This window comes from Alosa pseudoharengus, unplaced genomic scaffold, assembly GCF_046254945.1.
Source record: "Alosa pseudoharengus isolate Yale_2024_CS ecotype anadromous, Long Island Sound unplaced genomic scaffold, YU_APseudo_1.1 YU_APseudo_1.1_scf_16, whole genome shotgun sequence".
Taxonomy (NCBI): Eukaryota; Metazoa; Chordata; class Actinopteri; order Clupeiformes; family Clupeidae; genus Alosa; species Alosa pseudoharengus.
Genome location: NW_027468630.1, coordinates 24,856,245 through 24,928,133, shown reverse-complemented (window position 1 = coordinate 24,928,133; position 71,889 = coordinate 24,856,245). Strand labels below are relative to the sequence as shown.

Here is a 71,889-nt window from a genome sequence, read left to right as displayed (position 1 = left end):
AATGTTTCTTTGACACAAAAAAGTTGCTGGAGAATGATAAATTCCACAAGTGCTACGGACCGAGGCATGTGACAGATCTAGTAGAACTAGTCCAGGGCAGCTGAGGATGTTTGTGTTACTGCGTTTTGTGACCTAAGAGGGATCAGAAACTAAACCCGTTAGGTCACTTCTCCACCTCTCGGACTGAATGAATACACTGATCTAGGACTGCTAAGATAGCAGCTAACTGCTCAGTTCTGGCCCCACTCTTAGGACCAGATTGCATGGACACACCAAAATGGTGTGGTGGTAGCGTAGTGGCTAGGAGCTGGGCTAACATGCAGTAGTCTGAAAAGTTGTAGGGTCTATTTCCGGCTTCCACTGTTGTGCCCTTGAGCAAGGCACTTATCCCCGAGTTGCTCTGGGGAGAATGGTGCTTGTAATATAGTAGACATGTAAGTCGCTTTGGATAAAAATGTCTGCTAAATGATTAAATGTAAAGTGCCATGAGGTATGTGTGTGCTATCTGGATGCTGTGGACAAACCTTAAATGTCTTCTTGTTGTTGATGTTATACAGGGCATAATGAACAGAGATGATAAAGACAATGGTGAACTTCCACCTGATACATGCAGAAATATGTCAGATCTCAAACTATTTGGTTCTAATGTGTGATTGCTTGAGAAGGCAGTTTGTTAATTTGAAAGAAAATACAGAGCTACACTCTTAAAACGAATGTGTTGTCCCTATCTGGACACAGAGATGTGTTAACAAACAATGCGAGTTGTGTTATTTACAACACATATTGTGTAACAAATAAAAAAAGGAAACAACACAAACTGTGTTGTCCCTATCTGACACAGAGATGTGTTAAAAAAACACAAGTTGTGTTGTTTTCAACACATTCGTTTTGAAGAGTGTACATCTTATGGTCATACTGAGAGGTTGTTTGGGGTGGAATTGTTTGGTTTAATGTCAGCTTGCTGTTCCCTTCCTTCTCCTCCACAGGATGGCATGAATTGGATCTGTAATAACCTTGTCAATCGGAAAAAATGAGCCTGCTGAGTTGTTTAACGAGTTCTGGAGAAGAGAAGTCCAAACCCTCTAATGCCCAGTCCTTAACGTGTGGTTATCCTCCCTTGATTTGCATATAACATGAGCTATTTACATTTTGCACCATGTATTTGTGTATACGGGGTTTTTTTTTTGTATGCGTCATCTTAGAACAACTTTCAACACCCAATGAGATGATGGTTGTGAATCTTAAAGGGAGCTTTGTAACTGATTGAAGGGAAAAGGAAAATGTATGTAAATGTAAATGTATTTGATACAAACATACAATCCTCTTTCCCTTGACTGAGAATGGTTCCTGCCAGTGTCTAACGTTAACCCAGGGCAGAGGAGGACGAAAAGCAGAAAGGATCACCGTTAGACCTTTCATATGTCTTTGTCATTACTGTCTTCACATAGAGGTAGATGCAGTAGGCTACTGTAATAATGTACAGCAAGTGACTGGTCTTCTGTGGTGTATTAAACTTTTGACATTATAAAAACTTGTAGTCATTGATTTCCTGTCTGTAGAAATTGCTTGCTGCAAGGGAGAAATGAGTCCAATTACAGACGGGAGCTAATAAAGGAAGAGGTCTACCCAGGATCCAGATGAATCTAGAGTTGATCCTGATCGCCTGTGAAACGATTCTGGATAGTTTAAATAAAACCATAACGTAGACTGTTTAAGTAACACTAAACTAGTCAATGAACACACAAGTAATGTTGTAGGATTTCATAGAGTTTTTGCTTCTCTAACTTTAACTCCATTTGTCTCAAGCTTGTCATACCCCATGCTCCTTTAGATAAGAGGCAATAGCACAGGCCCTCTTGTGTATAAATCCAGCATGCACTCCTCTCTTCCCCATCAAAAACACCAGAATCTTGTGCGTCTTCACCACTGTGATGGCCTTCCCATCAACGCCTTTCGTTCGGAGGTCCACGAAGCGAAGTTCCGTATCGCCGCTGATCATGCCGTCTCGGATGACCAGGACCTTCCGTCCTCCGATGGTAGTTCCCATCTCCAGCAGATTCCCTCGATCTCTTCCCATCAGGGCCTCCAGCTCTGGGGGGGAGATAGCTGCCATGAAGCCTCCAGGCTTGGAGGCCAACACTGCTTTGTTGTAAAAACCAACCAAAGCTGCATCCTCTGTCAGCTTGTCCTTAAGGATGGCTTTGATATAATCTGCCCAGTCTGACATCCCACTGAATTAAAAAGCAAAACACAATTATTTCATTAGTTAAATTAGGTAATAAAACAGAATAGCATGATTTATGAACCAGAGTCTTCTTGGCAGTTAGATTAGGTTGATGGTTCTGAACTGACACTTTTGTCTAAAGTGATGTACAATAATCACTAAACATCATTACAATTTACAATAATCATATAATCATAATACCAGTAACCATAAACAAATGCAAACCATGACTCTGTAAGGAGACTTAAAAAAATCCCCAAACTATCGCTAGAACAAAGAGAATTAGGTACAATTTAAAGATTGACATGAAAACTATGACAACATACAGCAATATTGCAGCTGACATGAGACAGATCTATTCTTTTGCTTTTGGATCAGGCAGTTTCCACCAAAGATTCTAGAACAGAGGTTTCCACATGATCTATGATGAAACAACACTCACATTCTTATCTTTATTTCAATTGTTCAGATCTAATTCCACAACTGTAAACATTCCCTATTACCAAGGCAACAAACACTTCAGTTGTTGATGTAACAAAAGGTTGCTTGCATACCTCCAGTATTCCAAATTACATCATCTTCTTTGTTTCCCCACTCAGATCCAGCAGATGGCAGGAGAGTCTCTAAAGCTACCTCATCGTGCCCTCATAGATTACAATCATGTAATCGCTCATAGAACCCACCTGTATTATATTCCCTGCCAATAGGCTCTTTAGAAAAAGAAGAAAAGTGTTGTTGCGTTGTGTTTTAGTTCTAATGTCTGTATTGAAGATGGTCAATAAAGCTTGACGGCTGGATCAGGATCGGCGATTAGATGATGATTTATTGTAGATGGTACAATAATGAATAACAGAACACAGGCTAAGTCTCGAACAGTAAAACTGTGCAGAGTCTAACAGTTGTGGTTGTTATTAGAAAGATTAGAAGATGCTCCTCGAGTTGCTTCCTCGATCCGTCTCAGAGTCAAAACCTAAGACAAAGCCTGTTATACTAAAACATACAAATGTTAATCATGCCAACGTGGTAGCAGGTGCCAACCAGTGTACAGTACAAAAACGCTATCTCCCTCGGCCCATATTATCACTGATGTTCCTGAGCTCAGGGCCGTATGACCTTTCTGATGGTACACAGGCCTAAAACAACATCATGTACAATGGTATGGGCCTGTCTCCATTGTACTGTATACTACACACAGAAGTAACATATGAACACATCAGAATACAGTGAGAATACCCCAGAATTCTACAAAAGAAAGAAAATAAAATATTTTTTAATATTATTTACAGTCTATGGTTCAAGTAGTGCTGGTTATATTAGTGTTTATTGGGTGTATTCTCTGCTCCTAAACCATGACCAAATAGAACCTCACTAGCCTAGAAATATAGACACGCCCCTAGCCCTGCCAGGGCTAGTCTAGCAACTCTCCGTCTTGCTCCAGAAATAGAAACTTAATCAGGCCAATGAAATCGTGTATAGAGTCGTTAGGTGGGCTTAACATAATGATTGATGGCAGAGTTGCAAAGGTTTGGCTTGAATTCCCTGCTACTTGAAAACAAATAAGATGGATGTTGCTGCTGGTGAACAGTGTGACACGAGTTAAGCTTTTATTAAGTTGGCAAACGTTTGAACTAGCCAACTAGCTCCGCTGGTGGGAAACGCATGGGACTCATAGCGCTGCCGCTGTCCTATTGCGTGCAGAGGGAATTTGAAAGACAACTGATTATCCCGCCCCTCGGACTGAGCACTGCGAACGGTGAGTGCCCAGACCCTACATTTTAATGTGGGTCTGGCTCGTCAGGCTAACCTGACACTGCTTTCCTCCTTAAAGATAAAGATGGTTTTATTCACAAGCAGTGGATCACCTGCAATAAAACTGTGAAAATTAGTTTCACATTGATATTCCAGCATTGATATTCCTTTCTAAGGGAACACTGGATTGAGCATCTTAGTCCATAGCTGACTCCACAGTCGCAGCCATGGTCATGAGACGATAGAGGGATAGTTTTGTTAACAATCCTCCTGCTCGTGCTCAGTGATGTGGAGTTTTTACAGTACTGGCAACATACTGGGTTGTGAAGAGCCTAAACAATAATATGCTATACAATAACATGCACATTTTCAAACAAACATAATATAAAACATAATGACACAGACAAAAGACGAAATGTATACCATACTGCAGTCGATTCATCATATGGAAACCCACGATCTAAGACCCACTCAAGACTGAAAATCCATTGATAATTATAGCATACATAGTAGGCCTACACTCTGTGATTAGTCTACACCTATTGTTTTGTACTCTTTTTATTCTCCTCCTCCTATCACCACTAACCACCCAAGTGATGCTGCTCTTGTGCATGCTTCTAGAGAAGGTTGTCATGGAAACCTGCCCCTGTTTAAGACAGTACTCCATCCCTCTCTCCCCTCCCTTCCCCTCTCCCCTCCCCTCCTCTCCCGTCTTCTCCTCTCATACCTAGTCCGTTATTCCACTGCATTCTCTCTGTCACAAAGAAGACGCTGAAGATTCTTTTCAAAAGGCTCAGGGACAGACTCCACTGTGAGACAAGCGTGAGACGATCGAAGGTCAGCTGGGTTTTTTTCTTGCTTCATATGTTGTTGTTGTTGTTGTTGTTGGCATGGCAACTCTAGCTTTTCTGCTTGGCCACCTCATTGCTGCTTGCAACTATATTTGTTGTTGTTGTTGTTGTTTTTAAACGGTCCTGATGAAACTTTAGCTGTCAGCGCTTCAATTTATAAGACAACAAAGTTGTTAACATTTGTGTTTTCACATGCTTTTAAATCAAGTGCTGGGTTTCTTCTTCTGTCAGCATTTCTGGGGTTGGCTGCACCTTTAAGCAAACATGACATACTGTATAAGCACCTGTCGCAGATAGTGGCTGAAGTGTCACTTTGACAAGCTTCATATAATTAATATAAAACAGATTATTTCATAAATAATATGACAAAGATAAAAAAAATTCATAATAAGAACAATTCATATTTTAATCTTTATAGCAAAGGCCTTAATGGGCAAACTTCCCTGTTATATTTGCAGTCTTCTGTTTTTTCGCCCTACTACATATAGCACCCGTTCTTCAAACAAGCTCCTCCTACAGTCTTCAATATCACAAATAAAACTGGGGAAATCTGCCTTTTCATCCTTATCCACATGCCTGGAATGAGCTTCAACACACGCTCAACTTGGACTCCTTTCTTGTTTTTAAAAGTTCTTTAATGTTAGCTTACAGTGACCAGTGTCACTGCTCATAGAGTTCTATTTTATTTTATTTTAGTCTTTTAGTTCTCCTTAGCCTTTCTCTCTATGTCTTCTGTGTTAGTGTTAATGTTAGTTATTGGTGTCTTTGGACTGTGTCCATGTCCCATGTTGTCCATTTACTGTCTTTCTAAATTAAATCATTGCTGCCGTCTCGACCAGGACTCCCTGGCAGAAGAGACATTGTGTCTCAATGGGACCTTCCTGGCAAAATAAAGGTTGTTTAGCTGTGTCACAAAACAATAAGCTTTGTCAGACTACTTTTAAAATGATATTCAGGGCTATAAAATAATTTAAAAAATGATGAGTAGGACAGTATTTGGTAGTATATGAGTAGCAATTTGGTCTGAAAGTACACTATGATGTTTGTGTTTTTGTCCTACTTCAGGTAAACATTAATAACCTCTGAAGAGTCTGAAGAAGTAACAGGCAAGAGAGAAGATCCACAGAAGGTCCCCACCCATGGCGGTTGTCCCATATCTCCACTCCAGCGGGGCACCTGTCACCGTGCCCCCTCCGGCTCCGAGCGTCTCCGCTGACTTCTCCTTAGGTGATGTCTACCTGCACATACACACCATCCTCATCGTCATCATCTTCTGCACCGTCTGCTTCCTGCTTCTGGTGGCCTTCTTCTACGCCTTCTGTTTCCACTGCACGCTTAAGGATTCTCCCAAAGATGGCCGCCAGGGAGCGGCCTTCACCCTGGAGCGCGAGGACGCCACCTTCAGGCGCACTTCCTCCTGCCCCTCGCTAGGCAACGCCATATGAGCACATGAGGGAGAGACATGTTACTGTGGACCACAGGCACTGACATACTCATCTAGCAACGCTTATGAACACTCACAAATCAAACTCAAGAACCCACATGGGGGGCAATTCAGACTGAACCTTTTAAAGGACAGGTTCTGTATTTTACACTTAAAGCCCTGTTTTCAGATAGTTTATGATTAAATAGAACGTTTAAGATTGAAATTTGGACACATGCTGCTGTCCTGAGAATTTTCGGTTTCTGTGGTAGCGCCCCCCCCCTCCTCCAGAACGCTGCATAGGTGCACTGGAACAATCCTTCCTAAAACGCATTAAACTTTCGTTTACAAAGACGTGAAACTCACCGAGTGGTCAGGGGTGTTCGCTGATATGCTCACACAAAAATCGCTGCAAAAGATGCTTTCCAACAGGTGTTTACCATGCGTTGTAAAACTGTGGAGCGATTTTTCCAAACGCCTCACACCCGTACATTCTTCCGTTGAGAGCTTGAATAATAGACACTCCAGCCCAGTTGGTGGCGATAATGCACCTTACACCGTCTTGCCAATTACAAGCAAACCACTGGCATTTCATTGAATACACAGAAGAAGCAGAAGATCGCTGTCTTGAAGTATTTTGCAACAGACAGCTAAAAATGAGGCGATTTTGTGCAGTTCCGAATTGCGGGAAAATTCGTAGCAAAAAAAGTTGTCACAGACTTCCTTTCAACGATCCAGAAAGGCTAAAGTTGTGGCTGGAATTTCTGGGGTTGGATGTGAGCACACCTGTTGAGAATCTGCAGAAAGCTGATCACCGTGTCTCTGCGGTCTGCATTTTACTGAACTTCGCTGGAGGTCGAAAGAAATTGCCCAAAAAGCTCTTTCGCCTGAGAAATACAGCGGTTCCCACATTACCTCCTGGGACGACAGAGTTGGAAGAACTTGGGGTAAGAACTTATTTGTTATGTCCATAACCTGTCATGTTCACATCATAAGCCTAACACTAACCCTAGCCTACATGAATAATTTGGCTACATGATTTTGTACGTTTACTATTTTTTTGGCTGTGGAACTTTCATGATAAAAACGTAATGATTCACGTAGGCTATCATTCACATCGTGCAAGTTCCAAGACATTTTAGCATTAGCCATGGTTGGACGTGACAATAATTTGGATAGCGTAGTAGCCTACGATACCGCGACTGCATAAGACTACAGAAAGAATACAAACAACCCCATATCCGTTTCCGGCAGCGGAGTAATACCGTACCTCACAGCACATCCAATACAAGTCAATGGAGTTGGACAAAAACTACGATAAAACCTGTTGGAAAGAATCTTTTGCAGCGATTTTTGTGAGCATATCAGTGAACACCCCTGACCACTCGGTGAGTTTCACGTCTTTGTAAACGAAAGTTTAATGCGTTTTAGGAAGGATTGTTCCAGTGCACCTATGCAGCGTTCTGGAGGAGGAGGGGGCGCTACCACAGAAACCGAAAATTCTCAGGACAGCAGCATGTGTCCAAATTTCAATCTTAAACGTTCTATTTAATCATAAACTATCTGAAAACAGGGCTTTAAGTGTAAAATACCGAACCTGTCCTTTAAGTTAACATAAGTACATGAACCCACTGGGGGTCTCTTCAGACTGAACCTTTTAGAGAGTTGTCTTTATAACTGGTTTGGTCATTTAAGCGATTACTTGTGCAGGTATGCAGGCTCTATTTAACCAGCTAACCATGTTAATCTGAGTTTTCTTTCAAATGAGGATTTCCATATCTTTCAGTCAGTAAGGGTCATATGTCAGTAAAGGTTATGAGAATTATGCAGTAACTTGCAATGACCAATGTACAGTATGTACTACATACATTATTGTATACAATAGTATTGTGAGTAGAATAGTGAGTTTTGTAAACCATTCCACTGCCCTCACGGGGCTGCTACAGCATAATATTGTCAGTATTGTGTCTTTATAACTAATACATGAACAACATAAACAACTGTGCATTTTAATAAGCCTAATCATAAATAATCATCAAGTTGTTGGATGTGCATTATGTTGTCAGTAGCTGGACATTGATCTTTCCTTCACAGATGTTCGACTAGTTCTGGTGTGGTGAGCAAAAGCATGTTTCCAGTGGTCTTGTTTCGTGTGATTACATGGTGTTGTTTTCTGCTATGGTGTAATTGCTCACCCGTGTGTTTCTGAAAAACAATCAAATGATCTGCTCCAGCTGTTCCGTCATCTTAATTTATTATCACGGCACGCTGACCATATAATCATACACCCACATGCACACACTCACACAAGCACATGACCATGAGCACACACACACGCATGCACGCACGCGCGCACACACACACACACACACACACACACACACACACACACACACATTGTCCAACTAGTGAGAACATAGCACACACAAGCAGCTTCATAGAATCATGCAGGTCCAAAAGTGTGTAAACACTCCAAAACAAAACAACAGCACTAAGTGCTTCATATGGGTGACAGCAACCAACAACAACACAAGTGTGGGTGCAAGTCGTGCTGATTCCATTCAATAGGGTCAGATTGGTGAGCACAGGACAAACATTCATTCTGAAAGCAGCAGTGCAATCAATACGTATTGACTGAAGGCTAACAAGTGGCTTTAAGTGGAGATTTCTACCACAAAGGACCCTTCACTTGTAATGCCACGGATATTCTACTACTCTGTGCTACCTAACATGATTATATAACGCACTCTGGACATTTACAAAACAATAACTTACTCGCTATAGCAGCTGGGATGGTATTCATGCTTTCGAGTAAGAAAACTACTATATGTCTTAGAAATAACTGTTAGTGTATACATTTAATATTAATTCAATTAAAACTAAATATATGTCTTAGAAATAACTGTTATTGTATACATTTAATATGCACAATTAAGCCTTGAGAACAGCAGTCAGCCAGAGGTGATGACATACAAAAAGCTTGTATCCACACACAGGTTAGAAAGTTCAGTTAAAGCTGTGCACAAAAGCTGCGTGGCATTAGCTTCAAATTGACTGCAGGTCTGCGCTGCGCGGCGATAGCTTCAAATTGACGTCAGGTCTGCGGTTCATGACACAGTGCACATGGCACTCTTCTCCGAGCTGCAGGAGTCACACGAACCGTCGGGAGACTCCAAGATGGAATCCCTCCCGTCGAAGTCAGGGGAGTCGAGCTCTATGTGAGGGTCTTGCTGACTGCCGTCCTGAAGCGCATCTTTATAATGAGACTGAGGCGGAGGAGAGGAGAAAGAGGGGGAGGGAAAGAGAATGAGAAAGAGAGCAGAAGTGTGCTTATGGTTTAGAGAGCAAAAAGTAAAAGTAAAACCTCTCAAAGGTTCTCTTATCACGGTTAGAGTTGAATGTCATGGAAAGGCCAAGCTGTCACACTCATAAAGCCTTTCCCACATGACACGAAAGCCAGACCAGACATGTTCCATATTTCATCTCTTGCCTCACATCAACACTGAAAGGAGGAAGGAAAAATATATCTAAAAAGTAGTCACACACACACACACACACACACACACACACACAAAACCACACACAGCCAAACGATAACACTGCACCATCATCTTACCTTACTTGCACACATCTTATCTTACTCATTGACATTTCCTCACAACTTTCCAAAAGAAATCTCCTATAAAAGTACACTCACAGCAATCTTTCTTTTATCATCCAGATCACTGTTTATTTTACTCACATTAGACACATTCATCACTTTACCCTAAGACAAAGTTTTTCATGTTAATGTCACGTTTCCTTTAACCCTACTCACGGACAACACTATATATTTTACCCAATGACATCTTCCTTCACCTTACTCAAGGACGATGACTTTCACCTTACTCACTCACACAATACATTTAACCTTACTAACAAACACTCTGTCCAAATAGACCTCTACGGTGGCTGACAGGTGCAAACGACGTGCAACTTACTGTATGACAACAGATGCAAATCAACAAAACATGTGCAAATAGATAAAACACAACCAACTTAAGAAAACATCTTCATCTTCATTTGACCACACGTGCACATTGTAACCCAATGAATTGCCACTTCCCATTATGATGCGCAATAATTCCCTGGTAGCCCCTAGATGCGTGCACGAGACAAATGTTAAAAAACAACAACACGAGACAAATGTTAAAAAACAACAACAGAAAACCATCAATCGGTAAATGAAGAAGAGGTAGCACTACGTCTGATGAGAGACGGAGAGAAAGATTGAGAAGATTTAAAATACGGACGACTTCGAAATCATAATAGATACTTGGAACTACGGACACTTGGATACTTAAAAACGAACATTGGAAAACAATATAAAGATCCTCTTTCCCCCGCACGAAGCTTTGATGATCACCCTTTGAAAAGACTTTCCCTTGTATTTTGTATGGTGGGGCTCCCCCTCTAGAGATGACTTTAGTGAGGAGGGTCTGAAGTCTGAACAAATAATCAGATGGCTTCTCTCCAGAATTCTGGTTTGCACTCAAGAATGCAGCAAAAAGCTATTCTCCATCTTCCACGACTTCAAAAGCTGATTCAAGATGGTTTACATACGCAACAGGGTTTGCATTAATACCAAGTGGTTTCACCATGTCAGCAGCTGGACCAACCAAGCTCTCTAGTATCTTTCTATTTTTTTGAGGCGTGGGTGTCACTTAGAAGCAGTTCAACTTGAGTTCTCCAAGCTTCATAATCTACTTCCCCATTTGGTTTTGGAAGCCTACCTGAGAAGGTTCGAATTTTAATTGGGCTACTGTATGGCTGTGCTGACTCATTCTTAATAACATGTTCTACTACAACTCTCTGAATGCTTGGGGGATTAATGATGTTTTCTTCAAGGCTTATAGAATTACGCACAGATGAGTGTGTGGTTGGAGCACCGTGAACGTCGGACATAGATGGGTGTCTGTTACATTCTTGAGTCATGCTAGACGTGTGCTCAACATCAATGCTAGTGTTCTGCATAGGGCTGTATCCTGTGTGAGTTCCTGTGTGAGTTTTCTGTGATGCTGTAGATCGAATGCGTCTCAGTTCATTCTCTAGGATGGTCGCATAGCCTGATGTGGCACTACCACCAATAGCGCTGAGTTCTTCAAGATATTGCTGGGCTAATTCTTTGCCTATTTCCTCTTGACATATTTCTCTAATTGTTCTGATGTTCCATAGAGTAGTTGGATCGCTGGGACTAGGTATATTGCCAAGGGTATCTGGGTTGATCCTGGTGATTGACTTTTCACACTCGAATTCTATTAGTACTCTACCATTAGGTTTATTAGGCTCATCAGGGACTCTAATGCATTTTGGAATCTCACCATTTTGTTCAAAAAAACTTTTTAGCATTTCGTTAGAGATCATTTCATTGATGCCTTCAACTAATAAGCAGTTTTGTCCGTGGACTTCATACTGATTGCAAAGATCCATATTGACCGTGTTATTTGGTCAGTGGGATAGTATATAGTCTGAAACGCTAATTAACCAATCTCCTGGCTGGCTCGCCAACTTTCTGTAACCTGCACGACAGGGTAATGGCCTATACTTGTGCAGGGACAGTTTATAGTCTAATATCTAGTAGTACTCACCCCAAAGACAACACACACACTCGTGGATAAAGTTTATAATAAAAATATATAGTTTATTTCACAGGTCAAAGTCATTCAATTCAGTTTAAGTTATTTCAATATCAATATTAAAAGAGATGTATTATGTTATATCTGTTTACTATTCTATTATGCTATTTTATATGTTTTATTCTAATATTCTATTTATTGTATTTATATATCCATGTACTACTTTATATTTTTGTTCTATTTAATATCTAAGTCTAATTGTATTTTCCTTTTTAAAATACTATTAATATATTATCCTAACCTTATACTATATTACCTAATATCTTGTCTTATATTTATTATCCAATATTATTATATACTATAAATAAACAAAATAAAACCCAACCCAAAATAAAATGTGAGTGCCCTCAAGAAAATAATAAAGAAAAGAAAATAAATGAAAAGGGGAAATGGTTCAGTCCAACTTGTGCAAAGTGCAATGTCCAGATCCTACCACAATCACAAGGGTAAGGGGATGTGTAGCCTAACAGGCAGTCCAAAAAGGAAGGGGCAAGTTGATGTAGATGGTGACGATGATTAATCCAAATCCAGGACGATGAGGGAAATCCAGAAGGTATCCAAGAGTTCCAGGGCAAGGCAACGGGGTTTGTTCGGGGTACAACAAAAACCAGTCAGGATTCCAGTAAATCTTCTCAATCTTTCTCTCCGTCTCTCATCAGACGTAGTGCTACTTCTTCTTCATTTAGCGATTGACGGTTTTCTGTTGTTGTTTTTTAACATTTGTCTCGTGTTGTTGTTTTTTAACATTTGTGCACGCATCTAGGGGCTACCAGGAAATTATTGCGCATCATAATGGGAAGTGGCAATTCATTGGGTTACAACATCATTTCAAAAACGCGCTATGAAATTCACAATACAACGGATGTGTTTCCAGGGGACACTTAAAAGTGATGAACACCTCTGAACAGGTGACGAACGGGTGTGACAACGACAGCTCCTGTTTAAAGAAATCTGGCTTGAAATGTACGTATTTGGGTTTATCTAACATTTTAATGGCACTTAAAAGTGACCTCTCCTTTACTGTCTGTACGTATGTAATTCGCCACCTATTCAGAGGTGTTAATCACTTTTAAGTGCCCTCCGGAAACACTTCCGTTGTGTTATGATTTCTTTGTCACAAGGTCGGTTCGTTCGCCGCTCACGGGCCTCGAACCCGCCACCTTGACACACACACACTTGACACACAACTCAGCGGTTAGAAGGTTAGGGCTGTGAGGATTTACACGGGCAACTAGCACGCTAGCTCAGTCTGCCTCCGTTACACTCACCTCCCTAAATCCTCACTCCCATCTGGGTCACAGCAACAATGTCACCAGGTCGGTTCGTTCGCCACTCACGGGCCTCGAACCCGCCACCTTGACACACACACACACCGGCATGGGAGACGAACGCTCTAACCACTGAGCTAAAAGCCCAGGCTTCCAACTCAGCGGTTAGAAGCGTTCTTAAGGTTAGGGCTGTGAGGATTTACACGGGCAACTAGCACGCTAGCTCAGTCTGCCTCCGTTACACTCACCTCCCTAAATCCTCACTCCCATCTGGGTCACAGCAACAATGTCACAAGGTCGGTTCGTTCGCCACTCACGGGCCTCGAATCCGCCACCTTGACACACACACACACTGGCATGGGAGACGAACGCTCTAACCACTGAGCTAAAACCCCAGGCTTCCAACTTAGCGGTTAGAAGCGTTCTTAAGGTTAGGGCTGTGAGGATTTACACGGGCAACTAGCATGCTAGCTCAGTCTGCCTCCGTTACACTTGTTGTGAATTGGCAGCTCGTTTCTGAAATGTAAAATGTTTTCTTAATTTGCAGCACGTTTTCTAAATGATGTGCATGTGTTGTCAAATGAAGATGAAAATGTTTTCTTAAGTTGTTTGTGTTTTGTCTATTTGCATGTGTTTTGTCTATTTGCACGTGTTTTGTTGATTTGCATCTGTTGTCATAAATTGCACGTCGTTTGCACCTGTCGGCCACCGTTAGACCTCTGAGGTTCGCATACAAAAAAGCTGCACTTTTTTGAGATCCGGTATCTGGCGATTTTTCCTATGGGAAAATAACATGGGGATTTTGAATTGTCACACCTGTTTAACTCTCGCGGCAACGAAAAAGTCTGAAATGTACGTTTTACTAAACACACTCTTGTCCTCTGCCTTCAAGTGGCTCCTGTGATCATTGGTGCGTTAAGATGGCAAACTTAGATTTTTGCTACCCCAGAGCTAACTTGCTAACTAACTTAAAGAAGCCCTATGCAGGTCTGATTATTCCTTCGCTGTTTCTGGGTTTTCGCCAGATTTGGGCTCGCATTTTTCACGACATAGCTCCCCCTGCAGCTTCGGTAGCAAGTGACTGCTATGCTAAACCCCCACTAGCTAGCGAGCTAGCCATCAAGAAACCAAGCTAAACACATACAGGGCTCACAATAAAACGGTCGAGCAAACACATTGTTCAAGAGACTATCAAACCACATTGGGTCATTCCACGCCAACTCAGCCACCCATGTACATGACACCTCTCAGATTTTGCTGAAAAGCGGTGAAAATATGCCTTATGTTACCAAACTGAGGAATCTGAAGTTTCAGGTCAATATCTCAAACGGTTTGCCTGTGGCGTCCATTTGAAATTCGGGTGCCACGGCCCTAATTGACACATTGGAATTTCACATTTCATCCTTTGCCATTTTTGGAAGCCCATAATGTCTGTTCTAATAGTGGTAGAGGGCTGGAAACTGGTGTGGTAGGTCATTGTAGCCTGTACTACACAATTCTGGAGGCAGAATCAACATTCCTTACTGTTTGGATTAGAGGTGGGTCACCAAAGTCCTAAAAAATTTTGACAGCATGTGTGATTTTTCACTTTTTGGGTGGCCGTAGCACCATGATTAATGATCATATTTATTCTAAACAGGATTATTTGTTATATTTGGGAACTTTGCTCTTGCCAAAATTAATTTGAGGGTTATGGTACCACTGATGGGGGTTTTATGGGGGTCCAAAAACCCTCTCCGGCAAAGGTGACTTTTTTGGAACACCATATTTGGACCCCCAAATGACCATGTGGGCACTTGATGATCCTAATGGGATTTATACCAGATAAAGATACATATTTGTTCTTTCCTTTAATAAAATAACATTTTTGACTATGAAGCTCCATAATATGAATTTTATTCTTCATAATGCACCATTTTGGACATTGTTTCCAGAAGTCTGGAATGTAAATCAGGGAGAATTTAGTGATGATAAAGCATGAAAATAGTGGAAATAACTTAGTATTATGCTCAGTGATGGCAAACAATTAAATACTGAGATACTGTCACAGATTAACCCCTTATCCCCCATGAAAGAGACCCTCCATCAAACTTTCAAACTAAATAACAAGAATGTTACATAGTGTAAGAACACTACAAATAAAAGAGTTTTTCCTTGCCCCTGTCACTCTCCAAATAAAATTAAATTGAAAATTAAATAGTGTCTATAGTATTATCCAAGAAATTGTGGAAGCAGTGGCATCATTTTGTCATGGTCATTTTGGTCAAGTTTGTATTGGCGAGCACTGCGTCCATAGATGTCTGGCACACTGACACAACAAATGATATGTTGGAATGACACCCAACAGGGGATCTGTCTTTGGTCCGATGGCCATTTGAGGATGTTGTTGACACACTTCAGATGCCTCCAGAATTATGTAGTACAGGCTACAATAAACCACCACACCAGTTTCCAGCCTTCTACCACTATTAGAACAGACGTTATGGGCTTCCAAAAATGGCAATGGATGAAATGTGAAATTCCAATGTGTCAATTAGGGCCATGGCACCCGAATTTCAAATGGACGGCACGGAAAACCGTTTGAGATATTGACCTGAAACTTCAGATTCCTTTGTTTGGTAACATAAGCAGTGCCGGTTCAGACCTCCATGGGGCCCTAAGCAAAATTCTGCTAGGGGCCCTCCTACCTGAACTCTGAGCACGAAAATGTAACCATTTTTTTACAGTATCGTCTGACACCTCAGTGCTCCCAATACAATCATCCCACCCCATTTTGGATGTCTATGGAAGTTACCAAATATAGGCCTAGTGTTTTTCCCTATAAAGGACTAGGAGAAAGAAACATAATTGTGTGTGAATCACCTTCACACAGCAATAAATGCCCATTTTCAGTGTCTGGGCTGTTTGCTTTTGATGCTTGCTGTAAATATTGCAAAAACTAACTGCAGTTTTTTAAGTACAGTTCAGTTATACCACAGTAGGCTACAGTGCAGTATAGTATTTTCATGTCCAAAATACAGCATTTCTGTAATAAAGTACAGTACTATGCAGTTTGTTGTGTCTAAAATACTGCATTCCCTGCATAAGAACTGCAAATATTTTCTCCAAAACTGCGGTTTTCATACTCAGAAATCTGCAGTTTGACACTTGAAGTAATGCAGTTTTTTTGTAAGGGTCTGGTTGTGCTAGTAGCCTACTGGCTGACTGTTCTTCACCTGTGTGTCTGTAGAAGGCTTGCCAAAGACATAGGCTATGAACTGGCTCCCCTGATTCTCTTATTATTTCAATATTTTTTTCAAAGGTAGACTATTTTAAACAATCATTTTAATACTTCATATAGGCCTAATTTACGATGTGTATCTATTGTCCATGCAGCACAGCGAATCAAAGTTAATACATTAGGCTAGGCCTACTTTCCATTTTGCATACGTTCAGTTGTAGGCTATAGCCTAAAGCTTGACTGAAACATTGTAAAACAATTAGTTAATGTATGAGAAGAGTGAAATCAACTAGTTTCGACGGGTCCTCGCATGTTTCTGCTGAAAAACTGCTAGTTTCATCCCGAGCTGCACGTTATGAACGCATTTAAAGATGCGGTCATTAAAAAAAAAAATTTAGCCAGTCGCCCGCATTCAAACAAACGGAATGAATATGCGATTATATTTCACAACTTTGGAAGTACTGTGACTGGAAAAGGCTGGCAAGCAAGCCGCAGACAGATCAGGGGATTCACTTCCCTGTTAGGTAGGCCTATGCTAGACCAGCAACACGCGCTGGAGAGACGCATGTTGACATCAAACCATGGAACTAACGCAAGTTTACCCGACTGCTGTTCCCGCTGTCATTCTCGTGGCGTTTCTTCCGTTTTTCATGCCCTAAATGGTATCGGTTTCATGTTCATCTTCTTAATGTATGAGGCTATAACTGTATAGCGCCTACTGACTTGTCTGTCACTAGCTTGACTGAAGAGGAGACGGGGGAGGGGGCCTTCATTAGCTTGCGGGGCCCTACGCAACTTGCGTAGTGTGCGTATAGGGAGAACCGGCCCTGAACATAAGGCATATTTTCACCGCTTTTCAGCAAAATCTGAGAGGTACCATGTACATGATACCCCGATTTTGGCTGTTTTCACTTGGAATGACCCCATTACAAAAACGAAGTTCACCCAAGGGTAGGCTACTTACAATTTCAACAGCAACAAAGCCAAGTCGGCGTCTGTTTTGCAGTCTTCTTAGAAACTACAATCTGACTACATTTTCGAGGCGCGATTGGATACTTCCGCTGAGTCACATCCGGATTTACCCGGACCGGGTTCAGAAAGTTGCATATTTGTTTTTTCCGCGGATAAGCGATAGGGAGAGGGCATCTTCTCTCACCTGGCTAAAGGGCATCTACTCTCACCTGGCTAAAGGGCATCTAAAGGGCATCTACTCTCACCTTACTCATGGACATCTCCTCCACCCTGCACTCTTCCATGGACTCCTCCAGAGAGTTTCCAGAGGCTTCCATTTTGATGCGGTGCGAGCGGATGGACTTGACCTCCTCCTCATCCTCGCCGGCCACAGAGGGGAAAACCTGTAGGAGACGAGGAGAGGGATCGATGAGCCCTTTCCGTGCGGTCACCTTAGAAATGACTGAAGCAGCTGGACTGACCTCTTATACAAACAGGTTAGCCACTGACCTATTGCAAAGACCAGCTCAGTAAAAGACAGCTGTGAGGAGAATACAAAAAACAAACTCTAATGTGGTAAGATCTCTAACTCACAATCTCTAGTGCAGTAGCATAGGTGACGCTTACAGATGCATATCTAGTGGAAACCAATAATATCAAGGTGTTTGTTTGTCACCGTTCCTTTATATCATTTTGATGAGCACTTGAATTTCTTCAGTTCAGTTCAGTTAATACAACAGTTTCAAAGTCCAATTTTTTTTTTATATATATTTTTTGGGCATTTTATGCCTTTAATCAGATAGGATAGTAGAGATTGACAGGAAGTGAGAGTCGAGGTGGGATCCGGAAAGGACCACGGGACGGGAATCGAACCCGGGTCGCCGGCGTACGGTGCAGGTGCCCCAGCCAGTCGCGCCACTGCTGGGGCCAGGGCCAGTTTCAAAGTCAATTTAATGGTAAACTAACTAACTGACTGCCTGTAAACTATTAGGGAGAATGGTGCGCCTTCCCAGTCTACCCGTCTACGGAAAAACAGCCTTGCAACTTGCTCTCCCCCGAATCACAAATTGCTTTACGGAAATTGTGCAATAGCCTACTATTAGTATGAAATTGTGTAATATTACCTTGCCAGTCGAAATGGCTTTTTGGAGATTGTCTTTGCCAGTTTGTTAACAAAATCCACATGTACTGTGTCCAGGGGGGAAGGTTGTAAGCCATGGGTAGTATTTACGACATTTGTGTAAAATACAAATACTCCATTAACGTAGGGGGAGCCCAGTAGCAAAAAAAACAAACCCCCAAAACTGTATTGGATACTTTTAAGAAACATTGCTGTCTTGCAAAGGATCTGCTTTGCCGTGACTTTTATGCAGTATGTTTTATGTATTGAACTTCAACTGCTGGAGTGTGGGTTGACAGAAATGGGGTAGCAACATGTGTAGCACTTGATCAGAAATACCATACTGGCTTACTGTTATGTCATCTACAAACACAAACATAAAAGCTTATCCTAGTACGTACCAGCACCTCCTCGCTAATAGGAGGATCTGAGGCAGAAATGGTGGCCTTGCTGATGGTCTGTGTCTCAAACTGGGGGCAGGCTGCCTGAGCATTCCCGTCTTTGTCTCTCTTCCCCTTCAGCCAGTATGTCTCAATCTCCACATTGCCCTGTAGGAACACACCCACACAGACAGACAGACACACACACACACACACACACATATATACACACACATATACACACACACACAAACACAGTCCTGTTGATTCAAGTGATTTTGTATACAGTCCAAGCATACTGTTATGCAGTGCTTTTGTAGTTGTATTAACTTTACTAATTAATACAATACTTATTAACACACAAACAAGACAGAAAACAAAAATGTACTCATCCAGGTATCGACACACACTAATCCCGATCAGGTGCCACAATATTCTCTATAGTCTGTATATCAAGGAGTACTATTAGCCACGGAAATATCTCCGGGATCATTAGTGGATCAAAGTCTATCCCTGATGCATGACTCCCTGCAGGTCTGCAAAGGTTAATGTTGTGGAAATTAATAGGGAGTGTGGACCTTTGCCACACAAGATGCGGCAAAGAATGTCCCGTAATGACCATGTGAGTGGCAGACCTACTCATCTCACAAGACACCCACTGGCAGAATGCCACAGACGGAGCATGAGTTCAGAAGGACTGCCATGGACCACATGGATGTCATGCTACTCCAACAAACAACCCTATGGTGTCATTTTGGCTGTCAAAGCTGGCACATGCTGCAGTAAGCTTGACTGAGGGTTTTGTCACACAGATGAAGTTTTTTTCTTTTTTTAATTCAGCAAAGCAGAGACTGTGGGGCATTCAGAACAGGAAATGACCCGGGAACGTCAGCACTGGGTTGAAACAGCCAGTGCTGAGGATTTGCTAAAGATGTGGGTTGTGACACTCAAAAAGGGAGAAAATGGCCACTGAGATATTCTCTGTTATTTGTCTAGAGGCTACAGTGACCTCTTCTTAAAGGAACACACCAATTCCTTTGGAAATAATCTTATTTCCAGTCTACCCAGCAAATAAGAATAACCCAGTGTGACATCATTAATGTAACCCAGTTTGCCTCACCATTTGCCCACTTCACTGGAAGTGGGTTACACTAGCTAGCTATAGGCTAACTGCTCTCTAACCCACTTCCAGTTAATTATGCCACGCTAGGCTAACAGTGCCAGACTGGGTTATTGAACACAAAGAAAAGATAAGTATATCCTGTTTTGGCCTGTTCCTTTAAAAGACATGTGTGGCCCTTGACTGTGGTTGGTGGCTGAGGGTGATTTTTGTAACCGTGACAGACTGACCTTGATGGTGATGGTGCCGCGCCTCTCGAAGATGAAGTGGCTGCCCTTGAGGTGCTCGTAGGTGGCGCTACTCAGCTGGATGTGCATCTCCTGAGGGCCAAGGACACAACGGCAGTCAATCAAAGACACCACACCACATCACCCTGCCATGATTGAGGGCTGAAGGGCTCAGCAGGGGCAGAAGGGGGGGGGGGGGGGCTGCCCATTGCACTGGGTCTGTGTATGGTCACTGCTCCCTGTGTGTGTGTGTGTGTGTGTGTGTGTGATCACCACAGATGGGTAAAATGCAGAGATGGAATTTCCCTGGTGACCAATTATAGTATCTATCTATCTACCTATCTATCTATCTATCATTTCATTGTTGTGCATGGAGCTCGCACCATACCTTTCCATTACTCTCCATAGCAGACGCCGTGTGAACCGTATCACCATGGAGACCATACCGCGGCATCTTATGACCAACAACACCAGCCACCACCATCCCAGAGTGGATGCCTGAAATGACAACAAAGTCACATTTTTTCCCCCAGCCTCACAGAGTAGAGGCTTTCCCCTCAGTGTGGTTTTCGGGCAGTCTTCTCATGACAATCCATCATGTATTGCTGCATTTCTCCTCTCCTGTCCACATCAAGATATGATATAGGAAATTATATATAATTTATTAGGACTATAGTGTAAAAACTGTAGGTAACATTTCTGCTATACAAACAGATCTGCTCACTCACCACATACACTGGTACACTGTGTTAGCTGTTGTTGGTTAGATGTGTTACTGGGTATGCTGTGACTACAGTTTTAAAGCAGCACTATGGAAGTTTTTTACGTCAATATAACAGGTTTGAAGTCATTCTGATGGTAAACAAACTTGTAAAAGGGAGAATCGTGCACCTAGCATAGCTGGCAGCGCCCTGCAGGCGGAAAACCAGCCATGCAGTTTGGCTGATGGCAAGTCGGGAGACATCTCGCGAGAATCGTGAAACATTAACTGGTCAGTAGATATAGCTCTTTGGAGATTGTCTTCACCTGTTGCTAGTCCTTCGGCTCCAAAATAAATGCACATGTATTGTGCAGATGTTCAGGAGGAAGTGCTCAAGCCATGAGAAGTATTTTCAACGGCAAAGTAAATTATAAATATTCTCTCTAGGAGGAGCTCATGAGTCACCAGATTACCCAAAACTGCTTTGGATACCATTAAGGGTGAGACCTTCCTATTGCTCAATGAGCTTCTCTTCAGTGAGACTAGCCTACTCACCCACTCTGATCTGAATGTTGTTTCCATTGGATGGGTCTTTCAGGTGGTCGATGGAGCGCACCATGTCCAGAGCCATGTCACAGATGTTGTGGGCATGGTACTTGGTCTTCTCAGGGGCCCCAGCTACAACCATGTAAGCATCACCAATAGTCTCCACCTGCAATGAATACACAGAGCAGGGGGCTCTTTTATATCTTCATCACTTATGTCTTGAATTGGATTGTGTGTGTGTGTGTGTTTGTGTGCATGGGTGTGTGTGTGTGTGTGTGTGCGTGGTGTCAGACCTTGAAGACACGGTGCTTCTCGCTGAGCGTGTCGAAGAGCGTGTACATGGTGTTGAGCATGGACACCACCTGCATGGGTGTGATGTGACTGCAGATTCGTGTGAAGCCCACCACATCGCTGAACAAGATGGTCACGTCAGGAAACACCTGGCACACGGGCAAAGTCAACTGGTCACTTCAACTCAAGCCTCTCATGATATTCCTTACTGAAATGGGTGAGCCCTAGGCATGTGGCTGGTATGATATGTTTAGTATGTATGGTACCCTTGGAGTTGATAACAGAATGCACCTTCACAAACACTGCCCTTTAGGACTACCTATTTCGCCTTCTTAAGATAATGCTGAGCTACAAGTTGTTGGCAGTTGCACACAGACAATTGTTTGCATTCTTTTGGAGTTTTGTGGACACACAGTTATGGAGTTTCTCTTAAGTGTATACAAATATTCAGTCATTACTAAAATATGTCGCAAGAGAGCCAATCAGAGTTTTGATTACTGTGAGCATTCCGACATGGTTGTAGCGTGCTGACCTCACAGGTATTGACGGCTGGCTCTCCTTTGCGCAGTCTCTTGGCCACAGGCTTAGGTATCATCCTGTAGAGAAGGTCATCTGTCTTCTTCATCTCGTAGTCCAGCATCTTCATGCTCTCCTCCAGCTTACTGGACTTCTTTTGCTCCTGAAAGACATAGGGGAGAGGAGGAGCAAATTAGAAGAGGAGGATTGCTAGAAATACTCATAAAAGAGCAGCTGTTCACAAAACAAAAAAGGTCTACAGAAGTAGAATGGTGTCTCTGCCTTCCACGGTGACAGAATGAACTGAAAAGATTCATAAGGCCACTAACACCAAAAACACGGCAAAAAAGTTGTTTAAAAAAGATCGTTCTAGCTAATTATAAATGTCGACATCCACTCATAAACAACAACGATATAAAGAACAATATAGTTGGGGATCACTTTCTGAGCGATTTAGAGGACGGTTAAAAGCTAACAGCCAATCAATCCAATTTTAGCCATCACATTCATCAACACGAGAAGAGACTTTCCTTATCATTGGTCAGTGTGAATGCTTCTATCCTTATAGTTATAGTCATTTTTATAGTTATCGTTCCTGGTGAGAACACATTGTGCTAATAAGAACATATTTGATTAGAGCTAAATCCTTCAGTTGAACTATTACTTTTCTTCTGCTCTTAATGGACAAAGTCAAGCAGAATTGTATCTGCACACACACACACACACACACACACACACACACACAGGTCACAGCACCTGAATGAGAGCTCTCTTCAGCTCCTCTGACTGCTGAGTGCCTGCCAGCACCAGGTCTCTGCTGGAGTCGTGCATGCTCAGGTCATTGATGTACAGACCTGTCTTAAACATGGCGCTCAGGCTCTCCATCCTGAACACACAGCACAGGACACACAGGCCCCACTCACACACAGACCACAATGCAGGACATTACATGTGTTTTAGATGGCCCACTCACACATAGACCACAATGCAGGACATTACATGTGTTATGGATGGCCCCACTCACACATAGACCACAATGCAGGACATTACATGTGTTATGGATGGCCCCACTCACACATAGACCACATTGCAGGACATTACATATGTTATGGATGGCCCCACTCACACATAGACCACAATGCAGGACATTACATGTGTTTTGGATGGCCCCACTCACACATAGACCACAATGCAGGACATTACATGTGTTATGGATGGCCCCACTCACACATAGACCACAATGCAGGACATTACATGTGTTATGGATGGCATGACGCAAATCCAGCTTAAATAGAATGAGATTCTACCAAGAGGACAGATGCCTGTAATAGTGATAAAAGGTCAATATTTCATGTATATGTTTGTATATGATTTCTTATTTTATGTTCATGTACATGTGTATGTATTGAAGATATGTAAAGGGCAGTCTGTCTGTGAGCACATGGCATGTTATCTGTGTAAAATATGAAAGGTGACTGTTACTCAGAAGGGATTGCTGAAGTGGGCCAGAGAGATGGAGATGGAAATGAAAGGAAATGAGAAATAGATTTGTTTTGGCAGACGGATAATGAGGCTCTGTTCCTGCAGCGTGACTCTTACACAGGCGTGCCGAGGAAGATGATGGACTCCCACTCGGGCATGTATCTCATCTGGCCCTTCAGTTTGAGGCAGCGACTGCCGTCGCCCCAGCTCTCCATGGCGTTCGCACTGTTCCCATCTGGCAGAGGACAAATCAACCCCACACACACACACACACACACACATGCACACGCACACACACACACACACACACACACACACACAGCGGGCATTAATAACAGGCCCATTAATAACAGGCCAGTGTGCCCCAACCCAGCACAGTATGGAGGGGGAACAAAGGCAGATCAACACAGCCAGAGGACAGCAAACACTGTCACAGCTCTTCTACTCTGAGTGTGGGCCTGAACGTAATGGGACAATGTGCTTCTCTGGTAGCTGTCCACTGGTAAGGCTACTGTGAGAGGGAAACTGGACCTAGCAACAACTAAAAATAGGGCACAGCAGGTTATATCACAGAGTTTCCTAATAAGAGGGCTTCCCCTGTGCTCTGCTAAGTTAAACACATTGGAAAGTATCAAGGAGAGGGGAGAGGGTCAAAGGTGAGGGGTCAGAGGTCAAAGCAGGGGTTAGTGACCTTTGTAGTCGTCACCAATGATGGACTGGAAGGCCATGAGCTCCACATCCACATCGGCTGTGCGGTTGGCATTCTCATAGTCCGAATCTACACACACACACACACAACACACACACACACACAGTTCTTTAAATAACAGTAAAGGTCTTCTTTTAAAAGGGCGAATGGTATGTGAGTGAGTCAGAGACAGCACTCACTCTGAACGCGGTTGTGCAGGTTTCTCTCTCTCTTCACCGGCTCTTTGGACATGATCTCAAACAGATTGTTTGGATGAGAGATGATCTGTGTAAAGAGAAGAGTATGGGGTCAAAACGCCTTTCCTGACCGGCCCACTACTGTGTTAACAACAGAAAATAACATCCAGACATGGCCTGTTCAGATTTATTCACCCTCTATACTGTAAAAGCATAATGAGTGTCAGACCCATTTGAAAGACAGTTACCTATCTGGCATGGCATTTCACAACAGCACCATTGCCCCGCATAAATTGAGTTACATTTTTGTCACTGAAAAATCATTATACTATATTGATACTTTATGTCAGACTATTTCACATTTAAAAAAAATTGTTGAGGTCTGTTAATACAGCTGTTTATGATTTAACGTTACTTAATGCAGTAACTACTGTAGCCTTAATTGTCCATCTCAAACGTAACCCTTTGTTATGTGCCTCCACTACCTTTGGTGGTGCTGTTTCCCCCTTTCGATGTGTGGCTGCTGGGCAGTATGTTTTGTTCTTTAGTTGTGTACAGGTGAGACCTGTTGTGGGTGGGCAGAGCCGGCCCTTCAAAAGCACGCCAGCCCTTGGCTTCAGGGGACACTTTGGTTCTGGCTACCGTGCCTGTTGTTGGCCTTCCTGCGTTTTCCTTACTTTGCTGTTTATCTCCCATTTTGTTATTTATCAAATTGTTTAATAAACCCCTAGACAAATGAGCCCAATTTACTTTACTTTTCTGTCATTTCATGTTGTGGCCAGTGCGCCTGGTCATAACACCCTTCTCTCTGCACTCTATGCTCTGGTCACTCGTGTCCCTGCATGACTTGCCATGTTCCAGGTAAACTCCACCAGGGGGCGAGCCAGCAGGAAGGCATCATTGATCTTCTTCCCATCCAGGTCAGGGAAGACTGTGGCCAGGCCAGAACCCACATTGTGCACCACCATGTCCTGTGGGGGGTAGAATGTGTGAGTGACATGCAGGGCTGCTAAACAACAATGCGACAAGAGAGGAAAACGAGAGAAGAGAAGAAGAGAGGAGAGTCTATACCTGTCTGAAAACAATGTTGAAGGGGAACACTTCAAAAAAGAAATCGCTGGTTATCGGTAAGATCTCCTGCTCTTCCTCATCTTCTTTCTGGATGTAGCGGTAGGCAGAGTTGTCAAAGTTCAACCTGTGACAAACATACAAACAAACAACCACAAACCACAAATTTCAGCTCACGGCTTTTCTAACATGGAACAACAACAACAACAAATAAAACAAACAAGCAGTGAATTCGTTATAGCATTGCGTATAAACAGTGGGCCGGACCTCATGGTGACGTGGGAGTAGTCTCCCACCAGCTGCTCGGACAGCACCTCCACATGAATGTCTGTGTCATAGAATTGCTTGCCCATCTGCCTCAGCTGACCCATGGCGTAGTGAAGGTAGCCCTTTCTTTTGCTCCTGCAGAGAGAGGAGCCAAAAGGAAACATCAGTAACACAGTGTCAGTAACTCAATAATTGTACCTTCTATGGATCAGCAGCACCTACACTTTAGATGGATCGATGGATGGATGGATAGAGAGATAGATAAATGGATGGATAGATGGATACAGTTGAAACCAGAAGTTTACATACCCTTAGCATACACATGCTAAAGTTGACCAAAAAGAGGAATAAAAAATCATCTTTTGGAAATTGCATCCTGAATTGCATCCTGATGAAGTTCCCTTGGCCTTTGGAATTAAAATAGCCACACATCATCGCATACCCTTCACCATACCTAGAGATTAGCATATTTTTATTTCAGTTAGCCTATTAGCTGGTTTGATTTGCATTGATCCATAAAATAACTGGCCTTAAAATAAAAAATAAGAAATAAAGAAATAAAAAAAATAAGAAATAAAAAGAAAAAAAAGGTAGAAATCTGCCTGCCTCTATGGGAATTTAACATAGAGGTATGTATACTTATGAGCACCTGTATTTTAAGGAAGAACATGTATTTATTTACGATACATTATTCATTCACAAAAGAAATTATGAATAATGAAAAGAAAATGGTTGGATTTTTCATTTTTTTTTATTAAACTCTCAAGAAGAATTTCAAGTTTTTGCCTGAAATTGCACTGTGCCTATTTACAAGGGCATTGTTCCCACCTCTTCTGGGGCCTACTATCAAATGTTGGACTTCTATAGAAAGCTGAGAACCTCTAGTTTTCGTAGGAAACAGTCACAATAAATGTGTGATGTACTCACAAAGAGTTACAGAGGCTAGAATATATTTTTTTCTTTCTGCCGGATTACAAGCATCTCTGAACTGACCACATTTCAGCCCTCTAGGTCTCTTGATATCCCTTAGAAACACAACTGAGCCCTAGCACCAGGTCTTGTGAAGTTGTGTGCAAAAGTAGATCAATATAGAATGAAAATATGAGTGCTTTAGACTATTATTTGCCAAGGTATGCCCATGCGTTTTGTAAAATGCCTATGGATACTCCCCATAGGACTTTTTGTTATCCAAAATGCATACTGACAATCAAATGCTTACTGCACATGAACCCCTTTGTGTAGAAGCATAATCCTGGTCTCAAATGAAAGGTAACACTTTGAGGTTTCATGCTTGTATTTGGATTATACTTCAGGGGTTCTGATATGGAATGACTACACTAAATATGGAATGATTACAAAAATGTCTCTATTTTTGCATTTACTTTGTTGGTTCAATGAGTGTGTATAAGATAGACTATACATCTGTACAACTAATATTGGATAACACAACATGAAGATTCAATTTCTATGGATTTTTGTGAATATGTCAGTACCCAATATGTTGCATCTACTTATTGTGCTGCAGCTACACTGCAGCCAGATATCAGGGTAGCACCAAAAGCGGAAGGGGGGGAGGGGGGCATTTTGGATCAAATTTAATTGAGACATAATAAGATTAATCTGAGAATGTAAACCACTATACAGATTGTACATGAAAAAAGTTGTCATTTTTGGATTCCCAAGAGTCAAAGCTTTGAAATGGTGTTTAACATTACTATGCTACATAGCAATATGGTGCATACAATTGATTTAGAATGTTGGGGGGAGGTGGGGGAGGGGGGTAACCGTCCCGCCGGCGGGACACTGAAAGTTATGTGGGGCATTAAGATAAATTTTCAAAAGATGATTTTTTATTCCTCGTTTTAGTCAACTTTAGCATATGTATGCTAAGGGTATGTAAACTTATGAGCACAACTGTAGATGGATGGACGGATTGATTGATTGATTGATTGATTGATTGATTGATGATCCCCAATGGGAAATTTCAGTGCTGCATGAACAATTCACATAAATCACAAAACACACATAGTATCTAAAAAAACAAACTGAAAATGAGGTAGGTAAAACATATATTTATAAACACTAGATGATTCTGGAATGCCACCCTGACTGGACTCTGATCAGGGCCAGGTCAGTTCCAGAGTTGACCGCTCTCTGGTCCGTTCCAGAGTTAACCGCTCTCTGAATCCCCTGTGTGCTATTTTCCCCTCTAGGGCGCCGGGCTTCTCTGACCTGTAGTGCAGGGTGACCCCTGTGGCCGACTCCTCCTGACAGAAGAAGGTGGGAGGCTGCACTTTGGGGTAGCTGAAGCGCAGATACTCATGGAGATTATCCAAACCATTCACAAAGTCACGCACATGCCGACCCAGCACCTGCACACACTCACACAGACACACGCACACACACACACACACACACACACACACACACACACACACACACACACCAAGCTGCCATTACAAGTCCTGACAATTTGTAAGACATCACAAGTAGGATTCATACAGATAAGCAGAAACTATGTTAATATAGTGTACAAATAGTGTAGCAATTTAAAATGCCCTCAGACATCCTTGGTAGAGTTAGAAGAAAACAGCTGTTTATATTTACTGTCTGTCACACCTTTAAGATTCTGTCATAGCCGTACTTCCCGACGAAGCCCAGGAAGTAGACGCCCCAGGAGTTCATGAGCTCATTGTAGGGTGTCCCTGTCACTCCACTGGCAGCTTTGGCAATCCGGGGGATCACACTCTCACTGTAGACCTGCAACACACACAGCCAAACACACACACACACACACACACACACACACACACACACAGCCGCCAAACACACACATGCACACACACTAACTTACTCTGGCCCCAATCCGGCAGATATCTGTTTACTTTTCATTATTACATTTCATTACAATATTTGTCCCTGACTGCATTGGCTATAAATACGTCAAGAAGGGATTATAGAGACCTGAGCTGAAACTGAAGAGCCCTGGAACACCCTCAGTTCACATTAATGGTGGTGTTAACTGAGCGCGCTCCACGCCTCAGGCTGTTGACAGGAGCTGCTAATCTGTCCATGGGGGTCTGTTAGCGAAGTGCAGATCAGATGTGGGAGGGCAGGGGGCATTAATGCCGACCTAATCTCTCTCACCTGGTGCGTGACGAAAGAGTGGAGGCGCACGTCGGCGCGCTCGCGCACCAGCTTCCACACGTCGTCCCCATACGACTCCTTGATGAAGTCGTGCAGGCTCTCGCACAGCAGCCCGTACATCTCGCTTCCTCTCCCTCTTCCTCAGAAGCAGGACCAGCAGACGTCCAGGTCAATGCGTGGCTGGGTCGCACACAATGGTCCTCTGAGGTGCACTCAGGGTCAGGTCAAGCTGTTTGATAAAGGCAGAGCTAAGATGAAGATTGTGAACAAGAGCAGTGAATTCACTCAAGAGCAGCGATTTCAAGTCAAGTCAAGAAGGTGTTATTGTCATTTCGACCATATACACTGTACACGGTAAAAATGAAACAGCATGTCACTGGGACCATGACATGGTGCTATATAGAAAACAAAGTGCTGACAGGACAACATTAAAGTGCACACACATTTTAAACAAATATACATAAAGTGCAGGCACTACATGGAGTGCAGTACATTTAGACACATATAAGACAAAACAGACAGACATAAACAGAACAGACATTTAGACACACATTAGACAGAACAGACATAAACAGAACAGACATTCAGATACACATAGGACAAAACAGACAGACATAAACAGCGGACAGACAGACCATTTGATGCTAGAAGTGAAAAGACAGCTATGTAAAGAGCAAAGGAAAAACACATTTTGCCTGACCGGTTCCAGCCTCTACCTTCCTTGCCCCGTGTGTGACAGAGTGGTGACTTCTCTAGAGTGACCCTACACTGTTTTTTTAAAAGGCCCTCTACTTACAAAAACCCTTGAGCATCAGAGGGGAGCTATTGTCCTGCTGACACCTGTCAAGGCCAGGTGACTGAGAGACTGGCCCCGCGCTGAAGAAGCCCAGAGGTGACAGGAACAGACCAGCGCTGGTCAGCTCTCAGACGCACATGCTCACCAGGTGAGAGCTTCCTTCCTGCGAGACCCGGGCAGAGACCGATCGCTGAGGTGAGACCTGGCGGTTTCAGGAATTAACCTGTTTTGGGACTCGTCTGCATTTCGTTGTCTTTGTACTTGTACTCTGCATGACAACAATAAAGTTCCAGTTCCATAATGTTCCAGACTCATCACACACAGCTGCCATTTAGGTTTGTGTGCAGGGATGTGCTTTTGTCTTGCAGATCATTTGGTACTTTTGGTAGGCTTACCCAATAATTAGAACATGCAAGAGGCATAATTAAGCTGTGCCACAATCACAGTTGGATTCATTCAGACAGCCCTCACAGATAGTCCTGTACTTTCTCTCTCTCTCTCTCTCTCTCTCCCTGTGTGTCTGTGTGTGTACTGTTTGTATCTAAAGTATGTATACTGTGCGGCAGTAAAATTCTATGGCACAAAGGAAGATGCAGGGCTGCAGCTATAATACACCAAAAATACAATGTGTGTTATGCCCTGTTTCATGCTGATAGGCATCTAAATAAAGATAACCTTTATGGGTATCATACAGGGAAATTAAATATTGACAACTGGAGTAAAGCATCTTGAAGACTGAACTCCCACTTTTGGGTTCAATGTTCTCTGGCCAAGTATAATACTTTTCCCCTTTTCATGATCTTTCAGCACAATGGTGTTTTAAGCCCCCAATGTCGTCTTCCAGGCAGCGCTGCATGGAAGGGTTAAGGTTAGGGTTAGGTGCCCTGAAGTCGATGGTCGCAGCGCTGCCTTGCATAGACATATTACCCAAATGGTGACTAGGCAGTAATTTTGATCATCGGCAAAAATAAACTATATAAGGAATCTACACTATAAATCTATCATCTACTCTGCTGGATCTATAGAGTAGGGTTTCTCAAAGTGGGTGCTGTGACGCCAGTCTAGGGGTGCTGTGGAAGTCCTTTCATCATATTTTGAATTCATCAGTGTCACTTAGAAAAACAATTGTATATCAGTTTAAATGTCAAGTCCAAAATTATTTTCAATATGGCAGATATACAGTATATTAAGAAGCTGAGAGTGAAAAAGGAAGAATTTAACTTCAGTGGATAAAATAATTATGTATAGGGGTGCCCTGAGCTTGAAAGGTTTGAGTACCACTGCTATAGAGTGTTTTGCTGTTGCTAGAGCACTGATTCTGTCTCAAGATGCCACTGAGACAGACATACATCTGTCTGTCTGCAAAACATCCTGGTTGGAAATAGATTTTGAAATGATGTTTGTTTTGCCTCTATAAAAACAAAACAGGCTTTAACAGATTCTTGGCAAGCATCAAGACTGCTGTAAAGACTGCATGCATGCATGCACGAGTTTATAGCTCTCAGGCTAGAGGTAATTTATAGCTGTGGGGCTCAGATAGAGCTTATTGACAGGAATGGGTGACCCCTGACCCCAGTTTAGACCTTTGACCTTGTCATGACATCACTCCACACATTCTTCTGTGCCAAGGTGCATGGCTGTTGCCATTTGTCTGCTTGGATTTCTTGGGCACGTACTGTCTCAGACACTCCTCCACGCTCAACACACACACACACACAAGATGCCCAAAGTCTTGCTCTCCTGCTTGGGCATGCAGCTGTTCTCAGCAATTCACACACGCCAGATCACAGAGTGACAGGATCAGATTTTTATTATCAGGAATGAAGGGGAGGGTCAGGGGTGTAAATCCAACCTCTCCCCTCCCCTAACCCCCCCCCCCCCCCCCACACACACACACACACACACACACACACACACACACACGCACACACACACACACACACACACACACACACAGCCCCCATAGTCATCCTCCTTCACCCCTTGGCTAAAATTACCCTTGTGATGTAAGAGAGGCGAGCTGAGGCTCTGTCTATACAAGCTGCAACCCAGCGCCACCTCTGACACGGGCTCTGGGACAGCTCAGTGAGACACACGCCCAGGATAAAGCACCGAGATTCAGCCAGACCCACAGTCCGTTGATCAGCTCCACAGGACACCCACACAGGTGAGTGCTGTACAGCGCAGAGTTGAGTTTCTGTGTGAGGGAAGTGTGTGAATGTGACAGTCACTTAATCCAGGGTGGATGTTGACAGACTATGTGCAGAGTAGAGGTTGAGGGTTGGGGGTATCTGTTCCCCTGTAATCCATCAGACCAGGGCTTTGGTCTTGACCTGATATGTCTTGTTTATTCCTGACGGATTAGAGGAAAATGTGAGGGACCGTGACAGACCACTCAGAGGTGTATGGTCATGTCAATTACAAAAGCAGAGTCAGTGAAAATATGAAACAATGAGCCAGTATTCGTTATCTGTAATTAATATCAGAAGGGATGTTTGTCCCTCCATATACCTTAAATACCTCTCGAAGAACCCAAACAAAACATTTTTTACTTGTTTGAATGCAGCTGTGTCCAACAAATGCATAGTGGAAAGCCATTTATATCATGTGTGCAATAGCCATTTATATAGACTGTAGACCATTAGCGAGCTTAGCATAACTCACTGGAAGTTGATACACCAGTTAGCCTAGAACTTCTTTTTATCTATATGTCTATATCTATATATATGGGGCAGAAATGGTAAATTAACATTTTGTGTGTTAATGTGTTTTGACAGAGGAACATGATGATGATGATGCACGGAGTGCCTGACGACTGGGCCAAGCAGCGGCAGCAGCAGGCCATGGCGTTGAGCCGTGAGGTCCGAGGAGGTAAGGACAAGCCACACGAACGGGACTAAACAAGCCACACAAATCCTACATGACTAACTCTCATCTACAGTCAAAAATGTCTTTATATTTGCTAAGCTTTGCACTTTTACACAGTCATGGTGTGTCAAATTTCATGTATTGGCAGCAACACAAATTTAAATCATTATAATAATAACTCAAACATTAAAATCAAATGTTTGTGTGTGTGTGAGAAAGAACACCAGAGTAGCTTTGGTGAAGAGAGAACGACTGGAGGTCCAAACGTTTTATAGCAACAGATGATTAATGGCTCAATAATAAAGACATAGAGCCAGCATGCTAACTTTAATGGTGCTGCAATATCAGTAAAGAACAGTGATGAGTAGTGTTGAAATGCTTGGAGTAGGCATTAGCTATACCAAGATAATTCTGTCAAAAACAAATGTGATGAAAAAAAGTCTTCTTTGCCTTGGATATCACTTTTATTAAGTGTGTTTAAAGTGCAATTTGCTTTTAACTGCGGTCTTCAAACGGCTTCTTATTTTAATGCATGCAAGCTGTTAATGGAATGCCATTCTACTTCATTCGTGAGGATTTAAGTCAGTAAAGTTTAGAAATTGTAACTACCAGTACTTCAGTGATGAAAATATCATATCACTACCAACTTCCACTGTAGTAAAGACACATAATACACAACTAAACCCACAATAGCCTTAGCTAAGTCACACACAGCATGTTTGATGAAGAGATCAGTCCAAGGAATGCTCCTTTCTTCCAGTGTGGTGTAGTGGTCTGAAGCGGTTTTGTTGGCACCCACCATAAGTGTCTAAAATTACCTGTGACATGAGCCGTGGGAGACACATCAAAGGCTTTCTCCCCTGTTGCCAGCCGAGGTTGTAAAACCCCGGGATCGTCCTGTCCGAGCGAGCAGAGACCATACTCTCCGCCCACCGTCTGAGCGTTCCCTTCGGATGGCGTCCAGGGCTTTTTGTTTGTGTGTTTGTTTATTTGTATGTTTATTTTCCAATGACCTCAGCCATGTGGTGGCCAGTGTGTGTGTATGTGTGTATGTGTGTATGTGTGTATGTGTGTGTGTGTGTGTGTGTGTGTGTGTGTGTGTGTGTGTGTGTGTGTGTGTTATACTGAGGCGACCCGAACTCAGCTGAATATGACCGCTCTCCCAAGGGGGGGGGGAATTTTATCCAGCTGAGTTCAGGGACCATCCCGCCACGTGCGCTGGCATGGCACTGGAACTTACAGACAGGGACTGGACAGCTCCTCCTCAGATGTTGTTTTTTTCCTAAACAACCTATTTATAAGCACGTCTGTCATCCATGCGGTAGGATGTCCACAACAAACCCCGAAGAGCACTCAGCCGCATCCTCTCATCATTTCAACAGAGTGCCAGAGTGTTGAACCTCTTAATCCAAATATTACAACACGCATACAGTTTTAAATTTAAGGAGTCCTGTGGGCTGACCCAAGGGGGACACCACTTAACATGCTATGAACTTTTGATCTTTTTAAGGGGTAGAGTATATCAGGAGTGTCCGCTAATAAGTGGTCTCAGGGGTGAGGAGAGAGACAGCCCTCCATGTTGGGTGGTCTCCATTATCTATATCAGTGTCTTCTCAATAAAACTGTCTGATGCTGTGACCTTAAATTACATTCACATCTGTGTGTGTGTGTGTGTGTGTGTGTGTGTGTGTGTGTGTGTGTGTGTGTGTGTGTGTGTGTGTGTGTGTGTGTGTGTGTGTGTGTGTGTGTGTGTGTGTGTGTGTGTGTGTGTGTGTGTGCGTCAGAGAGGCTGAACCTAGGGAAGAAAATCAGTACCCCTAAGGATGTTCAGATGGAAGAACTGCATTTGAATTCAAACAGAGGATCCCGAATGTTTCAAGAGAGACTAAAACGAGTTGAGAAATTCACCCTGGAGAATACTGTCAACAGCAACCCCTTCACATACGTAAGATATGACATTATATCACATTTCCCTTCACAGACTTGCTGTTTGCTCATGTCAATGAGAGCCAATCAAAAATAAGTTTGCGTATGCACTAATAAAGAGAATTTAGAATTCACACTCTTAATAATTCTGAGAATGAACAGAGTAGCTGTGGTGTGGCACCTGCTGTTTTTTTCCATCCTACTGATACAACAATCAACACAATGCAAATGACACACCATGCAGTAGATTTTCATCAGATTACTCTTTTGGACCATGACTTACAGATATCCAGTCAACTCCTGTCAGAGCATATTGCGCAACCCCTTACTTAGCACGTCAGCCAGATTTATGAGGACTGGCTTTATGGATCGTGACGAGCTATGAAATCCTGACTCCTGTGCTCTCACTTTCTGCTGTGAGCTGCTGCTCTGCATGGCTGAGAACAGTAGGGGCCTTCAGGGGGACTGAATGAGAGGACGCACGGGAGAAATGACAGCCTCAGTTTATGGGACTAATGGCGGAGAGACTCTCCACATCCATCCTCCCTCACTGTTTTCCTACTATGTATTTATGAGCTGAAACCTATGGATAACAGTGGCACAGTGGCTAGGAAGCAGGAGCTTAGCATTCTGCTAAAGCTTCTCACATTGCAACTGAACACAAATATTTAATATTTTAAAGAAAACACACATTTCATTAAGAAGAAACTGTCAATATAGTGTCGAGATGAAGACGTCTTTATATTTCTCTGTAGGACACACACCTCAGTGCCGGCAACACTATGCAAGGCTGACTAGATACATGACTCATCAACATTAGCTGTCTGATTCTGCAGGACCAGCCTGAAATGACCCCCGCAGAGAACCAGACACAGAACCCGCCAGAGATGGGGAAGGAGAACCTCACCTACATCATACCTGGCAAAACCAGCCTTGTCAACACCCTCAAGATGACGGTGGCCAAGAAAGGAAGCCCAAACGTCCTCGCTCCAGGTACTGGACCGTGTGCTCGAGGAATCCTATAATGGAGAGCATGTTTTCCACAGAGAGTTAGAAATACACACGTTCAGTGAAGTTCTACGTTCCCTTAACCTGTCAACATTCCCATCATTAAAATCAACAGTACATTTAAAAGGGAATTTTTTTTTATCGCCTTCTCAAGCTGAGCTTTCCAACCTTCACTGTGCTACCTACAGGATATTCTGGCCCTCTGAGGGAAATCCCCACTGAGAAGTTCAATGCCACTGTGATCCCAAAGTCCTACTGTTCCCCATGGAGGGAAGCCCTGGGGAGCACCGACAACCTGGTGGCCTCCCTAAGCTCCCAGCTCCCAGAGCCCCCACAGAAACTCCCACCCTCCAACTACAGGTGTTTCAACAGGTAAGAGCAACTGCCAACAGACATGTCATTAAAACATTAGACGTGCTGTTCAAAAGTTAAAACCATCAATTTCCAAAAGTATTCCAAAAGTAATGAACCCAATAGAATACATAACATAGCATAATATTAGATGACCTACTACTAAAATTTTAGTATCCGATAAATAGTGTAGCCAACAAAGCTAAAGCTTTAGAGACACTTTTAGATGTGTCCAGTTGCTGCTCTGGAGGTCCTCAGGGAAGGTACTGTACTTGATGGCTAAATTAAACAGCAGTGGCTATGGCCTGCACCTCCTTTCTTGCCAACTCATGAATCCCTTTGAGTGCTTTGATAATACATTAGTATGGAGATCAAGGCAAAGGACATTTAAGGTCAAAGCATTCAATATCAGCTTCAGAAGAAAGCCTAATAATAAACAAATGCTAATGATCACAGTTGCATGGGTCTTCTCTCCAGTAACAAAAGCCAGACTGGTCGTGGTCTAAGTGCCGTGGCCATGGTTCAAGTACAGGCTCTGGGCATATTAAGACACACTCATGGCCATCCCCCTGAAATAGATCTGATGATGACCGAATACGACTATCATATTATAATCACCATTATCTCTTAAATTAGCATTGTGGCACTGCGCCCTGTTTCCATTCCCTCTTCCTGCTTGAAAGCAGATCTGGGCCCTGGCAACTAGCGTCATCCACAGCTATGCAAGGGGCCACTGCGGAAAGATGACCCGTAGGAGCCCCCATCGCATGCCTGTCAGCCCCTCAAGTCTGGTTGCGTACGCAGATCCAGTTTCCCTGACACGCCGAATTGCGTCACTCCTGTGACCCAATACAGCCACACAAAAGGAGACCCTGACAAAAAAATGTTGAGATTCATAAAACGAAGCCTTGGAGACTCATTCCGTTTTTCCTCTGCATAGCATATTAAGCAATATAGGCTACTTGGGGATGAGGGTGGGCTTCTCAAGTCCAACTGACCAAGGGCCTTGTGCTGTGACACATATACTACTGACTCATAACACAACTTATATCACCCTCAAGCTATATTTTTCTCTTATGAAATAATGGTCAATGCTATTTTTTTACATAGCATCTACATTCATTAGTATTGTCTCAAGGAAAAGCAAAGGGTCTTTGCTTTGACAATGAGGCCTGTGCCTCCAGGAGTAGGCTCATGGCAACAGGCATTAAAGACAATGTATTGGCATGCAAACTTACCTTGGGTTTTTTCCGTTTTCCATCTTCTCTCTGTCTTTCACCCTTGCAGAGCGGCGATGCCATTTGGCGGCCAAATGGCGAGCAAGCGGGTCATCCCAGTGATCAACTTCGAGCAGGTCGACTCTCAGAACCTGCCAGGCTCCGTGCTGGAACGCATGGCCTCGCGGCCCAACTTCAACCGGGCGCCCCGAGGATGGGGCATGGACTACACCCCGGAGTCCTCAGACCTGTGACGGGCCAGACAGCAGTCACATAACGCCAGCCAACCCCCAGGGGGCGTCTGTCCTGGGCGAGAGAGACTGAGATTGGCTCGTACCTGCGCTTGCATTTTCTCACTACTGGCCACTGATGTGTTGGATGTGTGTGAGTTGGATGAGACTGGGCCTATGCAATCAGTTTAGGCCAACCAGATAGCATGTGACTCAGGGGCGGATCTGGGGGGCATTTCCAAGTGGTTTAGTGGCAAAGCTGGGTAAGTCAACACGACAACTTGTTGAGAAGCTTATTTGCCGTCATCCTCAGAGTATGATATGAGGATGCATACAGTAAGCTAACGCGGACAGACTGATTATTGCACCTACAGAGAACAGAACGATATGCATACCCTTATCCAACTCCGGGGTAGACGGCAAATAAGCTAATAAATTTAACTTACCCACATTTGTCACTAAACCATACACTTGGAATTCCCACTTGGCTCAGATGCCCAGTTCTGCTCCGGACTCTACCACTATCTGGGACCACCGTGCAAGGTGGACGCCTAAAGCTTCCTTTGTGTTGCGTTTCAAGAGATAATTTATTGTTAGCAAGGAGGCAGCAAGTGTGACACACTGGACTGATGCTATGCATTACAGGTCATCGACAAGAATATAGGGCACTTTAATTTTACATTATTTATTTTTGTGAAATATGGTATTCTGTCAGAATATCATATCAGTATCCTGATAAAGAGACACCAAACATATGGATTGCCAAATAGAGACACCAAAAATATGCTGGATTGCCAAATAGAAAGGAAAATTTTATTATTTAAAATGGACTGTAACTGGTGTGATCTGAGTCTACATTTGTGAATTGTTGTCCTGACTTACAGTGGGGAAATCCATGTTGTGAATCAGCTGAAACATGTTGGTACTGTGTTTGCTTAAAAAAACAGATCAAAATGGTTTGGACCTTAAACAATTCTGAGCTGATTTGAAGGTCAAATCATCAAAGATCAACTGCTCAATTTTGAGTATTAATTCATGATGTGATTTGAGAAGAAAAATTACTCATAGGTTATCCATACAGCAACTTATAGCAGCTGCACATACCATTAAAAACTAAACTTAAGTAAACATAAAAAAAATAAAAATAAATCATAATACATAAAATACTGTCCAAAGATGACAGTGGCAGAAGTGAAAACAGATATCTCTTGTTAAACCAATACATTATAACTGTCGGGTAAGCAACAGTTATTTCTATGGAAGTCTATTCGGCAGCCATTTGGCCAGTGTTGCTCACATCCATGGACTATATGGCAAGTAGAGACTACGAGTGTGAGGATTCACCTCAACCCACTCAGTCTTTGATGGGCATTTTTCCCCTCACCAAGTGTTCCACTCTCAGAGAAAGTGCTACGAAGCCGAAGAAATGGCACCAGACTGAGAACACTCCTTTGATCAGGTCGGTGCGAAGCTGGCACTTAGCGAGCTGGCTGAGGTAGAGGGAGCAGGGCGTTACTCTGCCGCGTGGCGGGTGGCATGGGTGCCCATGCGCTGAGGATCCTGGGAAGGGTAGTGGATGTGGCCTGGAGGTCTGAGGCCCATGGGTGGAGGCGGGGGCGGCCCCATGGGATGGAATAACGGCGGTCCGAAACCTAGACAGACAGACAGACACACACACAAAGCAATAGGTCAAATCAGCCCTGTCCACATCTAAATGCAGATCAAATCTGATAAAAAGGTAATAGTAGGCTGGACGGAGCTGCGCACCTGGAGGTGGGGGGTTGGGTATGCCAGGGGGAGGGGGCATGGCCATGTTCATGACTGCCGATGAGGTATTTGGGTCCAGGTTGAAGTAGTTGGTAGGCACCTCCTCCTCCTGGGCAGGGGGTGGGGGAAGGGCTGAGGAGGCACAAAATACCCCATTAATACCAATGCATATGGAGGTCAGTGTCCTGATCCCACACTGCTTCTGTGCTTCCTCTCAGTGGAACTGATCACGAGCACGCACAGCCACGAGTGAGTCATAATCAGAGCAAGGCACTTTTATTTGTGTTTATAAGTGTTTTCCAAAGATCACACAAAAACAAACATGCAATTCAACCTTTGATTGAACTTTGACTATGATTTTTCTACCCTTGCCCTCACAAACGTACAAACACACATACTGTACATAAATATATAAACATCCTCATACAGATGCAGTTGTGCGCACACACGCAGTTTCGTTGTCTCCCTCACTCTCAAACAGACACACACCAAACACACACACACGTTGTCTCCCTCTCTCTCAAACAGACAGACAGACACACACACACACACACTCTGTTTCGTTGTCTCCCTCTCTCTAAAACACACACACTCTGTTTCGTGGTCTCCCTCTCTCTCAAAAACACACAATTACCTCCAGGGAGTCCTGGTACGGGCTCGAGCCTGTTTCCCATCTCGCTGACCCCATCTTGGTCCTTCTCTCTCCCTCTGGCTCCCTGGGACCTGAATAAGCAGCACGACACACACACACACACACACACACACACACACACACACACACACACACACACACACACACACACACACACACACACACACACACACACACACACACACACACACACACACACACACACACAGTTAAGAGGCATAACTCCCCACTGGCACACGCCACATGCCACATAAGCCGACTGATTTATTTCCACAAAACACCACATTTATAGCGCATTAAAACAACCCCGGCACATTGACTCCCAGAAAGTAGCACATTTAAAGCACATCAACAAGCATAGTGGCTCCACTCATCACAAAGCACCACATTTAATGCACATAACAGGCTGCTCTGCTGCTCCGAACTGACCTGCCCCATTTGACGGTGAGCCTGCGTCCACCAATGATGAGCTTGTTGAAGGACTTCTCCGCAGCAAGCTCTGCTGCCTGCCGCGCGGCAAACTGGATGAAGGCACACTGCTGCCTCTGCACCACTGTGATGGTGCGGATCTCGCCAAACTGGTAGAAATGGTTCCTGCAGGAGGCCAATGGAAGAGGATGAGTGATTCACAACATGTTATATAGAGAGAGAGAGACAGAAAGAGATAGAGAAAGAGATAGATAGAGATAGAGAAAGAGATAGATAGATAGATAGAGCGAGAAAGAGATAGAGACAGAGAGAGATCTATAGAGATAGATAGATAGAGAGATAGATAGATAGAGATAGAGAAAGAGATAGATAGATAGATAGAGCGAGAAAGAGATAGAGACAGAGAGAGATCTATAGAGATAGATAGATAGAGAGATAGATAGATAGAGAGATAGAGATAGATAGATAAAAAGAGATAGGAGAGAGAGAGAGCATTATACAGATGAGGGTATTACATTTTTGTAGATAATCTCAACATAAAAACACATCTGCTCACTCTTTCTTCCCAAACACAATTTTGCAAGCCAAGAATACAGAATTCCTACAAAATGAGCCAATAAATATATTATTCATTCTACACATGTCGCCATGTTCTGTGCAGAGAGTTATATATCTGACCAACAACACTCTGAATTGATTTTTTTTTAAACTTAATATGTAAGCATATCAATCTCCCTCTGAATATTGAAGACCTAAATCCTCAAAAGCCCATGCAGAAGAAATATACAAGAATAAAGAATATGCCTTCAATACATCACTTTGTACATAATGCATTACCTCAAGGCATAAATATTGAGAAAATTTAATTCAAAACCATCTTCCCACCTGAGCTCGGAGTCGGTGATGTTGTCTCCCAGGCCTCCTATGTAGAGGGTGGTGATGGACTTGTCGTCTGGCGTGTCTAGCCTCGGCATGGAAGACGCTCGCTTCAGGAGTTTGTCTGCCACCGGGTCGTTTAACCCATAGTAGCGGTCCTTGATGTTCTGATCCGCCAGGGGGTCATCTGGATCTGTGGGTTTCTCGTGCCTAAGGACACATCAGCACATCAGAAACCCATGAGAACCAGCAACCATTTAAATGTGCAACACTTGGTATACATAGGACAAATATGACACTTGGTATACATAGGACAAATATGACACTTGGTATACATAGGACAAATTTGACACTTGGTATACATAGGACAAATATGACACTTGGTATACATAGGACAAATATGAGATTATTTTTTACAAAAATACAGATGAATCACAGCAGCAGCCTACAAGGGGGTTTATGGGTGAATGTGGGGCACCATACCATACTTACAAAAATGCAAGTTGTGTGAGAGGTAAATACTGTGTAAGGTGTGTGAGAGGTAAATACTGTGTGTAACAGTGAAAATCAGGATACTGATATAGTACTTGTGTCTGTATAGCCCTATGAGTCCTGTCAAATCTTGTTCAAGTCTGCCACCTAGCTCATGTTCCAGGAAACTACAACTCAACAGGCCAATTATTCTTTCACACAAACATACGGGCATTTGTGGGCATTTCTGGGCGGTAACCAGGTACGCCATGCTGTTGGAGGTGCAAACAAACGCTGCATTGCCATTGAGATCACATAGTAAGGAGCTGGCTCAAGGGTTATAAAAGTAATTTGTCGTGTTTAGTTGTATAATGAAAGCACAGTTTTTATAGCCATCCATGTTTGTTCACTTCTGGCTCCTTGGCTAAGAATTTGGTAACTATAGCGGTTATTTGACATCTTTAGAACAGTAAACATATCGGAGGTGTCAAATGTTACTCCAGTCTAGATTTTTTGACGTTAATTACTCCTATGATGTATTGCTATTGTCTATCCAAATTAAAATGCCTGGTGCAAAGTTAACCGATGGTCAAATCAACCAAAACTCTGATATTGTTTGCACCTTCAAGTGGTCTGTGACGTATGTTTGTGTAAAAGAATACATGTGCTTCTGAACAACCTCAATAAAACTCACAGCTAGGATTACTGAATATACATGTAACACAACACAATCGTTTAACTTTCATCTCAAATGGCTCATTTTGACACAGGGGCCCCCAACATTTCAGATCTTCAGTGTCAGTAACTCTAGGCGTAAAAAAACAAAAAAAAAACAACACAGATTTTGTAGCGGGGCCAAGTGTTCCCCTCTCTGACCTGTAGGGGCACTCCTCTCCTCTCTTGCACTCTCCCTTCACCCAGAAGGAGCAGATGTGTGGCCGATTCCTCTTGTAGTAGGGCGTGGTGCGCGCCAACTTCAGCAGCATGTCACTGTGGCCCGGGGCCTTGCCCAGCAAGCCCACCGGACGGGTGCCATCAGAGCCCTGGATCTGAGGGAAGCACCAATAGGTCATGAATACTTACATTATCTCATATCAATGAATATATTGCTCCGGACTGCCAGGTAGCCACTAATCGTAGTCTGATTCAGTGTAGTCCACGTAAGATGGGATGACCAACGGCATCTCCCGTCAGCCTGGAAGGATACTTAAACCCTAACTATTTGTTTGTCTAGCTGATAGATCTTTAGGGGAAGTCATTCTGTCTCTACCTTGATGCTTATCAATTGTAAATAAAACTCTGTTCCTGATTTTTCCTACAATTGGTCTGACTGGGTCTTCATTCATCTGTGGTATCAAAATAACAATCATGGTGAGTAGTACTTGGTTTCGAGTTACCTCTCGCTCCATGTTCTGCGTGTAATACTCCTTGTTCACGTCCGACTTCGGCATGTCGTCCTTAACGGCCAGGCCAGTGTCTCGAACCTGAATTGGCAGGCCTGTTAATCAAGAGAAGAATGTTTAAATGACTTCAGGTCATGATGGGGTCCATCAAACGATCCCAGAGATAATGAGAACTGCCGGGGCGCTAATGACACGCTTGGTATTCTGTGGGAGCTGCTGAAGTTCCTCACTGTGTCAAAGGCCTCGGAATATGACATCATTAGCAGCTCATAAAACAGAACTTATTTTAAAAGTAGAACAACTTTTTTTGGGGGGCTGCGGTCACTGTTTCTGAGTGGTGTTGTGATATAACTAATGATGGCTATTGTTCTGTCCTTATTGCGCGACCGTTTGCCCAACTAGACAGACAGCTAACATATTCATAACGTCTGAGACAGAAGTAGATATATGGCTTCTACTTCAAAATCTTCAGTTCAGTGAATTTCAATTTGTAAAACAGCAAATAAATGCAAAAGAAAATGTACATTAAAATGTGTCCTTTCAATTCTTACGTTAACGTGGTTCGAATGATTGTCAGCTACTACTTCCTTGTTTATTTTGAACTTGAACTTAGAGGTCTGGACCCGCGGATCGTGATGCAAAAGAGCGCGGAGCGGGACAACTTTTGAAAGCTCTTTGCGGGGGTGGGCGGGATGAGAGAGGCGCGTTCGCGGGTGCGGGACAAACTTCCGCACTCCCGCAGATTAAATATGTGCGTAAAATTAAATTAGTGTTGTACATAACTATAGTTCAGCTGGATGTTCTGTTAGGCAGCATTAAAAAACAGGGTTTAAGCATAACTGACGGATAGCAGGCCTAGCCTATATTGTCGTTTACGTGGGTTCAATTCGTTCCTGCTGCTCACTGTCAAAACTTGAAATCCCTCCTGCATGCGGGCTTTAGCGGGACATCATGTTACAGATGCGGACGGGAGCAAAATCAGTCCTGCGCAAACCTCTACTTGAACTGACCCGACGTCAAATTAAAGTACCATAGAAATTTGTGACTGATTTCCTATTTTAAAATAATCCACAAGGTGGCACTAAAACCCAACTTATAAATGTATGCCATGACAGCTATTCACACATTTCAATGCACATTCACACATCAAGCATATAATTATTCCAGAAATTCCATGACCCGTGGGAACCCTGCAAGAAAGTCATTCCCAATGAATTCTTACCATACTCCAGGTCCAGCAGACAGGTCTGGCAGACATTTTTCATCTTGCTGCACGTCTGACAAACTTCGGTCTTCTTGAAGCGCATACGGACGCCAGGACACCAGCGGAACACCGTAAAAGGACGAGCACAGATCTGACGAGAAATATCAAAATATGGACAATGAAAGCAAACCCACTTATTGTACAGACCACCATTGTGTAGAAAAACAAAGTAAAATGCCAAATGGGGACAGTGATCGTTATGCAGGTAGTTCAGGTTTCGGTTCTTACCTTGCATTCTTTGCCATACTTCTCTTTGGTCTATCAGACGACAACACAAATTAACAATCATACATGTATCAAAGACAACACAAATCTGCATTCACAACATAAACTGCATGCATGCATGGGATAAACGTGATACTCTTCAGTAGGGATCGACCGATATATCGGCCGGCCGATATATCGGGCCGATATTTGCGTTTTTTACATGTATCGGCATCGGCCGATAAGCGTTCGCCGATAGTTTTTTCCCCCGCATTATTTACATACAGGCGTCCACAGGCAGCTCTGTGTTGCTGGAGACTGCAATTCACGTGCAGACTGCCCCTCCCCCACGAACAGAGCTGAAGCCTGCTCTTCAAGACAACAGTAAACTTTAAACTTTCAAAGCATCTTTTAACTGTTTGACTTAGCTTAAATATTGCCATACACTTTGAAGGTGGAAGCAAGTTTGTGGGTCCAAGTGGAAAATGCGAATGATATAGGTAGCCTACTTTATTTAATGCTAATGCCTCGTTTATAAAACTGCTTGCCATTGTATTTAGGTAGCTGCAAATAGCTAAGTTGTAGGCTAGGCTATCCATATGCATGCGGTAGCTAGCTGTTACAAACACTGATCATATGATTAATGCCAACGTTGTTCCGTGGTATTTGTGGGAGTTTTATTCAGCGACCACCTGGCTGAGTGTTGGACGCGTGTGGTGTGTGTGTGTCTCCCTCCCTGAATGCCCCTCTTCTATAAGACTGCTTGCCATTGTATTTAGGAAGCTGCACTAAGTTGTAGGCTATCCGTTTGCATGGGGTAGCGGTAGCTGTTACGAACACTGGTCAATCATATGATTAAGTAATGCCGACGTTGTTCCGTGGTATTTGTGGGAGTTTTATTCAGCGACCACCTGGCTGAGTTTTGGACGCGTGTGGTGTGTGCGTCTCCCTCCCCCTCTCCCTTCGAGCGGGCGGAGTTGCCATCGCAGTGATATCAGAGCTTTAATAATGAGAGACGTGTTATATGTAGTTGAATATTAATTCGTGTTAACGTTTATCATGTACCAGACATACCGTGTATGCCTTACTGGTTTAGAGCCGTTTGCTAACGTTATCATTATCAATCCAGTTCAATGGTGGTTCGTCAGCTACCAAACAGAAGTTTGTGTGTGCGTCTGTCTGTCTCACTCAGTGGGACACACGCATCACAGCGATATGAGAGTGCTGCGCTACCTGAAGGAGAGATTTTAAAACTGAGAGATATGTTTATATAGGCTACCTTTTGACGTTAATGCCGTTTAGAACAGAAACATTTGACACCACGTTATTTTCCTCTGCTGATTTATGTTCTGTGGTTGACATCTGGCAGCTTTTTTTAGAAAAATATAGACATAGAAAAATTGAAACCATGCAGTCTTAAATTACAAATCAAGCACTTTATTTCAATAGCTAATTTTCAGGCTTATTGTTTTCTTAAATTATTTAAATGTGTTGACAAAGGACATTTTGTGATGACCTGAATTATGTCTTATAGTATGTCAGCAAGCAATGCGTCATCAAGGCTGTGTTGTAAGATGTTGATGAAAGCATTTTGCACAGTTAACCATATTCAGTGCACCCATCCATAAGTTCAATGTTCCTTTTTTAAATTGAGACTTATAACATTTGTTATCATTTGTGTAATTATGTGTCATTTGTATGATGTAAATTGAGGGAGCAAAATAAAAGCAGTATCGGCTCCAAATATCGGCTCAAGAAAATCGGCAGCCTGTATCGGTCATCGGCTTAGGCTGATGGAAAAAAATCGGTATCGGCACTAAAAAATCCATATCGGTCGATCCCTACTCTTCAGTCTAGACATTTGTTTTAAGTAAACATAAACCACTTACCATTCGAATGTATGGGTTTTCACCAAGGCATGTCTGACAGAGGATAGGGAAGTCCTGTGTGGAAAAAAATAATAAATAAATCCATAAATAAATCAAGTGTTGACTATGATATCCACATTCAAAGAGGTCTCAGCAAGAAATAAACTCAACAGCTCATTGCATGTTTCATCCAATAATCAACCACTCAACCAATACAGTGTTTCCCAGAGAATTGAATTCCATTTGTGGTGGTTGGTTTGCAGAATTAACTTGACTGCAACAGTTTTTAACAAATTAGCACTTATGATGCTAACCAGATTTTAGCACAATTTAGGACAACCTGGAAAATCATTGTGTGGTGGTCAATGTTGATTTTGTGGTGGGCCACAAATAAGTCAATGTATGGGAAACACTGCAATATACCCACTGGTAACAAGTATGGCTACAATCCAAGTTCTATCCCGGTAGGTTCTTCAGTAACATCCATCTCATCAGTGTGACTAAATATAATCTGTCTGTCTCCTTACATCACTCTGCACTCAAGAGTTTGGGGCTCCAGTCTCACTATGCAGATATTACAAATCGCTCACCCTTTGCAACCGGGAAACTCCCTGTAGACTGAGAGACTACTAGCCTGGATATATCCATACGAACTTTCGGCATATTCGGGATTTGCTATGCAGGTCCGCCTGGCCAAGATGCCATTAAAGCCCGTTTCCAATTACCCTAAAACACGGGCACGCAAATACAATTGCTAATCTGGCATGGACGTGTATTTCTTTGGAATTGAGTAAACAACCGCATTTAAAACCTTCCTTTACAAGATTTCACTGCTAGTTATACCCCTGCTGGAAGTCGTAAGGCAATGAACCTTTTCCAGAACCAGACTTGATTGAGAAGGGTCTGGTGACGAGGCTATAAGACTAGAACTACGGAAAAATACTGCCTTTCAATAGTCCTGTCAAACATCCAGTCCAGTGTTTTCGTTGCACAAATCGACAGAATGGTGCAGACTGAGGGAGGAAGCATGGGGTTTGTGTGCAAATCTATCGTCTATCAGAGATGGCCTTGGCAAGAATGCAAGTGTAGACAAACACGAACAGCTGAACTTATAAACAAGGCGTACACAAGACCTCAAAAACTTGCCAGCTAAATCAAGGCATGGTTACACCCAATCAGAGATATGACCTGCCAGATTATCTCATTTAAGCGTTAAAACTACGTTAAGGGTTAAAAGGCCAGTGTTACCATGTTTACCTGTTACCTTCAGACGTGATTAGCCTAACGTTAACGTTAGCTGCTACCTGAATTTAACTGACACGTTGTCCACCAAACCACAACACACCACAGACATGACATCTATTTCCAGTTTGCACCAGCAAGCTATAAGCCAGGTACAACTGTAATTCAGACAATTGTTGCCTGTGATATGAGGATGTAAACACTAGCTACTTGGTGTTAGATTTATCAGACCACAACTAGCCATAGAGCTAGACATAATTAGCTAGCTAGTAGCTAGCTAGCTAGCTTCTACCTGGTTAACGTTATCACCGTTGTTAGTTTAGGCACTAATTAGCACTACACGGCTATCACTAATCAGCCGGGGCTAGTTTTTTAGCACAGCTAGCAATTTAGCTTAACGATATCTGTGCTGTTGAACTACTGTTGACTGTAAAGTCAGGCAAGCACAGCAATAGCTATTTAACAACCGTACAGACTACACAGTTAAAGGAATGATGTTTCTCTATAACCATGTTCAAAACATTTCGGTATAGCTAGCCTGCTAACCAGTCAATAAGCAGGAGATCCCATGCTTGCCTACGGTCGGGAACAGTTGTACTGCTAGCTGGCATTTCGTAATGATTTAATCTAAAGGGATGTTTGAGTACCAACATATATGCCCATGTAAAATAGAAGAATAAACAGTCAAATTAATACAGCATACCGCATCTTCCCAATTCTGTCGGTTATATGTGTTAGCTCCTAAGGACGTCGCCATCTTCCACAGCTCTCGACTCGCTCAGAGCTCCCGCTCACTGGCTGAATGGTTGCGCACAACTTGCGCACTACGGGAAATCGTACCATACTTCGGTCATGATAGCCTACACAAGCAAACAGAATGCCATGGTAATATCTTTTACTGTCTGGGTAACAGCATTATATTACATTCAACAGGCTACTCGCTGAATCAGTTTCCCAGAATGTGTCTTCTATCAAAGGTGTAAGTTGTCAGTTCTGACAACACAAAATAACATTTTAACAGTCATAATGAGCAAAAAAGTTGAATGATGTCTCATTTGAGCAACTGTAGCCAAGGGGGCATAGCCTTATACTGCCGTCAGTGATTTGATTTCGTATGAAAGGCAACTATTGTTCAACCTGGCTCTGCCATCTGACTCAAAATTAATGATCTGACAGCTGACCTGTCATTTAGGCTAAGGCAGCAAGGCATGCTTTAGTGCTGGTTGGCTGTTTTAGTCAGGTAGTTTGCAGGTCCTGAGTTATGGTACATAGCCTAGGCAAAGTCCTTTTAGGCTAGTCCCTCCATTCGGCGGCCATATTGTAACGCTATTTTGGGCACTTATTTAAATGCTCGTGCGTAAGGGTTCACGACACCAACCTTGGTCCAGCGGCGAGATCACAGCACATGATTGGCACGATGTGCAGAAAAGCTCGTTCTAACATATTCCTGTAATATTGCTGTCATTCACATATTTATCTCTTTCACTAAGATACAAAGTTCTGGTATACCTTGATGAACAACACTGAATGCAGCTTAAACTGAATATATTGTGATTTTTAAATGGATTGCATTGGGAGAAGCTCACTAAATGTTTTATGGATGTCTGCGTTTTTTATGCCACCAGAGGGCATGTGTGACACTTATTCCCAGCAGTTGGATGTTCCAAATTTCTTCACAACTAGGCCTAATTATCAGTGTCCACAGAATGAATTTTTTCTCTCTCTCTCTCTCTCTCTCCCTTTCTCAGGTGGGGATTCTCCGAGGACTGCAGACAGTGCCTGTAAACTAAACCATCCAGGACACTTATGTGGTAGGGCATACTGCTCAATTGAAAATGCATATCCTTGATCCTTGGTGATAACCTTGGTGAACTATTGGGTTTTTATTCAGATGTGTTAATGTACTAATGAAAGATATGCAAGGAAATATGCATGTTTCTATGATTACACTGCTCCACTTCCATTCAAAGGTTTTATATGAGATTATTTCTGAAGCAATTTTTGCTAAATTATTTAAAACTTTTTGATGAGAACGGTGCTGCAATTTGTTTAACAAAATCTGAATGTGCACATATTTCACACTTGGCCTACATAAATCTGAACACTGAACTTGATGTTAGGCTACATTTTTAATCCACTCTCTTTCTCTCAGTCTTTGTCCTTCTCCTGTATTTAACCTACTCGGTCTCTTATATTGAAACAGCAAAAGAAACTCCAGAATTAATGGATCTTTTTTTTGCACTCTTGATTTATTTGGAAAATAATCTATTGAGGGAACAGTGTTCTGGATCCAACAACAGGGCAAACAGAGCCATTTTGGTGGTTTAGCTTGTATAGTGGAGAGAAACAGAAGAAAAGGACCATGCCCGCCCCAAATAAGCAACTACATCTTAGAAACAAGCCCAACCCGCAACTCCCAAAATCGTTTATAACAAAGGGACTTGGCAAATCTGTCTCTGCCGAATGCTCCCGTTGTGTTATGAGCATGGTGAAGGGCACTGGAGGCAGGGAAGGATTTCTTTAGTTGTATACTTTCAAAATCTATTTATTAGGTGTGTTGCCCAGTATCTTTGACCATACCAAGTTTAATTACCATATTTGCCATTAAAATCAATCAGTCAGTCATCATGCTAAAAATGAAAAATGGCTTGGGTCAGAAACATAACAGAGCTGCTGTGCTGTCCTTCATCTTTTATTAAACATCCATGCAGATGAGAAACGTCCTTCTGCATTTATGGCTACTGAGTCACGTGTTGTGTAGCAATGTGGCAGGTGTCCTCGCCTCGTCTGGTTGCCTTCCCATTATCTGGCTAATAACTCATCAATGACCTCCTCTCCCTCTCTCTCTCTCTCTCTCTCTCTCTTTAGCTCTGCATTCACACAACATGTTTCTACTTTCAGACACCATTTCTCCTAATGCCCATACCCTCTGACCTGAACTCCTCTGACCCTGCGGTTATTTGGTAACACACTGGACACATTAGGATGCTCCTGTCCTTGTTCCATCCCAATGTCACCCTAATCTGGTGCCATAGCATGCTTGTTTCAAACCATCTGCTGCCTATCAAAAATAGCTTTGTGCTTACATACACACACATAACCAGACCATATTGTGTTGCTAAAGCAATATCAAATTTACAGAGGTGGATCAACAAAGAAAAATGTAGATATGATATGCCCAACCTAACGGATATCATTGTCTTTGTGGTATGGAACTGAATCTGAGCTGATGGTTTGAGCTCAATATCATAAATATAGTATAGTATGAATGTAACTTTCAGTAAATAATGCAGGAGTACATGCAATGAAGCAATTCTGAGAAACTCTGGCAGCTTTTTTACTATCCAGGATTCTCTGGCTCTCATTGAAAACCTTTCCATTTCAGCGAAATGCAGCGATAGCGCACAAAGTGTTTAATTACATGGGTAATTACTTGATTCAGGTGTTTATATACTCTTACTGGCAGGAAAAAAGTCCCCCCAGGGATAAAGAACAAGCACTCGTTCGATGTGGCCTCTTGCACACTGATTAAGAGTTGCTGATTCACCTGCTGAGTCCACAGCTTTGCCAGCAGTCAAGCGCTTTCGCATCTTTCCAACAACAAAGCACGCTTTAGCAACATTGCAAGCAAACTACTGTGTGATAAGGAAAATGTTTCATGTCTCTGAAAAGAGCACCCATGCCACAGAGGTGTTACTGCAGCTTACATCAACAGCAGCATACGACTGCGATATTAAATGCAACATCTACTCATTCGCAAAGTAGAAATCTGTGTAGCATTTTCACAGACCAAAAGTACAGGAAAATGCACTCAAGTGTCACGAAAGGCAGCTGCCAATATTGGGTCAGGAAAAAGTCCTCAGGGACAGCCTATAGATCGGCCACTGCAGACAGTGTGGCAGGGACCCTGCTCTCTGGACCGTGATAGGCTAGAATGCTGGCTCAGTGGGCAACCAATGATGCTAAAAATGAGCTTCTTTCAGGAAGTTTCATCTGCTTATGTTTAGCCTTTCTGTAGTGCATGCTGTTGATGCTTGTAGAGATTTGGTCACCAGTGGCCAATACAGATAGAGATAGATAGGGATAGAGATGCAAAAATGGATTCCTTTAGTTTACTGAGAAGGAGTCAGGGGTGCCACTGTGCTTTATGACTGATAGAAGTCTTTGTCAGTGTTTTGGAAGATTATATGATTGCATATTTGTCCTGGAAGAGAAAACATACAAGTGTCTCCATAAATACAGAGAAGAATCTGTTTTCAAAGGAAAAGTAAAGTAATAAAGTGACATTTCCTTCGTTTGGCCCCCAACCACAACAGTGTCAGTCATACAACATGGACAAGACAGCTGGCATTCAGCTTCTCCTTACTGCCTGGCGTGACCCTGTCATTATGTCTAAAAGCACCATTTGCTATCTTTGCCCTCTTGCCATTTTATATTGTTAACCTAAGTTCATGAGTACGGTACTTCAGCAACTGACAGCCAGAGTTGCAAAATGACTTCTATTTTGTTACTTCAGTCTTCCAAAACTCAAACAAATCCATCCATCTGCAGAATGGAAAGAACCGATGAACTTTGATACCAAGAAAAAAACATGTTTATTACACAATCAAAGCAGCCTTATAGGTGTATTTTGACAAAAACATTAAAACATTAGCCTACAATTTACAAGGATACAAGGAAGTTTATTGTCACATGCATATAGTTACTGGATGTAAGAAATGCAGTGAAATTATGTCTGGTGTCAGCCTATTTGTGCATTTATGGGGGGGGGGGGGGGGGTAAAAGTGCAGTAGAAGAGGGGTTTAGTAGATTAAGTGGCAAGGGCTGCATAAGAAAGGTGGGGGAGGATTGGGATTGGGGCGGGGGGGCACCAACAAGGAGCACCCAAGAGCAACCGGGGCAAGGAAAAACTCCCTTAAACCTTGGGCAGATCCACGGCTCAAGGGGCTAACCCAACTGCTAGGGGTCTTGGTGTGTGTGTTGGGGGGATGGCAAGGGAGATGGGATAGTGTGCTGTGTATGTGGGGAGAGGGCAGTGTGCAATATGTGTGTTGGAGAAGCTTCCTCATGAGACAATGTGCTGTGTATGTAGGGGAGAGGGGGGGGGGCAGTGTGCTGTAAGTATGTTGGGGATGTGTGTTGGAGAAGCTTCCTGATGAAATAATGTGCTGTGTATGTAGGGGAGAGGGGGGGGGCAGTGTACTGCAAGTATGGTGAAGGGACTTACTATTGCAAGCAAAGCACTGTATGTATGATGTATGTGAGTGATGACAGTGAAAATGTGTGTGTGGGCGGGAGGGGAGTGGAGCAGTTACTGTGTGTGTGTGTGTGTGTGTGTGTAGTGTGTGTGGGGGAAGTGTGCTGTAAGTATGTAGAGGATGTGTGTTGGAGAAGATCCTGAAGACAATGTGCTGTGTATGTAGGGGGGGGGGGGGGCAGTGTGCAGCAAGTATGTAGAGGAGGCTTACTGTAGCAAGCAGTGTGCTGTATGTATGCGAGGTGATGACAGTGATGATGTAAGTAAGTGTGTTTTTTGTGTGTGTGTTGGGGATGGGGGTGGGGGGGGGGGCAGAAAGGCTAGGCAATCAAGGACATGGGTAGATAGATGGAGGAGAAATCAAAAATAATAAGTAAAAAGTTCTATGGAGATGTGCAAAAGTTGGAGAAAGTCAGATATGTGTGTGTGTGTGTATGTGTGTGTGTGTGTGTGTGTGTTTTGACGTGTGATGAAATAAGAAAATAAATAAAAGGTCTGTAGCATAGGGAGAGGGATGTAAAAGTGCTAAAAGTCATGTACAGCGATGGCCAAAAGTGTTGGCACCCATGCTAAAGTTGACTGAAAAGAAGAATATAAAATCATCTTTTGGAAATTGATCTTAATGCCTTAAGTGAAAAATGAGGAAATATCTAACCTTTAAGGACACCAATTTTCTTAGTGAATGAATAATGTATCATAAATAAATAAATGTTCTTCCTTAAAATACAGTGGTCATAAGTATTGACACCCCTATGTTAAATTCCCATAGAGACAGGCAGATTTTTATTTTTAAAGGCCAGTTATTTCATGGATCCAGAATACTGTGCATCCTGATAAAGTTACCTTGGCCTTTGGAATTAAAATAGCCCCACATCATCACATATCCTTCACCATACCTAGAGATTGGCATGGGTGTTATTTCAGTTAGCCTATTAGCTGGTTTGATGCTCATTGAGCTCAATGCAAATCAAACCAGCTAATAGGCTAACTGAAATGACGAGAAGAGTCCTTCAGAATCTTTTAGGCTCTTAGGAGTACTCTTCTGGAATAGATATCTTGTAGAGCAGGGAGTTGAGTTCTTATAGTACGTTCAGCTGAGCGCACTACTCTCTGCAGAGTACAATCTCTAACTGGAGTTCCCATACCAGGTGATGATGCTACCAGTTAAAACACTCTCAACCGCTGAAGTGTAGAAGGCCTTCATGATGGTTGTAGAAACTTTGAATTTCCTTAGCTGACAAAGGAAGTAGAGTCGTTGTCTGGACTTCTTCAGAACATATTGAGTGTTAACAGTCCATGTTAAGTCTTCAGTAATGTGGACACCAAGGTATTTAAAACTTGTGACTCTACAGGTTGCCCGCTGATCATTAGTGGGGTGTAACTGTACTTCTGCTGCTGCCTTCTGTAATCCACTACCGTTTCCTTGGTTTTATTGACATTCAGTGTCAAGCTGTTAGATTGACACCACTGTGCCACCTCATCAACCTGATCCAAGTAGAGCTGTTCATTATTGTTACTAATCAGGCCCAAGATCACTGTGTCATCTGCAAAATTGATGATGGAGGTATGACTACTGTTGGCTTTGCAGTCATGTGTGTAGATGTTGTACAGCAGTGGACTCAAAACACAGCCTTGGGGAGCACCAGTGCTGATGGTTAATGTGTCAGATGTCAGACCCCTCACTCTAACCACTTGTGAACGGTTGGTGAGAAAGTCAAACATCCTGACACAGGATGACACAGGGTGGTGTTCAGTCCTAAGGCCTTCATCTTTGTGACCAAGGTGAGAGGTACTATCATGTTGAATGCTGAACTAAAGTCAATGAACAGCATCCTCACATAATTCCCATTCCCCTCCTCCAGGTGAGTTAAAGGAATTATCCGGAGTAAAATGCACTTTAGATCGATTTCCGGATGATTGGGGGTACATACGTTGAGTTGACATCAAAATTATGTCATTCGGATGTGTTTTGAGAAAGTTCGATTGTACCGTTTTCAGTCACAACTCGTAGCCTGGAAGTGAGCGGGGCATTTCAATTGCGCCGCTACAAAACGCTATTTTTATACCTCTTCTACAGTTCCAAACAACATAACACTTACGTGGTAGTGAGTAGAGGGTCCCTAAAGCCAAACCGAAGTATCCCAAGGTATTTATGTGGTCGAATAGAGAGTCCAGAATGAATTTCATCAAGCCAGTACCTTTCCGGAAATGTTGCCATCTTTGCCGCCACCTTCAGGGGAAAGTCCGTAGGAGTCTTATTGCTGAGTGTGTTGTAACACGCTCTGGAAATTCACAATTTCGTCGCCGTTTAAAAAAAAAAAAAACATAGTCCAGTCCATACAACTCGAAAGAAATACTGGACTATGTTTTTTTTAAAAAAAAAAAAACGGCGACGAAATTGTGAATTTCCAGAGCGTGTTACAACACACTCAGCAATAAGACTCCTACGGACTTTCCCCTGAAGGTGGCGGCAAAGATGGCAACATTTCCGTTCTTCTGTCAAAGGTAAAATGATCAACTCCTTTGTCAGAAAATGGCTTGGAGTCCCACGCTGCTTAAGCAGTGTAGCCTTGTATGGGAAGGGTATTGTAGAGTTGCCAATATCTAGTCTGACAGAGGAATTTAAGTGTGCTAAGGCTAGATTGGAATTGACTCTTACTCAGTCCAAGGACCCAGTGGTGAGGAAAGTTGCACCCACAGTTAATGCAGGGAGGAAGTGGAACCCAGAGCAGGCAGTTAAGCAAGCTCAATCAGCATTGAAGCATAGGGATATAATGGGCCATGTGCAGCACGGGCGGGGGGGTCTAGGGGTGGGTGCAAGTAAACCCTTGTGGAGTAAGGCTTCTGCAGGAGAAAAGAGGAAAATGGTAGTGGAGGAAATGCATAGACAGGAGGAGGCTGTAAGATGTACTAAGGCAGTGTCGCAGGCAAAACAAGGGCAGTGGGTGAACTGGGAAGGGGTGGAAAAAAGACGGATTAAATGGAAAGATCTATGGGGCATGGAAGCTGGTAAGATCAGATTTATGTTAGGTGCTACATATGATGTGCTCCCATCTCCCAAGAATTTAAGTCAATGGTTTGGTGAGGATGATAAATGCATACTTTGCTTGTGTGTGGGCAGTCTCCACCATATCCTATCAGGATGCAAGGTAAGTCTCACCCAGGGGCGGTATACGTGGCGTCATAACCAGGTATTGAAATGTGTGGCAGCGGCAATAGAGGATAAAAGGAGACAAGTCAATTCATTAGCAGCTAGTAAAGGGGTAAGGCAAATTAACTTTGTACGTCAGGGGGATAAACCTTGTTCCGCGAAGGCCAGGTGTAAAACCGGCCAGTTGAAAAATGGGGCGGGCTGGGAAATGAAGGTTGATCTTGGCCAGCAGATGGCGGTACCTCCACATATAGTGAGTACTAAGCTACGACCCGTCGTAATTCTATGGTCGGATTCAGAGAAGATAGTTTACTTCATTGAACTCACTGTTCCTTGGGAAGACAGAGTGGAAGTGGCCAAATCGGTGCACGTGGGTTTGTGGCCAGATCTGCTATTGGCTTGCTGTCTGAATTGGGCATTTGTGGTCGAAGTCTAAGGCAGGTGGTTAGTAACATGTCTTTAGCAGCAGAACGTGCAAGCGAATGGTTGTGGGTAAGGAGAAATTACCCTTCCTGGGGCGCAAGCTAAGGTAAGCTAACTGGCTCATTTGTTTTGTGTTTGTGATGGATTGTGCCTAGGTTGATGGTACTTGGCTAAGGTTTTTTATGGTTTATGGTTCAGTCCGCATCAACGGGACGGACCAACCTAGCCAACTTAGACCATGCCTAGGTTGGTTAAGGGTATTTGGATGTTTGTTGTGGTAATATGGTGGCAGCATGCGGCGTAAGCTAACTGGCTAATTTGTTTTGTGTTTGTGATGGGGCCTAAGCTAACTGGCTAAGCTAACTGGCTAATTTGTTTTGTGTTTGTGCCTAGGCTGTGCCTAGGTTGATGGTTGGTTGGCCAGGGTTTTTATGGCGATGGTTCAGTCCACATCAACGGGACGGACCAACCTAGCCAACCTTGACCATGCCTGGGCTGGTTAAGAGTATTTTGGGTACTGGATATTTCAATGTGGTAATATGGTGGCAGCATGGAGGGGAATGTCTCCAGGACGCTGGTTTCACTGTTAAGCCTTCATGAGGTGTTGTGGGCCTAACTTAATGAAACATCGGTGAATGAGGGTGCCCACTTGATAACCCCAATGACATGCCGCATACTATATACTGCTGTTGGATGGGCCATTTGTATTGTGCTTGTGACCATTTGTTGGCGGATTTGTGGGTAGTGTGCTTTTTAAAGTTAAACTTGAGCAGGGGCTTCTGAATGTGTTTTTACCTTACTGTACCACATATTTACCACTAGCACTGTACAACACTCTCCACCTTCAAAACCATGCTGAAAACACATCTGTTCAGAATAGCCTTCCCCTCTGCCTCCTAACCCATTCCACTGTTTCACAACTATTTTTTATCTGGTTTCTTCTTTTTATCTTATTTTCTTACAATGTCTTCACTTTGCCCTGTGTCTGTGTATTCTTGTTCTCTGGTGTGCAGTGTCATCTGTGTCTGTGCCTCAGTACTGTATGTAGTGTGTAGCGTCTCCAATGTCTCCTGTGTTTGTAATGTCTGTCTGTGCTGTTTAACATCCTCAACCTTTTAGTTGTACAGTGTCTTTGGGTGACTTGAAAGGCGCTTATAAATATAATGTATTATTATTATTATTATTATTATTATTGTTATTATTATTACTTTGTGTACGTTTTTAGATCCACAGATGCACCTGTTTTGTCCTCAAATGGTGCTCTATCCCAAAATTTAACTGAATGAATGAATTTCCTTTTCAATGAATCCATTGACCTCCAGAATCCTCTCCTCATGTGCATAACTAATAAGTGGAACGCATTTCCTCACTCTATCTCATACTTTATATATCTAATTTTTTCCTCGACTTTGCTTCTTGTGGAATCTAATCTGATGGCAATGAGATTGGACAGGGATACTGGCCAGATGACATGAGTGTAAGTCGATTTGTCACCGTAGACCCTTACCCTTGGCCCAGAGGACATCTTCTTCATTCTGATGAACGCTGTCACACCGGCGGCCATTGCTCGCCCAGGCTGTAGGCGAGAAGACCGTATGCGTGGCTGTAGCACTCACACTTCTTGGAGAGACAACTGCTCAGTGACAGGGGACAGGCATTCTTTCATCTGACGCTATCAGAATTGACATGTGCTTGTCCTGCTTTCTGGACATTTGCATTTGTCTTGGACCTTTGGGAGACCCACAATGATAAAATGAACAATGAAAAGAGTTGCATCAATAACACCCGTTTTCACATGCATAGTGTATCTCCAAAGGGCACAGAGCTGTGCACCCCCACCCCTCCCACACGCAACAGAGACTCACTGTTTTAGCCAAATGCATGCCTCCCTATGTTTGAGTGCAGTGAACAATAACGTCCCTCCTACAGTGCAGGTCACACTTTAAGACACTTATGATGATGTGATTGCATAGTCAATTTGTAGTCAATTTTTTATCTCATCATGAATGGAATAAGCAAGCAAACATACAAACAAACAAAAAACATGTTAGGGTTTAGCACCTGCATGTTGCACTAGGCTACATCTTGCACAGTTTTGCATGGTCTCAAAAACTGCATCAACATCAGCTCAGCCTGGCAAACCATTCAAATCCATCTTTCTGAACTGAGATCCAGCCAGACTCCTTTTTTCTCTCTTCAATGCTAATTGGCATGTGCTCTGGCCAAGAGTGCCACTCAGGCTTATCCAGGCTGAATTGAAATCAAAAGGGACTAGATTATAGAAGCTAATTGTAATGTACCCGCAGAAAAGTAGACTGAATGGAACAGTAACATTTGAAGTCATACATTTAGCAGAAAAGTTTTATGCTAATATATTTTCATACAAAAACTTTTTAATTTCCTGAGTTGATTATACTCATGGGCAGCACAAAGTTGATCTCAGGGTCACAAGCACTCCCTGCCTGTACTGAGCAGTAGCTGATAGTGGCATTGAAACAGTGCCATGTGCAGGTCAGTGTGAGAAAAGCTTGTCAATAAGAAAACCTGATAAAGCTCAGACAGATGAGAAATGTCTCTTTCTCCTCCGACAATTTCAAGTAATAATAGACCATGAAGAACTGATACAGAAAACACTTTTTTCGATCCAGAAGAGAACACAATGGACAGGCAGATAAATAGACAGACAGTCAGTCCAGACAGTACCTTTTCCACCACAGAGCCAGAGCCCTGTTCATATGGAGGAGGTATTTCCAGGGTTCCACACTGGAGAGGGCAGAGCTAAAGGTCAATTGTGTATTTCAAAGGATGCATTCCTGGTGTGCCTATGAATAAATTAGCAAGGGAGGGTAAGACACAGCCTTAATAGACCGATTACCATTAGCTGCCTGTTTAAACACTGATTAGCCAGCGCCTCAGTAAATGGACACAAACCAGACTGAGTGAGCGGCTATGATGTCAACTCTAATATGTTGAAATATTCATGAAAATGGAGATAAAATATTGGGGTTTAGCTCCAGTCTAATACACGCAGATTTATATTATACAACAAAATTGGAATAACAACATTAGATTAGAATAACAATGAACATCTTGATTAACTAATTAGACAGATGATAAAAAGGTGAGTTTTTTTAAATGTGTTATGAATGGCTGTCGCTGGAATGAACAGTATTAGGCATCAAATTGCAACACCAAGGTAACACCACTGACCTAAGACAAGTCAAAATGGTGATATTCAGCTCGTATATACACCAAAAAGGCAAAACAGAGGAATAGAGAGAGTGAGAGAGAGAAATACAGATTGGAACAGGGGCAAGAGAGAGAGAGAAAGACAGAGAAAGACAGAAAGGAAGAAAATAAGGAGAAATCTGGGCTTTGCAAACTGTTGTGTTGAAAGGCATTTACGGCAGGCCCCCGATGCCCATCTGAGGTTTAATGGGCTGAAACAGATGGAGGTGGATGAAGAGCTCCATCTCCATGACGCTGCATTCCTAGTGTCACCAGCTGTTAGGCCCATAATGAGTTATGATGAATGAAGAAGCACACATCGCTCTGACGCTGCCATGGGTTTGGTCCTGCCGCTGCCAGACTCCTGCCGGAGCCAACAACAGTCCTTCCTGGGATTAGGAGCTAACAGGACCACGGAAGCCATCACGCTGCTGATGGACAGTTGGGCTCCAGAGTTTTTTTTCTTCTTCTTTTTTTTCTCCAATTGATTTATTTTTAACCAACCGCGGAATTTAACCTGTCACTCTCATCAACTTCCATCATGCAAATCAAACTGACCTTTAGAAGGTGGTCAATCACACTGTCTATTGCTATCAATCAAAATCAAATGAGGCCAAGGAGGTTTTCATAACTGTCGGATGTTCTCTTCTCTCTGTGTCAATGGAGGAAATAAAGGCTTGGGAGAAACAGTAGAATTTCAATAGAATGGAAAAATGAAATTGTGTGGGATAGAGTCGAGACAGCCAGACTACTCTAACGTCAAGGACAGAGAAAAACATTGGTTAGTTTAGACACTTCACTTTGACATCTAATGGGGTTCAAGTATAAATATTTTTAAATATAAATATTTTGCCAGTGGACAAAAACGGACAACAAGAAAATAAGGTGCAAACACCACCCTTGAACTGACGCTAGTGGGAAAAATGCCATAAAAGTACTTTTGGTTTCTGGACAATTTATGAGCTATGCTTTACACAGCTACGGTATATTTACTAGGCAGGCCTACTGCACTATAGATGGTGCTATGTACACAATGTACCTTGTCTCAGAGCCATATAGAGTGATATCTATATGGCTCTGCCTTGTTTAACACTATATACACCAGCGTGACAAATATGGCTCTTGCCTGCAGCCTGAAACTCTATAGCCTAGTTACATACGTAGTCATATGCATGATGTGACATCATGACCCAATCCTGCACCTTTTGATTGAGTATTCATATTTTGTCACATCAGACGTGACATTTTCACTAATCACCACCACAAATATGCCAGCCATCGTGGTGAGGCCATATTCTTAATTCAAGCCTGTATTTGTTTGGTTAAGCTGTTCTCCCCTTTAAAGTGTGTACCGTATTTGTCCAATTCAACTATTACAGTATTCTCAATTCAATTCTACAGAAGACCTCACCATCAGGTTTGACTAGCCGAAGACAATTCTGTGGGATTAGTTGACTAAAGTAACGTCCTACAGTGTTATAAATAAGATACAACCTTTTCTTTGTGCTGTAACGTAACATGAAATTAAAAGTAAACAGTAGGGTTTTTTTTCTATTCTTTGAATCATCTAAATCCTAACCTCTCATCTAAAGGACAGCCTAACCTCAATAATTGTCCTTGCAAATATCCCACCTTACTCATTGCTCAGCTGGGATATCTCTCTATGAATATTTAGACATGGATATTTTTTTCAGTTTATTCACAGATTCGTCGTCGTTAGGCTCTAGTACCATGCAAAAGTAATATTTTCATCACACATTTGCCCATGTGGTATAATTATCACTGCAGTTGCACCCATCCTTCCCTGTAGCATCCTCTGATTGAAATGGTGTTAATGACTGTCCACACAGGACCCTCTCTCCCAGGGGCTGTGTGGAGGCGTTTCCAGGGAGACGGAATGTTTACATTCACATTCACAGAGAGTCCATCCCCATAGGGTACCTGGGGTTGATCCTAAAGGGAACAGTTCCATGTGCTCAGAGCCATATAGATATCTATAAGGCTCTGCATGTGCTCTTTCATGTACGTAGTTGGTCTATGTGCTTTTACAGCAGTTCAGTCCTGCGGTTCTTTTGCAAATGCCTGATGTTTCCCACAATGTCAGCAGCATTTTAATGATTTCACTGAATTTGAAGTGCCTAGAACTATCCCCCAGTTGGCAGTGTTGAGCACACAGCCAGCAGCATGTTGCGGGTGTTTTAATGTGTTTTAGTGTAATCTGGTGAAATAGCCTACAAATCAAACATTTTAAATAAATACACTTTTGACAAGAGTAATTTTCTGATACATCTGTTGAAGTAATTGTATGCGTATCTTGATGTGTTTGAATGTAGTTTGGCCATACAGAGATGTGGGGAAATGATAACGTTAATTAAATCGTTTGTCTGCATAGCCTCTCAAAGGATTGCTAAGAAGCGTTTTCCTTCAAACCCGAGCTTTTCTGAACTACACTGACACACTCGAGTTAGAAGATAAGAACAGAGGGAGAGACTTAGCAAGGCTCCCACTAAGCAATGGTTTGAAGGTTTTACATGTAGAGAATATTGAGTCTTTACAAGGCGTGACGAACCGTGAGTTTGCTCTGGCCCACTCCAAAGGTCCAGAAGCTTATGATTATGCAATGGAGACTTACCTGTTTGGTTAAGAGGATAGGTAGTCTTAACCTGAAGTGTCGTGAATGAGAAAGGAAAACTGAGTGAAGTGTTTCATTCACATTAAACCTCCCTTCACCTTCATTCCACCGCAAGACACTTCAAACACCTCCACAATCTGTCAGGGGTAGCTGGAACCCCTGCCAGGGGGTAATGGAAGCTATACTAAAACATATAATCTGGAGCTAGGCACCCCTACCCCCTCCGCCAAAGTATGGTGGGCTGGCTGTCTGTGTGTGGGAAGATAAGAGTCAAAAAGTGGGAGCCTGGTTGGCTGGCACTCTCTTCCCCTCCCACACCAGTTCAGCTGACAGTCATCCCTGACGCAGAGCGCCCGTTCCTGCCCGCCTGTCTGCCCGCTCGTCAGCGGCCTGGGCGTCTTCGTGGTCCGCGGCACCAGCGCAGCTGGTGGTGGAGTTATCGTAACAGCTTAGGACAGCCGCAGCAGACGCGCAGCTTACGCATGCAAGCCCCTCAGCACTGCACCACACCACGCCATGACGCTGTGACTGTGCATGGCCACGCAAGGAGATGCACTCTCACTCTCCCTGAAAATGCAAGTTCTGAAAGAGTGCCAAAGCCTGTTGTTAGCCATTCAGCAAACTGATGTTCTCTCTGTTTAAGCTCGCTCATTATTTCATTCAACCACTCTAGACACACACATCAGATTCATCAAAAATTCAGATTGAGTTCATTTGGAGGTGGTTCAGATGGTTCATTTAGAGATATTAGTTCCATATTTACAGCTGTAACTGGTTGATGCCGTTCCAATGCAGTGATTTGGAGACGATAATATAGAGACCGAGGAGGACCATGAGAAGACCCTCTGCATAGACTGTTATGTGTGCTCTATATGACACACTGTGCATCCTGTTCATTGTATGTTGAGATATTGTGGTAGTGCAGTCCAGATTAGTCCAGATTGCCTCAATCGACAGCCAGCAGCATAGTTAACAATAATTGTTGTTTTGTCTTATTTACTATGTATATTTTAATATTAACCACCAGGAACCTCATTGAATGCATCATTATCAAAACTGTGTGTACATTTCTGTGTGTGTGTGCGGGTGCATGTGAGTGTGACCATTCAGATGAGTCATCTTCTAAAATAGCATTATGGAGTCTGACGCATTTACAAACGCAAACAGAGAAAAGAAGACTGTTATCACATTTAAATCTCTGAGTCATTCTGATAATCTGCTGTGAAGTTTGTAGGGGAAGCACTACCTTTCCAATAATAACTGAACACAAATAACGGAAGTGCAACTCATATCAGCATCTCAGCTGGGACGGCTGTCAAGCATGATTTCCCAGATGGTAGAAACACCAATTTTTCACCCTATTCATTCCCTTTACTCAGTCATACAAATTGAGGCATCTACATATACATGAAATATATTGTTTTGGCGCTACATAAATGAGACAGAGTACAGAACAACTAGTAGGAGACAGGAGAGAATAAATGAGGGGGGGGATCATGTCAAGAAGCTAAGCAACACAAACAAAAGAAAATTCAGATTTCAAAGGCATAGCATGATAACTTTGAACCGACCAGAATCAACATTTTTCAAATCATAGCACCGTGCCGTGAGCTTTTCCAAAAATATTCATTTCCTTCACAGAAGAGCAGCCCATTTGAATAAAGCGTATTCCCTCAACATTCTGTCTTAATTAGGCCACGGCTATGCCTGCTGAGCCATAGAGCCACACTGACAACTCAATTACAGAAGCTCCCTTTAAAGCGCTCACAGAGACTAATTATTCCTGACTCTTGCACATATAAATTTGAATATATCATGTTAAACCATTATACTGAATTTTACATTTTTATTATTTTTTTTTACACCAAAATCAATTACGATAAAAGAGAAGGTATGACAGAAGGCATGACATTTGCCCAAAAATGGAAAAGGGTTTTAATCTACAACCTACTGTTTTGTTAATTGACGAGTTCCCTTTTTGAGCATTTTATAAGTTTATAAGATAATGGCCTAAAGCGCTCTGAGTCTGTGCGCTTATTTAGTCTGTTTGATGGAAAGAAACACAAGATGGAATTGCCTGCCAACCAGTAACACTGTAAGTTCAGCATTGTAAATATTGAGGTCTGCTGAACAGGGAAGATGCTTATGGAAATATCGAGCTTGAAGTCTGAGACACAATAACAGCGGCCTGGACGCTCTACTCCTATTTCTGTTGTGGACCCCTGATATAACATTGTTTTGTGACCATTTTTGGTGAAGATCCTGAGCAGACACGGCAGTAGATACCAATTCACAGACGGGCATTATATTTTTCCAAGGGGAGCAGAAATTGATCCACTGTTCACTGTTGCGGGAATATAAATTGATCATGTTAGTTTAAGGCCATTACTAGACACTGGGGCTACAATGTCTAGACCCTACTCGTCTACAATGTCTACTCGTCTACAATGTACCCAAGTAACCTAACTGTATCTAAGCAACATAACCTATTGTTGTATAATTGGTGCGGCCCGTGCACAAATATGGAGAGAGAAGTAAAGATCCTTGATTACTAACCACTCTGCTTCAATGTCTCTGACTCGATATGTATAAACCACACCATATGATATCCATTTCTGGGACAAAATATTTTAGTTAAGGGTGGCTTCACAATATTATGCCTGAACTTTTAGTCAAGCAGACTCACAAGTAGGCATCTGGGTTATCAATATATGATTGAATAAACAGAAAATGAATTAATTTTCTTGTTTTTATTTAAAATCAAAATTTGTGAAATGAGCTTGGACAGTCACGCCATATGAGCTTTTTCTGGTTTGGCTGAAAATTGTGAAAAAATGGAAGATTAATCCCATGAATGCTCTGTAGGTTCATATAAAACAGCATTATCTGAACAATATCACCATAGTTTTTGACATTTTTTTTATAATTTACCTATCTTTGACACATTGGACCAAAAAAAGGCCATGTCATGTCAACCACCCTTATGTTTAGAACTGAGGTGCGTATGGAGAGAATAGACACGTTGTTATGACTGGATATAATAGTGTCGATAGTGTCAGAAAATAAATCCACAGACAAAAGCCAAATCCTTGTTCATTTTCTTACCAATCAGATAGAGGGAAAGGGGGTTAGCCCCAAAGTTACAGATAATTCGGCTCCCCTGTGTTCTCCATCTAGGTCAGAAGAAAAAACAGGAAAGATTAACGCTATCAAACAAAGGCAGAAACTACTACTAGCCTACTAACTAGGCAATATGACACATCTGCAAGCCCATATTTGTCATCAGATGACTGTGGTAAGTGAAGTGAAGTAAACTGTGCCATTAAAACCTGTTTCAAGCATTTAGCCTCCTCTCCGTAAAGGTGATAAGCCATTAAGGCAGGGGTCTCAAACTCAAATGAGCTGGGGGCCACTTCTGCCAATGTCATCTGATTGGAGGGCCACGTCAGTGTTAAAGAATAATACAAAAAAGAATGGCTATTTCCTAAAATGCAATGTTTTTTTCAAATACTTTATTTTCAAACACAAAACTACAAACAGAAAGTGCAAGTCTTTTTATCTATTTTTAGACACCTGTGCTAGCAACCTTAGCTTATAAATAAAATAATGATAAAATAAATATTAATACAAATTATATAAAAACAAACAAAAAAGCATAAAAAACAGGCAGGCCTATGTGTGTGTTTCACACCAAATAAAAATATTTTCCTCTCTTTTTTTAAACCTGGCTAGGCGTCAGGGTTAAGAAAGTAACACCATTGGATTTTTATATCAAAATGTCAAAAGGCCATGGCTTGAAAGTGGTCAGAGATAAAGTCCTACTGTAAATGTCAAAATCTTGAGGGGTAAAAAGGGGGTAAATTTACACTATCATCACGATTACCACTGCAGCCTCCAAGCTATGTTGGGCAGAGGGTCGAAATAAGCATGGTAGCCTATGCTTAGTGGACACCGTCGCATACACGCAAAGACGCACCTCCATTCACAGACACACCGTGTATCACTGTCAGTAGACGATCGATCATAATCTCCAAAAGGATATTCTCATAGACTGTATAGAACTGGATATTCTCCTTCAGAATCAGAATAGATGAATAACATAGCCTACCTAAGACTTAATCACACGTGAACGTTTTTCAACATTTGGTGTAGTCTATTTCTGCTTCAATTTGTGCAAAACTATGGCCTGCATCGCACGTCATTACAAATGCACGTCTCGCGTGTAATACAAGTATTTCCTGAAAACTTTGTGCAGCGATTTTGGGTTTGAATCAAACTCTGGATGTCTAGCAAATAGTGGAGGAGAGTACGATGAGATTTGTCAGCGTACTTGGATCTATCGTGTATTTTAATCAGTATCGTTGTTTGTCGCAATTAAAAATACCCTCAAGGGCCGGATTACATTATTATTTTGACATATGTCGCGGGCCGGAATTGGGTCGGACACGGGCCGGGAGTTTGAGACCCCTGCATTAAGGCATCAAGGAATTATGCAGATTTTACAAGTTTTATTTCCTAATTGCTATATTGACCAACCCATAGCCTACATTAAATTTGTGTTCAAAATCAATCCATTTTTGTTCAGGGATTAGGGTAGAATTTTAAGCAGAATTGTAAGGTCTAGTACATTGTTTACCCACCTTGGGGTCGGGACCCCATGTGGGGTCACCTGAAATTCAAATGGGGTTGACTGAGCAATTAGGTATCTTACAATTAACCAGTACATTACATACAATTTATATACATTAAATAAAGAATAATATGAAAACCCTCATTATATCCAAGTTAAGTAACTAATCGGATCCTTCATTACAATCTAGCTCTGTAAAAATAAACTTAGACATCCATGAGATTATCATGGGTAATAATGCACAAAGTAGCAAAGCAAACAGGCAAATTAGTCAAACAAATTAGCTTGCTAGGACATTTGGGGAAAATACCACTCTCAAATGAATGTTACAGCAGAGATGAGCTGCACTCTCTCTCACAACATGTTGTGAATGATTGGGGTCACCAATGTTCTGTGACATCCAAATAGGGTCACCTGCCAAAAAAGGTTGGGAACCCTGTAGGAAGTGGGGTTGGTTGGTGCAGCCAAGCTTGTCCAGGGCAGGCACAGGAGACTTTCGGGACGGGCCAGGCCCCCCAATGCCCCCCATGATGCTGGGACTGGCTCTGAGGGCTATCATGGTAATCTATACATATTATTGACCACGGTATGCTTATGATCAGGGCTGGTTCTAGCCTACTTCATTTGGGTGGGCTGGTAGAAAGTTTAGGTGGGCAACATAGCAAAGCAGTCAAATTGCCTGGCTCCTCAAGCTGTTGGCTGTAGCAACACTGTAAACCCCAACAGGTTCAATGAACTCAAAATATTTGATGAAACTGATTACCTCAAAATATTTAGCTATGTTAAAAAATATTTTAAGTAATTTCTACTTAAAATGAGACTTTTTTTAATGCTCAAAATCTTTAAGGACAAGGATAAAATTAAAAAGAATAATGTGAGAAATAGATGTTTTAAGTTATTGTTACATTAGTCAGACAAGCTCTTAAGACTCTTCCAAATCATTGAGAAAATGAACAACATTAAAACAAATAATTTTAACAAACATACATTTTAAGTAATTACTACTCTAAACTAGAAGTTATTCACACTCATTTTTTTAGGAAGTTGATGAACTGAAACATAATAATTTGACAAACAAACATTTTAAGTAATCACTACTTAAATCGTTGATAAGTTCAATTAACCTGATCATTTTGAAACCATTGTTAAAGGAACCATATGTAAGAAATGTATTTCAATTAATCATAAAATGGCCCTGATATGTCACTAGACATTAAGAAATCATGTTCATTTCAAATACTTATATCACTGACAACAGTAGTCCGGCCAAGATATTGTCATTTAAAATGTGAAGTTGCAGCCCTCAACTGATGTTGATGTTGTCATGTTGTGTTTTGGCCGGATGCACCACCCTCCAACTATCTACTAATCACGAAGTCAGTAGTGTTTCGGCATCCAGATCCAGTTGCCAGCTCTGCCAGTCAGGGGGGAGGGGATACACCGCTCTACAGTAATTTGAAAGTGATTGCAGTACCAGTTTTGGCCACAATCTTACATACGGTTCCTTTAAAACTAAAAAAATTGACACTGGAAATGGAGTTGATGTTTTTAAGTTATCACTCCTAATAATATATTCATGTTATCACCATGACTCATTCAGTTTCTCAGACCTAAACATTGTCACTTCATTCTCTTACATTTTTAAGTTGACTTCACTCTATTGAAACACATTTTTTGACTGTTTGTTTACTATTTACCTCAAAATCAAAAATATTTTATTTGTATGATTCAAATAAAAAAACTACTCAAAAGACAATTTCAATGCAGATTCCATTTATTTAAGAATTCCATTAGAATTCTAACAGAACAACATCCCCAGCAATGCGGTTAATACAGAAAATCAAAGAAATAATAACCTTTTACCACTTCAACAAAGGTAATAATACTCAAATAGCAAAATAATAGGCCAACATAAATAAAAGCGAAAAGCTATTAGTATTAACATGCTGGCAGTACCAACCATGAGATTTGGAAAACAGACTGCTTACTCATCCATCATCAGCAATTTATTTTTAAGGCTAAGCGGCAGTCTAGGAGGTAACCGCTTCAGGTCTTTCAAACCCATTATAATTTTTTGAATGAAATTAAATGTGTAGGTCAATTAGGGTTGCCAACTTGAGGGACACTTCACTTCAAATGCGGGACCCCGCCCCCCAATAATAATAATAATAATAATAATCATAATTTACAAATGGTGTACTGTCACTTTAAGAGCATTGTCTACTCTACACAGTATTCATAATATTTTGCCAGCTCCATTCAAATATAGCCTATGGTCATTCCACAAACTAACATGGTTTGTGCCACATTTAGGCCTATAGCACAAATATAAGTATATTAAGTTGGTGTAAACAACCTTCATTCCTGTGGAAATAGAAACATTTAATGATGCTAGCTAGATATTTTCTGTTTGGAATTAAAAGTGAATTTTGAACCTGGTAGCCACCTAGCTATCTAAGTGGAAAGTGTTTCAATTGGCATAGTTATCATGTGCTTCATGTAAATGCTGGAAACGGATTATTGAAGACTTCAAGACTCACCAATTCCATTACACAAAGGCAATTGACCACTCTTCATATTCTGTCTGTCCAAATCACAGTGCGTGCAGCCTATGTCAAAGTGCCCTCACATTGTAAATGGTCAGTAGCATAATGTGAACCGGATAATTCCGCAATCTCCTCGCGTTGTTTTTGTTGTTCTCATGATTTCCTTTTAAACGTTTCTTATATTAAAAAGGTGAAATCAATTATCAATGATCACAAGCCAGCTGGAAACTTCCACCCTCTCTCCCTCTCGTTCCCAATTAAAACGAGTAGCATAACATTCAAGTTAGATCTGCTGCATAATAGAGAGACTGAGAGGACCCAAAAAGTATCATCCTTAGTGTATGTAAGATGCTGTTGCTGCATTTTGACATTGTAATCGTTCTCTAAGAAGAGTGAAAAGCAGTTTGCAGTAAAGCTTTTCTGGCTAAATTATGGTGCCCCATCTGTCCCTTGGTGCCGTGCGCACAGTGCGAGATGCGCGTGGTTGCGGCGGCACTGGACACTTTGTTCCAGGTGCGTTTACAGTAGCCTACTATTGACAAGTTAACAAGGCCGATGAGCTGTGATTGAAAATCGGGAGTGGCGCTGTCCCTGACGGGACAAATCAAAATCACCCAAAATACGGGATGTCCCGCCCAATTCGGGACGGTTGGCAACCCTAAGGTCAATTGCTATGGATAATCGAGATGAAGTGCATAAATTAAGCCAAATAGCAAAATTAACGTCAACTCTGCTATATCACACACAACAATATGTCAAGAACTATATAATGGATAGCAGGACCAAACTTCACAAGGGAGTCTGCATCCGAGAAGTCTGGCAGGTCAATTTCTTCTGCCTGAAGAACATGACAGTAATTAGTTAATGAATAGAGTAGTCAATGAAAAACACTACATGTGTATTTAATATAATATGAAATACCAGTGAATGAAAAGTTCAGGTAAAATTCCCAAATATGACATTCTTGGTGAATTACTGTAGTATGATTTAATTGCTATTCTGGTGGCTAGGAAGATGGTTGTGAATGTGATTGTTGTCTTTTGGCTGCAAGGTAGTATCAGAGAGGGCTAAATAGATATATAGAGAAGACAAAGTAAAAAAAGAAAGAGTGAAAGAGGACACACAATTTAATCAAAAACTTAAATTCCAGGTCTTAAAAAATCCATCTTCCCACGGGAAGATGGGAAGGGCCTGCAGAGTAATTTTCCTTCTGCTGTTGACATTGACGTCTTAAAAAGACAGAGGGATTGTGGGGTAATGGGAAGACAAATCAGCAGAATATTAATCCTATGCAGTATGCACATATCAAATAAGCAGGCACGTGCAGAGAAGGGGGGCTACAGGGGCTCTAGCACCTGCCCATCTTGCCCCTTTGATGTCCAAGTGCCCTTTTGACAAGACCCGTTTTTTACTTTTTAAAATTTGTAATACTGTGTTAATTAAAAATGCCTTGCGGCCACCAATCCGTGACGTCATACATTCAGTGAACTCTCAGAAGGTGCACGCAGGCACAGTGCTGCAGGAGACCTTTGGGATCACGGTAAGGTCACTTGGCAGTTAGCCTATCTGAACATGCAATAGTATTCAGCTTAGAGATAGAGAATAAAATGTTTAAAGTTGTTTCATGTTTAATGAAGTAGGCTATCAAACCCGTTTTAACCATGTCATGGTCCATCCAATTCAATAACCTGGCAGCTTCGAAGGCTGAACGTTCATAACATATTCTGTTTAGGTTACTATGTTATAGTAGCTTAGGTTAGTAGACCTAGTTCATAAAACAGAGTAGGCTAACCTTTTCTTAATCGTCATAAGCCGACGACATAGGCTTCTGTAGTTGTTTAACTAACCCAACTCCACACGTCGTTCTCTGTTTACAGAAGGCTACATTACGCGTCATTTCACTCAGTAGCCACACGCACAGCACGTGAATCTGCAAGACACCAGCTTGCTAATGGTGGTAGTTCACTGTGATAAACATGAAAATTATAGCCTGACAAGCCAGACTAGGCAATAACATATTTGCTGCTGCTAGGGTGCGTCTAGATATCTAGGCTATTAAAATTAGCTTTGAATTTAATCAATAAGATGTAGCCTTATAGCCTATGATCTCTGTGTAGACAATAGCCTAATGAAAACTGAAAATACCTATCTGTCTGTGCCCTGGCTACAGTAGGCCTACAGTACATGCACTCCTATTGAATTTTCAGAACCAAGGAGAGAAATGAGAAAAATATGTTACAGCTCTGTCTTCTTGATACATAATGAATATATGAAAATGTATAAAATGTGGATACAGTGTGATGGAAGATGTTTTATTTTGATATAATTTGCATGTAGCCT

General features: G+C 42.3%; 5 protein-coding genes and 1 long non-coding RNA gene across 6 annotated transcripts in view; 3 read left to right on the top strand and 3 right to left on the bottom strand.

The window, feature by feature from the left end:
• LOC143126274 (ADP-ribosylation factor-like protein 3) overlaps positions 1-1,479 on the top strand; it is a 6,049-nt gene extending 4,570 nt beyond the window's left edge. Inside the window, exon 6 of the mRNA XM_076288173.1 lies at positions 987-1,479. Coding sequence (XP_076144288.1) covers positions 987-1,034 — 48 coding nt within the window. The 3' untranslated portion in view covers positions 1,035-1,479. The remainder of the gene's footprint in view (positions 1-986) is intronic.
• Positions 1,480-1,810: 331 nt separating this feature from the next.
• Positions 1,811-2,227, bottom strand: LOC143125268 (profilin-3-like). Its single transcript, XM_076286605.1, has one exon. It carries the CDS (start codon positions 2,225-2,227, stop codon positions 1,811-1,813), a length of 417 nt encoding a protein of 138 aa, XP_076142720.1.
• Positions 2,228-20,427: 18,200 nt separating this feature from the next.
• LOC143126272 (soluble guanylate cyclase 88E-like) lies at positions 20,428-29,230 on the bottom strand. The gene is made up of 14 exons (XM_076288172.1): positions 29,111-29,230; positions 28,583-28,723; positions 28,196-28,335; positions 25,964-26,098; positions 25,700-25,823; positions 25,480-25,599; positions 24,628-24,716; positions 24,572-24,580; positions 23,861-23,968; positions 23,018-23,147; positions 22,278-22,424; positions 21,748-21,894; positions 21,464-21,620; positions 20,428-20,706 (listed from the first exon to the last, which is right to left on the bottom strand). The coding sequence occupies exons 1-14, from the start codon at positions 29,228-29,230 to the stop codon at positions 20,567-20,569; spliced, it is 1,707 nt and encodes a 568-aa protein (XP_076144287.1). The 3' UTR covers positions 20,428-20,566.
• Positions 20,620-21,836, top strand: LOC143126273 (uncharacterized). The gene is made up of 3 exons (XR_012987437.1): positions 20,620-21,408; positions 21,507-21,596; positions 21,746-21,836. It is a non-coding gene; the product is annotated as an uncharacterized LOC143126273 (long non-coding RNA).
• Positions 29,231-31,930: 2,700 nt separating the features above from the next.
• myoz3a (myozenin 3a) lies at positions 31,931-38,351 on the top strand. Its single transcript, XM_076287537.1, has 6 exons — positions 31,931-32,073; positions 32,684-32,777; positions 34,559-34,719; positions 35,537-35,693; positions 35,897-36,080; positions 37,347-38,351. The coding sequence occupies exons 2-6, from the start codon at positions 32,690-32,692 to the stop codon at positions 37,528-37,530; spliced, it is 774 nt and encodes a 257-aa protein (XP_076143652.1). The 5' UTR covers positions 31,931-32,073; positions 32,684-32,689; the 3' UTR covers positions 37,531-38,351.
• Positions 38,298-48,473, bottom strand: LOC143125792 (pre-mRNA-splicing factor RBM22-like). Its single transcript, XM_076287536.1, has 11 exons — positions 48,386-48,473; positions 46,462-46,515; positions 44,597-44,626; positions 44,327-44,459; positions 43,099-43,199; positions 42,578-42,750; positions 41,240-41,440; positions 40,355-40,519; positions 39,908-39,996; positions 39,274-39,405; positions 38,298-39,158 (listed from the first exon to the last, which is right to left on the bottom strand). The coding sequence occupies exons 1-11, from the start codon at positions 48,437-48,439 to the stop codon at positions 39,019-39,021; spliced, it is 1,272 nt and encodes a 423-aa protein (XP_076143651.1). The 5' UTR covers positions 48,440-48,473; the 3' UTR covers positions 38,298-39,018.
• Positions 48,474-71,889: the final 23,416 nt, after the last annotated feature.

Excerpts from the sequence above, each read along its gene's own strand:
- LOC143125268 (XM_076286605.1), bottom strand. The coding sequence starts at position 2,227 with ATGTCAGACTGGGCAGATTATATCAAAGCCATCCTTAAGGACAAGCTG.
- LOC143126272 (XM_076288172.1), bottom strand. The coding sequence starts at position 29,230 with ATGTACGGGCTGCTGTGCGAGAGCCTGCACGACTTCATCAAGGAGTCG. Across the intron at positions 28,336-28,582 it reads GCTATGACAGAATCTTAAAG|GTGCTGGGTCGGCATGTGCG; the intron begins GTGTGACAGACA and ends GAGTGTGTGCAG. Across the intron at positions 26,099-28,195 it reads GGGGTCACCCTGCACTACAG|GAGCAAAAGAAAGGGCTACC; the intron begins GTCAGAGAAGCC and ends CTCTCTCTGCAG.
- myoz3a (XM_076287537.1), top strand. The coding sequence starts at position 32,690 with ATGATGATGATGATGCACGGAGTGCCTGACGACTGGGCCAAGCAGCGG. Across the intron at positions 34,720-35,536 it reads ACAGCAACCCCTTCACATAC|GACCAGCCTGAAATGACCCC; the intron begins GTAAGATATGAC and ends CTGATTCTGCAG. Across the intron at positions 35,694-35,896 it reads CCCAAACGTCCTCGCTCCAG|GATATTCTGGCCCTCTGAGG; the intron begins GTACTGGACCGT and ends TGCTACCTACAG.
- LOC143125792 (XM_076287536.1), bottom strand. The coding sequence starts at position 48,439 with ATGGCGACGTCCTTAGGAGCTAACACATATAACCGACAGAATTGGGAA. Across the intron at positions 44,460-44,596 it reads AGTATGGCAAAGAATGCAAG|ATCTGTGCTCGTCCTTTTAC; the intron begins GTAAGAACCGAA and ends ATTTCTCGTCAG. Across the intron at positions 39,159-39,273 it reads ACCCAACCCCCCACCTCCAG|GTTTCGGACCGCCGTTATTC; the intron begins GTGCGCAGCTCC and ends CTGTCTGTCTAG.